The sequence below is a fragment of the Oncorhynchus mykiss genome, chromosome 8, assembly GCF_013265735.2.
Source record: "Oncorhynchus mykiss isolate Arlee chromosome 8, USDA_OmykA_1.1, whole genome shotgun sequence".
Taxonomy (NCBI): Eukaryota; Metazoa; Chordata; class Actinopteri; order Salmoniformes; family Salmonidae; genus Oncorhynchus; species Oncorhynchus mykiss.
Genome location: NC_048572.1, coordinates 78,883,073 through 78,953,746, shown reverse-complemented (window position 1 = coordinate 78,953,746; position 70,674 = coordinate 78,883,073). Strand labels below are relative to the sequence as shown.

General features: G+C 44.7%; 4 protein-coding genes across 9 annotated transcripts; 2 read left to right on the top strand and 2 right to left on the bottom strand.

Moving 5' to 3' along the window:
- Positions 1-1,488: 1,488 nt before the first annotated feature.
- Positions 1,489-14,567, bottom strand: LOC110530709 (basic proline-rich protein-like). The gene is made up of 8 exons (XM_036986371.1): positions 10,778-14,567; positions 10,514-10,701; positions 6,548-6,645; positions 6,255-6,412; positions 5,944-6,136; positions 2,810-2,954; positions 2,635-2,710; positions 1,489-2,402 (listed from the first exon to the last, which is right to left on the bottom strand). The coding sequence occupies exons 1-8, from the start codon at positions 12,633-12,635 to the stop codon at positions 2,317-2,319; spliced, it is 2,802 nt and encodes a 933-aa protein (XP_036842266.1). The 5' UTR covers positions 12,636-14,567; the 3' UTR covers positions 1,489-2,316.
- A 17,495-nt stretch (positions 14,568-32,062) lies between these two features.
- LOC110531003 (protein piccolo) lies at positions 32,063-37,941 on the top strand. 3 transcript variants are annotated; one of them, XM_036986369.1, is made up of 11 exons: positions 32,063-32,695; positions 32,771-32,889; positions 32,968-34,601; positions 34,872-35,230; positions 35,294-36,454; positions 36,533-36,651; positions 36,733-36,836; positions 36,906-37,083; positions 37,168-37,371; positions 37,450-37,541; positions 37,621-37,941. In XM_036986369.1, exons 1-11 carry the CDS (start codon positions 32,138-32,140, stop codon positions 37,671-37,673), a joined length of 4,581 nt encoding a protein of 1,526 aa, XP_036842264.1. In that variant the 5' UTR covers positions 32,063-32,137; the 3' UTR covers positions 37,674-37,941. The 3 variants fall into 3 exon arrangements, with proteins under 3 accessions (XP_036842264.1, XP_036842263.1, XP_036842265.1); XM_036986368.1 differs by having other exon boundaries at positions 32,064-32,695; positions 34,872-36,454; XM_036986370.1 differs by having other exon boundaries at positions 32,065-32,695; positions 32,968-34,408; positions 34,901-36,454.
- A 3,965-nt stretch (positions 37,942-41,906) lies between these two features.
- LOC110531000 (protein piccolo-like) lies at positions 41,907-49,345 on the top strand. The gene is made up of 9 exons (XM_021614281.2): positions 41,907-42,624; positions 42,700-42,818; positions 42,897-48,069; positions 48,148-48,266; positions 48,349-48,449; positions 48,517-48,694; positions 48,779-48,982; positions 49,061-49,152; positions 49,232-49,345. The coding sequence occupies exons 1-9, from the start codon at positions 42,091-42,093 to the stop codon at positions 49,282-49,284; spliced, it is 6,573 nt and encodes a 2,190-aa protein (XP_021469956.2). The 5' UTR covers positions 41,907-42,090; the 3' UTR covers positions 49,285-49,345.
- A 1,424-nt stretch (positions 49,346-50,769) lies between these two features.
- LOC110530707 (midnolin) lies at positions 50,770-59,156 on the bottom strand. 4 transcript variants are annotated; one of them, XM_021613956.2, is made up of 6 exons: positions 58,307-59,156; positions 57,824-57,914; positions 57,402-57,464; positions 56,195-56,578; positions 55,274-55,700; positions 50,770-51,140 (listed from the first exon to the last, which is right to left on the bottom strand). In XM_021613956.2, the coding sequence occupies exons 1-6, from the start codon at positions 58,528-58,530 to the stop codon at positions 50,863-50,865; spliced, it is 1,467 nt and encodes a 488-aa protein (XP_021469631.2). In that variant the 5' UTR covers positions 58,531-59,156; the 3' UTR covers positions 50,770-50,862. The 4 variants fall into 4 exon arrangements, with proteins under 4 accessions (XP_021469631.2, XP_021469634.1, XP_021469630.2 ...); XM_021613959.2 differs by having other exon boundaries at positions 56,420-56,578; positions 58,307-59,143; XM_021613955.2 differs by having other exon boundaries at positions 50,770-51,143; positions 58,307-58,976.
- Positions 59,157-70,674: the final 11,518 nt, after the last annotated feature.

Here is a 70,674-nt window from a genome sequence, read left to right as displayed (position 1 = left end):
CACACACTATCTGCGAGCTGTTGGCTAGAGTGCAGGTGCCAGGCAAGACCAGAGTAGGCATAGGTGCAATTTAAAGCAAGAGTTTGTGACAAAACCATTAGTAGAATAAAAAATGCGATGGAAACATGTTGAACTTTAGATTTGTATTCAGAACGTGAAAATGTATGCACAAAAAAAATGACCACTGACTTTTATCCGCAAAAAGTCAATTTGGTGGTAACGCCACTGGTGGGAAAATGCGCATGTTTTCTTTATGCGGATTCTAGAGTATTCGCATAAACCTATCGCCAATTGGATGGAAACCTAGCTACTGAGACAACAAAAAAAGATTGCATAGTTAAACAAACCATAACCATTTTTTAACAATTTCTACTCAATTTGACAAACATACCGATGATAAGTTTAACAGAATGATGGCACAAACAGCAAAAACGTTCATACTGTTACCAAACTTTTGTGGATAATTGTATGTTATATCTTTGCAATCATTGGCTTATTTGACAGCCTATTAAGGTAAAAAAAACAAGTCTCATCTCTTACCATGGGAATGCCCATATCTACTGAACCAAAATAAAGTGTTTATTACATGAGATGAAATAGGATGCCAAAAATGTTCCAAATGCAACACTTCCCAAAAAATGTGGGCCACACATTTGTTTACTTCACTGTTATTGAGCATTTCTCCTTTGCCAAGATAATCCATCCACTTTACAGGTGTGGCATATCAAGATGCTGATTAAACAGCAGGACCATTACACAGGTGCACCTTGTGCTGGGGCCAATAAAAGGCCACTCTAAAATGTACAATTTTGTCAGAACATAATGCCACAGATGAGGGAGCGCGCAATTGGTATCTGACTGCAGGAATGTCCACCAGAGCTGTTGCCAGAGAATTGCATGTTCATTTCTCTACCAAAAACTGCCTCTAACATTGTTTTAGAAAATTTGGCAGAACGTCCAACCAGCCTCACAATGGCAGACCACACCATCCCAGCCACATCCAACTTTTTCACCTGCGGGATTGTCTGAGGCGGTGCTGAGGAGTATTTTTGTCAAATAAAGCCCTTTTGTGGGAAAAAAACTCATTCTGATTGGCTGGGCCTGGCTCCTCAGTGGGTGGGCCTATGCTCTCCCAGGCCGCCAAATGGTTGTGTCCTTGCCCAGTCATGAGAAATCCATAGATTAGGACATCATTTATTTGAATTGACTGATTTCCTTATATGAACTGTAACACAGTAAAATCTTAAATTGTTTTATATTTTTGTTCAGTATAGAAAAACTACTTAGACTGTTCTGTGTTTTGGCCTTGAACAGGGCTCTCCTGGAGAGCTACCCTGTAGGTTTTCACGACAACCCCAGTTTCAACAAACCAGGCTCAGTTTATCAAGCAGCTAATTGTTATACTCAGGTGCAGTGAAAACCTACAGGAGGGTAGCACTCCAGGAACAGGGTTGGAGTGGCCTAGCATAGAATGATAGTTCTACACAACCTTGACCACTGCTTTCAATGATTCCAGGAATAAGACAATGCCTTTACTTAACAAACCTGACTAGATTTACAGATCCTATATCCACATTTATGTGGTAAGAGTAGGTTTTAATATCCACAAATAAGTCAATATCATTTGGGGGGTACAACTGTTTATTAGAAACGAATACGTTGCGAAATCAGGAACTCATGTTTTATCATAGCCATGTAAACACGAAATTTAGCGGCAGAGCTAAAGCTTGTGTCTGATGTCATACCTAAACTGCTGTTTAGCCGTAATCAGGATATTTTAGACAAACCTTTACTTTGCGGTACATTCTTCATTCTCGATTCAGAAAGTTCCAGAGTCTTATAAACTAATTTGTCCAGTTGCAGATGGAACTCCAAAAAACCAAGAATATTCAGAACAATATTAAATCCACTGTTTGTATCTAATGACAAATTCCTCTTGCATGTGTATAGAACTTTGTTTTGGTCGCACTGTGTGATGCGCTGTCTACTTCTACGCGTTGCTGAACCGTGTCGCATAGAAAAGAGTCCCTGCAATATGTTGGGAAAGGCGAGTGAACTCCTCACTCGGTGCAAAAAGTGGATTTAATATCTTCTGAATAGTCTCATTTTTGGAGTACCACCTGCAACTGGACAATGACGTTTATAAGAGACACGTTTCTTCCGTATTAAGAAATTAGAAACAATCGCCAGGTAAAAGGTTCGTAGAAAAAGTACTGCCAGTGCTTTTCAATACCTACACTGTAATGGGTATGGAAGGACGGAGTACATCATTTCATATCCTGCTACAAACTGTAGCTAGTATCAGTAGTTTGAAGGCTAGGCTGGCTTTTTGTCAACCAGGACCACTTCTCCACTGGAGACCACAGCAGTTTGCCTAGTCTTCCTCCAAGCAACATCTCTTCCTGTAAATCACAACGGAAACGGTTAAGAACAGAACCTGGGTCATATTCACAACCACAAAGCATCTGAGCCTAGGATTGTTGATTTAGGATCAGCTGTCTTTTAAATCATGCTAACGATTAAGGTTATGGACAGGAATAATCTGATCCTAGATCAGCACTCGTACTCCGAGACACTTTAAATATGGGCTATAGTGTCCAAACAAGGCCTTTGTAAAGGGAGAATACTACCCACTTTGTTTGTTGCATTTTGGTTCACAGGAGTCCCATGGAGTAGGGTAGCACAAAGATCCACTACAGTGGATGAAAATCTGGCAAGAGTACAGCATAAAATCAGTTAGTGAAAAGCCAATGGCACATCAAGTTGTGTGTATTATATCAAATAGGTATGAATAAAGGTAGCCAATTACTGTATCTTTGCGGGGAGCCAGAGTGTGATCCACAAAGGTAAACATCTTGAGGATGAAGCGTTTGTAGTGGCTGGGGTACAGAAGGCCAGAGGAGAGTTCCACAGGGACCATGGTGGTCTGGTACTTATCATTCTGGTAGGAACATCTGGAGAAAGAGAGAGGAGTAGTTGAAACTTCATGTTGCCAAGCCTCAATTCCAAATACACTCAACAAAAATATAAATGCATTATACAACAATTTCAAAGATTTAACTGAGTTAGTTCATAAAGGAAAGTCAGTAAATGTAAATAAATTCATTAGGCCCTAATCTATGGATTGCACATAACTGGGAAAACAGATATGCATATGTTTGTCACAAGATACCTTAAAGGTAGGGTGTGGATCTGAAAACCAGTCAGTATCTGGTGTGACCACCATTTGCTTCATGCAGCGCAACACATCTCCTTCGCAGAGAGTTGATCAGGTTGTTGATTGTGGAATGTTGTCCCACTACTTTTCACAGGCTGGGCCAACTTGCTATATACAGTATATTGTATAACACCCTGTCATACACGTCAATCCAGAGCATCCCAAACATGCTCAATGGGTGATATGTCTGAGTATGCAGTCCATGGAAGGACTGGGACATTTTCAGCTTCCAGGAAATGTGTACAGATACTTGCAATCTGGGGCTGTGCATTATCATGCTGAAGCATGAAGTGATTATGATGGATGTGTCATGACGTTGCCCTATTTGGGTATAGCAAGCCCCATCCCCCTCTCCCTGCCTCCCCCTTGCCTCCTTCAACTAGGCTGCTGTGGTCAGAGAGAGGTCGTACATTCCTGAGAAGACCCTGCCACATAGTATAAGAGGCATAGTACATTTTCATAGAGCACAAAGGAATTTCTTCCACCTCACAGAACTTGAGGTACGAACAAATTTCATTTTCCGGAGAAAGTATAAAAGATCGGTGAAGAATCCAGCTACGAACTGGTCCGTTTGTTACAACTTGGGGAAGCTCATGGGAGATGGTGTGGCCACATTACCATAACGCTGTTTATATAATAGCCTCATGAGGTTTACATCTAATTGTTGTATAAGATGAATGAGTGAGTATGATACTGTTTGTGAAATTGTGTAATATGATTTTGGACTGTTGAATTAAGGAAAATACAATTCCCTTTAGACTTGAACTAAATCAGAGGACCGCCCCTGAGCCCAGTTAGGGTCAGGCATCCTGGGACAGCCCCTTTTCTGCAATTCTGAATAAAACCCAACTTTGGGAAATGATCACCAGACCATGTTTTTCTCCATTAGGAGAGGACGAAGGTTGCGGAATCTTTTAACCATACCACGTGGTTAAACTCTGAGACTATCAATACCGACAGAATAAGAACAAGTCTTTGATATTAATTACTAGTCTGCAGCTAGGAATTCGGTATCATTGAACACGAAGAACGACAATCGCCGAAACATCCATTCTATAACAAATGAATGAATGTCACTCTGAACTATCCCTTCTAACCAAGACAGAGAGAGAGGACGAAACTCTCCAACAGAAACAAACTTTTCACCAGCGATCAAGACGACACACTGAGCGTAAATATATATATTGATTGCAATTGTTCCCAAATTAGTGAGTGTTCATGTGCAAAGGATTATCATTTCAATTGTTATAATTATCAACTCTGTAGTGACTTCTTAGTCGACCCCCACTTCCCCTTTTGTCTAATAAGCCTCCATGCCTGTTTAGCCCACTAGGGCACATTCCCCTATCATTTCTTATAACCACATTTACCTTGTTTGTTTGTTTATGCATTCCTGTGAATTACTTAGTTAGTAATAAATAAGTTATTTAAGACAATTGATGTATGGATGACTCAGAGAAGACTGGGTTTGTGCAGATAACCAACAATTTACGACGTTTGGAATGAGACTAATGTGAGGTAAAGTAAATCATTAATTAATTTGAAGACTAATTGATCAGATAAAACATCTGAAAAGTTATTTTAGGAAATGATAACTTTGTAATCTGAATCTTTTTCCTTGGTGCCCCGACTTCCTAGTTAATTACAGTTACATGATTAATCAGTTGATCGCGTAATACTAATTAGAGAATCTTTGATAAAAACTATAAGTCTTCAATTTAATGATAGGAAAGACATGACAGATGAATGGCACAACAATGGGCCTCAGATACTCATCACGGTACTGTATGTCTGTGCATTCAAATGCAATTGTGTTTGTTGTCCATAGCTTATGCCTGCCATAACCCCACTGCCACCATGGGGCACTCAGTTCACAACGTTGAATTCAGCAAACTGCTCACCCACTCGATGCCATGCAATCTGCACGGTACAGTTGAAACCGGGATTCATCTGTGAAGAGCACACTTCTCCAGCGTGCCAGTGGCCATCGAAGGTGAGTACTTGCCCACTGCAATCGGTTACAACGTTGAACTGCAGGCAGGTCAAGACCCTGGTGAGGACGATGAGCATGTAGATGAGCTTCCCTGTGATGGTTTTTGACCGTTTGTACGGAAATCCTTTGGTTGTGCAAACCCACAGTTTCATCAGCTCTCCGGGTGGCTGGTCTCAGACGATCCCGCAGGTGAAGAAGCTGGATGTGGTTCCTGGGCTGGCATGGTTACACATGGTCTTCGATTGTGAGGCCGGTTGGACGAACTGACAAATTCTCTAAAACAACATTGGTGGTGGCTTATGGTAGAGAAATTAACATGAAATGCTCTGGTAACAGCTCTGGTGGACATTCCTGCTGTCAGCATGCCAACTGCACGCTCCCTCAAAACCTAAGACATCTGTGGCATTGTGTTTTGTGACAAAACTGCACTCTAGTGTCCTTTTATTGTCCCCAGCACAAGGTGCACCTGTGTAAATTATCATGCTTTTTTCTTAACAGGGATGTAAACAAAAATTCTGCATATGGAAGATTTGAGATCTTTTATTTCAGCTCATGAAACATGGGACCAACACTTTACATGTTGCGTTCACATTTGTGTTTAGTGTACATAGTGGTAGATGATGCAATCTGAAGTCACCAAATGACGAAATGTCAAACATATTGTTCAAAATACATATTTGAAAAAATGAGCAAGACATGCATAATCAAGTGGATTAGTACTGTAGTTACTTACTTTTCAATGAGGAGGTCCCACTGGGGCATGCTGACAAGGCTGGGGTCAGAGGTGGTCCAGCAGCGCTCCAGCAATAGGACCAGGTTGGGATCCTTCTTCTCCAGGAGGCGCACCTCAACGTATACAGGTTGTCTCAGGACTTTAGTGAGAGGGTAGTCTTCCTCAGTGTAAAACGATGTGAAGGCACTGGACTCTGGAAGTCAGACAGGATTCAAGAAAAAAAAATGCATGTAAAAGTCAATTATAAAAAACAACATGTTTGAAGTTCTACAAATTGACACAGAACAAGTCTGAAATGAAATAAACCTTACCATCTTTACATGTCTTGGTGTCACAAGTTCCTTTGGCCAGTCTGAGTTCCAATCTGAGCGGTCCCATAACAGCAACCGGAGCAGGTGCAGGAACACTGTTCACCTCAATAACCAGAGCCTTCACCGCAGTATTGGAGTACTTACACTGAAACAGCAGCCTAGAGAAGGAGACCATGGCAGTGACTGATACAGTAGGATCTTGAAGCATATCAACACTTTATGGGCTAAATCTGGATGCAGGAAACTAGCTCTTGGGAATCAATCAAATTCAATCTTACAGAGAGAAGACTCACTCAAATTGGCTGTCTCTGGTGATGGCGCCTTGGGGTACGACCCCCACTTCATAGGAAGACACCATCCTGTTCTCATAAACCATATAACCATTTTCCTCCTGCAGGGGAGAGTCCACTGTTAAAGGGCAACTCCACCACCTTTAAATCTCATTTTCAGGATCTTCAGCATGATACCAGTGTCAACATTTGTGAAAATGGCACATTTCTAAGTTTGGTATCATCAAAAACTGAAAAAGTGATTTTCAAACACTATGAGATTCGTGATGATGTGAGGAGCATGAAAATACCTTGGGCTCAGGGCTCTAAATGAACATTTTTCAAGATTCTTTTTCATTTTCCCAACATTAAAAATGTAGGAGCACCGCAGGAAATGTAGGAGCACCACAGGAAATGTAGGAGCACCACAGGAAATGTAGGAGCACCGCAGGAAATGTAGGAGCACCGCAGGAAAATAAGATTTTTTAAATTGAGATACAGCTCATATTCGGCCTATATGAATTCCAGCTACTTTTGAAGCACGTGACCTAGAAACTAATATGTAACACTAAAGATATTAGTTTATTATAAAAATGTAAAATATTCATACGAATATCTGTCATTGAAATTACAAAGTCATTTTATATAAACACCATTGGTCAATCTGTTAATGGTAAACTTAATCTATATGCAGATTATACTATTATGTATGCTTCTGCCTCTACTGTTGATCTGGCTGTGTCAAAACTAAGCTATCCAGGAATCCTTTGCTGATTTAAAAACTTGAGCTTAATACTGACAAAATGAAATGCATGTTATTTTCAAACTCTTGTAAGAATGTTTCAACTACATGTTCACTCATTAGATGGTTCTCCAATCGAACGCCTTCCCGCATATAAATACTTAGGCATTTGGATAAATATATATAAAAAATATATGGATGAGTTAAGATTTAAAGTTATTTTTCTACAAAAAAAAGATTGTGGCTTTCTCTCAGCAAGTAGGAAGCAGATTATTGAGTCAACCTTTTATCTGTTGATTATGGTGATATTATTTATCAAAGTGCAGCTGCTACTACTCTTAAACCTTTGACTGCCATCTACCATAGTGCCCTTCGTTTTGTTACAGGTGACAGTTTTGATACTCATCACTGCATCCCATTTCAAAAGGTTGGCTGGACTTCGCTAAAGACCCATAGATTTCTACATTAGTCACTTTTTGTTTACAAGACCCTACTTCATAAATTGACCTCTTATCCACCTTTTTTTGCTGTTGAAGTATAGACAACTGAGTTGCCTAACCCGTTCACAGGATTGGTTAACTCTTGAGGTTCCTTAGGTAAATCTGCTTTTAGTTTTAATGCACAAAATTCAAAATTGGTTTAATCTTGTTGTGCTGGTGCCGTTCAATTTAAAGTATTGATTGAAGTCTTATTTGTGGATGAATGTAACTGTTTTTCTGGGTGATTTGAGAAGTTTATTTGTGCTTCCCATGACAGTGTTTTTGTATTATAATAACATTTCTATATATATATATATATATATATATACATACATACATACATACATACACACACACACAGTTGATGTCGGAAGTTTACATACACTTAGGTTGGAGTCATTGAAACTCGTTTTTCAACCACTCCACAAATTTCTTGTTAACAAACTATAGTTTTTGCAAGTCGGTAAGGACATCTACTCTGTGCATGACAAGTAATTTTTCCAACAATTATTTACAGACAGATTATTTCACTTATAATTCACTGTATCACAATTCCAGTGGGTCAGAAGTTTACATACACTAAGTTGACTGTGCCTTTAAAAAGCTTGGAAAATTCCCGAAAATGATGTCATGGCGTTAGAAGCTTCTGATAGGCTAATTGACATCATTTGAGTCAATTGGAGGTGTATCTGTGTATATATTTCAAGGCCTACCTTCAAACTCAGTACATCTTTGCTTGACATCATAGAAAATCAAAAGAAATCAAAAAAAAAAAAAAAAAAATCCAGACTACTGTTTGCAACTGCACATGGGGACAAAGATCGTACATTTGAGAAATATCCTCTGGTCTGATGAAACAAATATAGAACTGTTTGGCCATAATGACCATTGTTATGTTTGGAGGAAAAAGGGGGAGGCTTGCAAGCCGAAGAACACCATCCCAACCATGACGCACGGGGGTGGCAGCATCATGTTGTGGTCGTGCTTGGCTGTAGGAGGAACTGGTGCACAAATGATGTGGATATATTGAAGCAACATCTCAAGACATCAGTTTAAGTTTAAGCTTGGTCGCAAATGGGTCTTCCAAATGGACAATGACCCCAGGCATATTTCCAAATTTGTGGCAAAATGGCTTAAGGACAACAAAGTCAAGGTATTGGAGTGGCCATCACAAAGCCCTGACCTCAATCCTATAGAAAATTTGTGGGCAGAACTGAAAAAGTGTGTGCGAGCAAGGAGGCCTGGAAACCTGACTCAGTTACACCAGCTCTGTCAGGAGGAATAGGCAAAAATTCACCCAACTTATTGTGGGAAGCTTGTGGAAGGCTACTCGAAACGTTTGACCCAAGTTAAACAATTTAAAGGCAATGCTACCAAATACTAATTGAGTATGTAAACGTCTGACCCACTGGGAATGTGATGAAAGAAATAAAAGCTGAAATAAATAATTCCTTCTACTATTATTTTTACATTTCATTCAGTGGTATGATTGATCTCCGGAAGAAGCTATCCCTTTTCCTTTCTTTCTGTGTCCCCAAATGTTTGGATATACTGGTAAAGTCACTAGGTTGTTAGCTAGCTAGCCAATGATGGAACAATGTGTAAACAAATGTTTAACAACTCGCAAGTAGTTTTAGAACAGCCCAGGGCACATTTATATACAGTATTGTATATTGTATTGTCTCTTATTGCTCAAATAAACAGCAAACCTGGTAAAGCAACACCTCGCGGCACAACACTTCTCCCCCATTTGACCTAGATAGTTTGTGTATGCATTGATATGTAGGCTACGTGTGCCTTTTTTTAATGTATGTAGTTCTGTCCTTGAGCTGTTCTTGTCTAGTTCTGTATTATGTTTCATGTTTTGTGTGGACCCCAGGAAGAGTAGCTGCTGCTTTTGCAACAGCTGATGGGGATCCTAATTAAAATACCAAATGACATGGTTTATGAATATAAATTCCAGTCCCGGCGATCCGCTCTAGGAAGACAAAGCCCTGATTGGGCTAGATGCAAGCCATTTTCGCTGTAGTAATGATGCAACCATGACTCTATTGAATCTGCACTTGGAAACAAAGGTACAGCAAAGCCTTATCATTACAACAAGTATTATTTGGGAGTTTAGAGCCCTGCTTGGGCTAGAAACTTGTTGTAGGTTTTGAATATCACCATTTTTACTTTTAATTCTACCCTGTGATGTCACAGAAGCACTTTTAAGGCTCACTCTTTTTAACCACAGATCATAGAAACGCGCTGTTTTCACATATATAGACACTGGTTTGGTGCTGGAGATTATGAAGTTGAAAAGTGGCGGAATTGGCCTTTAAACGTCCAACAATACAACCATTTTTATCTCTAACAAATCATTTCTGGGTAACAATGATGGGCTTAAATTAAAATGGTCAAAAAATAAACTAAAATAGCCTCTTAGCAAAGAGCAATTTCTCATGCAAGAATTTTGCTAGGACTGTCTGGGAATGGGAAGGGGAAAACTGAAAACGAGCTGTGATTGGTAGAAAGGTTTGGAACTTTATTTCCTAATGGTCTGTTAACTAATTTACTACCAAAACTCCATCCCACCAAAACACTGACATTTCAGGCAGTCTTTTCAAACAGCTTTGACACTAAAAGGGCATTATCATAACTTTCACAATATTATTCCAACCTCATAGTGTGGAAATGTATAGAAAAAACAGGAATCCTGTTTTCTACTACGCTGGGCCTTTAATACTGAGCCACTGTACACAATGAATATTCTGTCTCTCTACTCACCTTCAGAGTGGTTCCACAGGCTGTGACAGGGAACTGGTATATGGCAAAGGCTGAAGTGATGCCAACAGGACTGCAGGGGCCGTTGTTTCCCCCCAGCAGAATGATGGTATCAATGTCTATTTTGGGCCAAGTGGCATTCCTGGCCACCACCACCACAAACTGAGCATCCATGGTACACTGCACAGTCACTGGGGAAAGATACATTTTTTTATGTTTTGTTCAAATACAGAGCATTACAAGGAAGAAGATCTATCAGACGCTCACCTGCCTTCCCATAGTAGCACTGCTGTCCATTGAAGCAGCAGTCGATAGCCTCACATTGAGCCAAAGTAATTTTAGGGGTTCCACATTGCACTGTATCCTTAGACTCGACTTGGCATCTCGGATTTTGAATTTTAGTTACTGCTGGCCACTGGGGAGTCTGCAGCTGTGGTGCCTGGGGAGTCTGTAGCTGTGGACCTTGGGGAGTTTGCAGCTGCTGCGCCGGGCCCTGGGGAGTCTGCAGCTGTGGCGCCTGGGGAGTCTGTAGCTGTGGCGCCTGGGGAGTCTGTAGCTGTGGCGCCTGGGGAGTCTGTAGCTGTGGCGCCTGGGGAGTCTGTAGCTGTGGCGCCTGGGGAGTCTGTAGCTGTGGCTCCTGGGGAGTCTGTAGCTGTGGCTCCTGGGGAGTCTGTAGCTGTGGCGCCTGGGGAGTCTGTAGCTGTGGCCACTGGGGCTCTGGTCTCTGGGTGGTTTGCTGCTGTGGTCCCTGAGGCTCTGGCCTCTGGGTAGTTTGGTGCTGGGGCTCTGGTCTCTGGGTGGTTTGCTGCTGTGGCCCCTGGGTCTCTGGTCTTTGGGGAGTCTGCTGCTGTGGCCCCTGGGGCGCTGGTCTCTGGGGAGTCTGTAGCTGTGGCCTCTGAGGAGCCTGGGGAGCCTGCAGCTGTGTCCCCTGGGGCTCTGGTCCCTGGGGAGCCTGCAGCTGTGGCCCCTGGGGCGCTGGTCTCTGGGGAGTCTGCAGTTGTGGCCCCTGGGGTGCCGGCCCCTGGGGAGTCTGTAGCTGTGGCCCCTGGGGAGCCTGCAGCTGTGGCCCCTGGGGCTCTGGTCCCTGGTGAGCCTGCAGCTGTGGCCCCTGGGGCGCTGGTCTCTGGGGAGTCTGCAGCTGTGGCCCCTGGGGTGCCGGTGCCTGGGGAGTCTGTAGCTGTGGCCCCTGGGGAGCCTGCAGCTGTGGCCCCTGTGTCTCTGGTCTCTGGGGAGTCAGCAGCTGTGGCCCCTGGGGCTCTGGTCTCTGGGGAGTCAGCAGCTGTGGCCCCTGCAGCTGTGGCCCCTGGAGCTCTGGTCTCTGGGGAGTCTGCAGCTGTGGCCCCTGGGGCTCTGGTCTCTGGGGAGTCTGCGGCTGTGGCCCCTGGGGCTCTGGTCTCTGGGGAGTCTGTAGCTGTGGCCACTGGGGAGTTTGCAGCTGTGGCCACTGGGGAGTCTGCAGCTGTGGCCACTGGGGAGTCTGCAGCTGTGGCCACTGGGGAGTCTGCAGCTGTGGCCACTGGGGCTCTGGTCTCTGGGGAGTCTGCGGCTGTGGCCCCTGGGGCTCTGGTCTCTGGGGAGTCTGCGGCTGTGGCCCCTGGGGCTCTGGTCTCTGGGGAGTCTGTAGCTGTGGCCCCTGGGGCTCTGGTCTCTGGGGATTCTGCAGATGAGGCCACTGAGGAGTCTGCAGCTGTGGCCACTGAGGAGTCTGCAGCTGTGGTCCATGGGGCTGTGGCCACTGGGGCTCGGGTCTCTGGGGAGTTTGCTGCTGTGGCCCCTTGGACTCTGGTCTCTGAGGAGTCTGCTGTTGTGGCCTCTGGGGCTCTGGCCTCTGGGGAGTTTGCTGATGTGGCCCCTGGGGCTCTGGCCTCTGGGGAGTTTGCTGATGTGGCCCCTGGGGAGTCTGCAGCTGTGGCCCCTGGGACTCTGGCCTCTGGGGAGTCCGCTGTTGTGGTTTCTGGGGAGTTTGCTGCTGTGGCCACTGGGGCTCTGGCCATTGGGGCTGCTTAGGCTTAACTTGAGGTTGGGGGTTGTTGGTTGGAGGAAACCACCAGTTGGGCTGTGCATCAGCATAACATGCAAACACTACCAACATAACAAACCTATAGGAACACCACCTCACTGCCATACCTGCTCAATAAGATATAAGCTAAGTATCTTTCTTCAATAAGACATGTATCTGCAATACTGTCCTTTACAGCCTGTTCTGCCTAATGCAGATATATATACCTGATTGAGTATAATAAAATGCTAGAAACTGACACTGTAATCAAAATCAATCCCTTTCTAACCCTGTGCAATTAAATAGTCAGCACCTTATTGGTTAGACTAGAGTCACTGGCCATATCCTGAAATAACCACTAGTAGTCCCAGTGGATATAAGAATACAATTCCAGTTGCAAAAATTGATCGCAACAAGGGAACAAAAATCAGCTTCAAAGCAGAAAAATTGTTCAACCTCCATTAGGAAGAACACAGCTTATATACCCTGAGCTATATGATGTAATACATCGCTATGTGTGTACGTGTTCCTCTGTGTCCTCGGTCCTTGTACTAGGACCTTCAGCGATTAGCTGACGTCAATTACTATTATCAGCGAACAAGAGACATGTAAAACCATTCCAAATATTCAGTCGACACCTTGAGTGTCTGTCTGGAGACTACAGAGTTGATAAGTACTGTATGTGAATCATGTAGGTTACAGAGACTCTGAATATGTTATACATTGTCAGTCACATGCAATTTAAATATGAATTTAAATATGAATATGATCTTACATTTCTCCATTACACTTCTTATGCCCTTCAGGTACATCTGAATGATTGGATAGGTATAAACAATGATTGCAGCCCTGTTAAGCTTTCACCATATTGCTTTAAACCCATCCAATACCTACATATTCCACAAGTGCTAGGGCTATGAAGGTTCATTGATTGATTGATTTTATTTGAAGTTAAAAATGTATATACACACATTTCACATATTTTACACAAAGTAAGTGACTTATTTCCATTGTGGTCCCTTAAACCGAGAACCTGCAGTTAGGCATTTCCAAGGTAACGGATTTATGCTTTTGACTAAGATTTTTCTCTTTAAAATGGACGCCAAACAAAAACCATTAATTTCAAAGTTTAACAAACCATTACAACTCTACGCACAAGGACTACTTTGAATAACTTACACAGATCATTTCACAAAAACACATTTACTGGAAGAACTGTGCAGATGCAAAGTTTGGCAACAGAACTATAGTAAAATCTCCCTCTGTTTTTTATGCGACCCTGTTTTTCAAAATATCTGTTTCACAAGTTTGTGCTGTACTGTAGATGACTGTGCTGTCTAAACTTGTGAAACATCGGCGTCTATGATTGGTTCAGATTTGATCTGGTCCGGCCCAATCAAATTTGGTCTCTTTTGGGGGACAGAGCTCATAAGAATTAATAGCCAGTGTTTAGAATAATACCCACATATGCAAAAGAAGGATAGTGCATATTTCTACCTTTGTGGACCTATTCAGGACACATCACCATGAAGAGAATGATATTCATATCCAAAAGAAGGATAGTGCATATTTCTACCTTTGTGGACCTATTCAGGACACATCACCATGAAGAGAATGATCTTCATATCCAAAAGAAGGATAGTGCATATTTCTACCTTTGTGGACCTATTCAGGACACATCACCATGAAGAGAATGATCTTCATATCCGTAATTATGCATTTCATTAGCTTATTGCAGTGCCAGAATAGGTGCAAAAAAGTTCCTTTCTCGGTCCTACATTTCGGGCAATTTGGTGAAGTGTCCGGGAACATACAGTTTAATTTAACAGGGGTATTTATGAATTTGTAGTTTAGTCTTCTTAATATTTGGACTAGTAAGTAGGTAATGCCAGATCTTCAGCCATACCTCCTTATCAAATTCTGTACCTAAATCGTTTTCCCACAACCTTTGAAAAGGGATGAAGGCGGATCATGCAATTATTATACTGGACAAAAATATAAACGCAACAATTTCAATGATTTTACTGAGTTAAAGTTCATATAAGGAAATCAGTCCATTAGAATAAATAAATTAGGCCCTAATCTATGGATTTAACATGACTGGACAGGGGCGCAGCCATTGGTGGGCCTGGGATGGCATAGGCCCACCCACTTAGGAGCCATGCCCACCTACTTGGGAGCCAGGCCCAGCACAAGGTGCACCTGTGTAATGATCATGCTGCTTAATCAGCTTCTTGATATGCCACACCTGTCAGGTGGATGGACTATCTTGACAGAGGAGAAATGCGCACTAACAGGGATGTAAACATTTGTGAGAAATATGCTTTTTGTGCTTTACATGTTGCGTTTATATTCTTGTTCAGCATAGATGTTAGCAATTATTCATTTGATAAATATGTGGTTAATTAATTCTTCAACTTCTTATAACTGAAATCTCAGCTTTCCTTCTTCAATAAACAAAGATAGATTTGTTTAGGTACCAGGGATGTCGTATTCAGTCCAGATTTCGATAGTTTACTTAATTGCATTCAATCCACTATGGAACAAGTCAACGAACCTCATAAGACCCAGCGAGAGCCACTTATAGAAGTCGACCTTTGAGAACACATTGGCAAGTCAGGGTTAAAAGCGATAGGAGGAAGTAAAGAATGCCTGTTTGAAATACCCAATTGCTTTCTGCAGTCTGCCTATGCCATTCATTTGTTGTACATACTGTATTGAAGGTCTTCCTGTCATCACAAATGTGTTGAAACTGACTCACAAACAAAGGATTCTTCAGAGGTAAAGGATGACTCGAATTGTGCTTCATTCGGAACCTATAGGGATTCCGGTCTGTCCAAAGTCTAGAACAACAAATTGCGAGTTTGGGCAGACCCAGACCACCCATACATTTAGGTTTGACCAGAGTAAAGTTGTCAAGGGTGCTCTCTCTCCGGCCTTTAGGTCACCAGGCTGCTCATGATGGCGCACACCTGTCACCATCGTTACGGGCACCTGCGCGTCATCACTCACCTGGACTCCATCAATTCCCTGATTACCTTCCCTATATATGTCACTCCCTTTGGTTCCTTCCCCAGGCCTTATTGTTTCTGTATCATATCTGTGCGTTGTCGATGTGTCTTAGTTTGTGTAATGTGTTTTTTTTTTTTTTTTTTCCTCCCCCATTTAAATACTCACTCCCTGACTCTCAGTGCACATCGTTACAAGAGTACTTAATTCATTTTTTTTTGTTATGCCATATTAACCTTTGTTGATTCTTATTTTTTTCAACGACTCAACAAAAAATTGAAGGTAAATAACAGGGCAACATAAGAAATAGTTTCTGGGAGTGTGGACCAACAGGTGTTTTTTAATTTTGCTAACGATGGGAGTGTGGACCAACAAATCACGTTTTTTAATTTTGCTAACGATGGGAGTGTGGACCAACAAATCAGGTGTTTTTTAATTTTGCTAACGATGGGAGTGTGGACCAACAAATCACGTTTTTTAATTTTGCTAACGATGGGAGTGTGGACCAACAAATCAGGTGTTTTTTTAATTTTGCTAACGATGGGAGTGTGATTTTCTTTTAACAGATTTTTTATTTATTTAGAGTTGGGATAAGTTTTTCCCACATTTGAATCCATTTGGTTTCCAAGAGAATGGACAGACAGATCAGCTCCTCTGTTAGCGGGCTATCTAGCAAACAAGCATTTGATTTGCTTTGTATACAAAGAATTTACCAAATTGGGATATGTTATCAACATATGTGCAATGGATTTCACTGGGTTTACAACATAATGAAAGATCCTCTGCATATCTTAAGTTCTTGTTCTGCACTAGTGGGACTTCTGATAATCTCGTTAGAACGTATGGATTCTGCCAGCGGTTCTACGACCATCAACAAGAGAAGGGTAGACAGAGGGCAGGCTTGCCGGGTCCCTTTACTCAGGCCGAATTCTTGAGACCTTAAAACAGCGGAGTCAAACTCTGTCTATGGAGGGCCTAGTGTCTGCAGGTTTTTCTTCCTTTCAATTAAGCCCTAGACAACCATGTGAGTGGATTTTTATTTTTTTTACTAATTAGTGACTTTTTAATTCATCCAAGTACAAGGGAGTAGCGGAAAAACCTGCAGACACTCGGCCCTCCATGGAATGCATTTGACGTTTGCTTTGAACCATTACTAGAGAACATAGCCCTGGGACTAGTATAAATCACTTGGACCCATTTTCTGAAATTAGCACCCATTTTGGCAAAACAGGGAATAGGAACTTCAATTTAACTCTGTCGAACACCTTCTCAGCATCTAAGGACAACCGTATATAACCAAAAAATCTGATCATATTACTGCAGTGCTAGACTCTCTACACTGGCTTCCTGTTAAAGCTAGGGCTGATTTAAGGTTTACTGCTAACCTACAAAGCTGTCACGCCCTGACCATAGATTGCCTTTGTTTCTCTATGGTTTAGTAGGTCAGGGTGTGACTGGGGGGTTTTCTAGTTTATTATTTCTATGTGGGGTTCTAGTTTATTTCTATGTTGGTGATGTGTATGATTCCCAATTAGAGGCAGCTGGTAATCTTTGTCTCTAATTGGGGATCATATTTAAGTAGTTATTGTTCCCACCTGTGTTTGTGGGATATTATTGTGTTTTGTGCACCACGTAGTTTATTTGCTTTGTGTTGGCTAAGTTTCACTTCATAATAAATATGCGGAATTCAACATCCGCTGCGCCTTGGTCCGTCTCTCCTCACATACGTGACTAAAGCATTACATGGACTTGACCCTACCTATCTTTCCTATTTGGTCCTGCTGTACAAACCTACACGTACGCAGGCCTCTTTACAAGACGCAGGCCTCTTTATTGTCCCTAGAATTTCTAAGCAAACAGCCGGAGGCAGGGCTTTTTCCTGTAGAGCTAAATCTTTATGGAATGGTCTGCCAATCCATGTGAGAGACGCAGACTCGGTCTTGACCTTTAAGTCTTTACTGAAGATTCACCTCTTCAGGAGGTCCTATGATTGAGTATAGTCTGCGCCAGGGGTGCGAAGCTGTCTCTGCCTGGCCAGCTTCCCTCTCTCCACTGGGATTCTCTGACCCTATTACAGGGGCTGAGTCACTGGCTTACTAGGTGCTCTTCTGTGCTGTCCCTAGGAGGGGTGTGTCACGTCATGCCAAGCTTTTTTGCACTATACTCTACTCGAGTGGGTTGAGTCACTGGTGGGATCTTCCTGTCTGGTACTCAGTCTTGTCTCAGGGTAGTAAGTTAGTGGTCTGTTGGGGCAGTGCTTTGGAAAAGTAGGTGTGGTTATATCCTGTCTGGTTGGCCTTGTCCTCTGACCCCCCCTCCCTTGGAACCCTGACCTGTTCACCGGACATGCTACCTTGTTCCGGACCTGCTGTTTTCAACTCTACTGCACCTGCTGTCTCGACCTCTGAATGCTTGGCTATGTAAAGTCAACTGACATTTCCTCCTGAGGTGCTGACCCTCTACAACCACTGTGATTATTATTTGACTTTGCTGGTCATCTATGAACATTTGAACATCTTGGCCATGTTCTGTTATAATCTCCATCCGGCACGGCCAGAAGAGGACTGGCCACCCCTCCGAGCCTTGTACCTCTGCCTTTCTAGGGAGTTTTTCCTAGCCAACGTGCTTCTATATCTGCATTGCTTGCTGTTTGGGATTTAAGGCTGGGTTTCTGTATAAGCACTTTGACATCTGCTGATGTAAGAAGTGTTTTATAAATACATTTGATTAATTTGATGTAGAAGGAGTCATGCTCATTTAAGTGGTCGATAACAAACAGTAATGTCATTATCCGAGTAGTTTAATAAATTCTGTTTGGTTTAATAAGTGAGGGGAATAGGGTATCTAGTCGTCTGGCTAATCACATTATAAACAACATTTGGTAACGGAAGAGCAAGACAAGGCAATGTTTCTTAAAATGACATACAATATAAACGGAACATGTAAAGTGTTGGTCCCATGTTTCATGAGCTGAAATAAAAGATCCCAGAAATGCTCCAGATGCACAAAAAGCTAATTTCTCAAAAATGTTGTGCACAGATTTGTTTCCATCCCTGTTAGTGAGCATTTCTCCTTTGCCATGATAATCCATCCACCTAACAGGTGTGGCATATCAAGAAGCATGATCATTACACAGGTGCACCTTGTGCTGGGGACAATAAAAGGCCACTCTAAAATTGAGCAGTTCTGTCACAAAACACTGACACGAATGTCTCAAGTTTTGAGGGAGCGTGCCGGAATGTTTACCAGAGCTGTTGCCAAATAATTTAATGTTAATTTCTCTACTATTTGAAAGAATTTGTCAGTTCGTCCAACCGGCCTCACAACCACAGACCACGTTTCTGATATTGTGTGGGCAAGCGGTTTGCTGATGTCAACGTTATGAACAGAGTGCCCCATGGTGGCAGTGGGGTATTAGAATGGGCAGTCATAAGCGACGGACAACGAACACAATTGAATTTTATTGGAGATTTGAATGCTCAAAAATACCGTGATGAGATACCAAGGCCCATTTTTTATTAAAGTATCTGAGACCAACAGATTCCCAGTAATTTGAAATCCATTGATTAGGGCTTAATGAATTTATTTCAATTGAATGATTTCCTCATATGAACTGTAAGTCATTAAAATCAATAATAATTGCATATACACTAAATCATTGCATATACACTAAAACTAACAATGACATTTCAAATCAGACTCATCCTCTCACAGTAGTTGCATCAGTCTTCAAAAGCAGTCAATCAAAACCATCTAACCCATAGCTGAGTGCTTTTGTCACACCCACTCCTTTCCACACGCAAACTACTCTCCTTTTGACACACCCACCTGCCCTCACCCCGGCCGCCATATTGGGATGCAGCTACCCCCTTCTCCCAGTTATCCCTCTAGCTTCACCTCTTCCATATTTTTCCAGAGTTCCCAGTTGTCTTGAAAGCACCATAATGCCTTGTTCACACTGCAGGCCTTAGTGCTCAAATCAGTTTTGTTTTTGAAATCCATTTTGCGATACTGATTGTACAAATAGAAAGTTACAAGTGAACAAATCAGATTTGTGTGTGTTCAGACAGCAGTAATTTGCTGACATGGCTACGCTAGTTGTCATAGTAACGACGGGTGTGGGCGGAGTGGTGCAGGCTGATTGGTGGTGCTCGTGCTTCCTATCACACAGAAGTTATGTAGCAAGCTAAGGTGACAATGCCTGCCATGGACGTTTCTCAGATACTTTCAATGTTCAAAATCATGGTGTAAGAACACTTCAAGCCTTAAAGGAAAAGATGATCCAACTTTCAAAACGAGTCCATTTAAGATGGATTTCATTTAAGAGCAGTTGAAGGCCACGGAAGGAGTGTTGTATGGCATTGAAACTAGTTTGGAGGTTAGTTAACACAGTGTCCAAAGAAGGGCCAGATGTATACAGAATGGGGTCGTCTGCGTAGAGGTGGATCAGGGAATCACCCGCAGCAACAGCGGCATCGTTGATATATACAGAGAAAAGAGTCGGCCCTACTCTGACAGGAATGGGAGTGAAATTCTAGGGTCAAGTTCGGGGCAGGATCAACAAGTATGTAATGTGTGGAGCATATAATTGTGACCTCTATCTCACCAGCCGGTCATAATTCTGACCACTATATTATGTACCCTACTGGTCATAGTTAAGACCTCGTAATGACCACCTGAGTAAAGCTTCCAAAATGTTTCTTCGGCTGTCCCCATTGGAGAAGCCTTTTTGGTTCCATGTAGAACCCTTTTAGGTTTCACATAGAACCCTCTGTGGAAAGGGTCCTACATAGGACCACAAGGGGTTATACCTGAAACCAAAAAGGGTTCTTCAAAGGGTTCTCCTATTGGGACAGCCAAGGAACCCTTTTAGGTTCTTGATAGCGATTTTTTTTTCTAAGAGTGTACTGTAAAAAGTATTACAGAGGATAAAGTTGGATATTAAAAACATTGTTAGTTACATTTCTATGTGTTTCCACAGTGACCAATTAAAGATAATCTGCAACATATTCTTACATTTAAAATAGATCAAGTAATGGCAAAAACAAATCTACATCACAATGTTTCACACATCTACATACAGTAATTGTTTCATAATTCACTCAGACATTAGATGCATAGAAAGACTGGGACAGAGTATATAAAGGCCCATTGTTTTATTTGATTAAGGATTAATCAGAGTGGTGTGATGGGGTAGATCCTCATCAAGGAGCTCTGAACACAGAAGGCGATCTGGAGCCTAGTGGCCCTCTTGAAGAGTCATGTGATGGGTCAGATCTGCAGTGAATAGAATCAGCACATTACAACTTGATCAATTTGAGAATTTTAAGAGAACTAGGACGTTATTTTTGTGGCAGTTGTTGCTTTTAAAAAATAGAAACTTGCTCATGTACATACTTTGCGTCCTTCTCCACCACGGCAGTCAGGGGCATATTTTAGAACTTTCCAGAGGGCCTGAAAGACACACCAACCTCCCGAGTTTTCTGGCTTTCATGACACTTACTGTAAAAAGAGAAGAAAATAAATGAATGATTTGCATAATGTGGGCATGCAGGACACGAGAGAACAGTAACGCACAGTAAAATATCTTTAACAGTCAGAATCTATGAAAAGTGGTAGCAAAGGCATGTTTGCTCCTCTGTCCCTTTTATATTAAAGTGGGACATTAAATGCATTGGTCATCAATCTGAAACATTTTAAGGAAGAGGATATCAAAATTAGATAGAAGTTAGATAATGACCATTTTTAACTCATCTCAGATTGTTGAGGGGGAAAAAATGCATAACCTGGCAGGGGGGTCTAGGTGTTCTCCCCCAGAACTTTTTTGGGCATCTAAAGCGCATTTCCTGAAATTTAACACAATCCAATATGCTGTCTATATTTAGAACAAAAAGTAAGCAAAAATGCCCACATTCATCAAACTAGGTAAGAGATCATTATTAAATATGTTTAAGTGATTAATAATACTGAACTAGGTCAAAGGTAATTTAATAATACATCTTGTGTTGCACCTTTAACCAAAACCTTTAACCTTTATTTAACTAGGCAAGTCAGTTAAGAACACGTTCTTATTTACAATGACGGCCCACTCCGGCCAAAACCGGACGACGCTGGGCCAATTCTGCGCCTCCCTGTGGGACTCCCAATCACAGCCGGATGTGACACAGCCTGGATTCAAACGAGGGACTGTAGTGATGCCTCTTGCAATGAGATGCAGTGCCTTAGACCTCTGCGCCACTCGGGAGCCCAAATGAACAACTGTTGAAAAAATACACACTTTTGATTGTCTTTATTAAGACATCCTCTATATCAAATTTCAGCCAGACCGATCAGCCAGCCCGAGCCGCCTGCACACCCGACCCCCAGAAGTCTAGTCAATAACTCAACTCTCTCCCAACTCAATTTCTTTCCGAGGTGACACCTTGATTTGGAAACAAAATTCGAAACAAAACAACCCACATACACCTGAAATATACATGAACAAACAGAAACATCTCATAGGACTGATAATACCGTAGAGCACTTTTTTTTTACTGGCAATATGGCTGGGTCGCCCCGTCCTGTCCCTAGGGGTCCAACACCCTGCAGCCTCCGAAACCAACACACCCCACAAAGCTTTAGGATCTTAGTGAAACATTCTTTATTTGTTTTGGGTGTGTTAGGTCAAGTCCAGAGTGACAACCCACAGGGTGGCAGACCCCCAGGAGCCAGGACTAAGCAGCCCAGCAGCTTGGTATTGTTTAAAAAGGTATCTCCCTTGACGTGGGCATGTTTTCAATACAGACTCCTTTAGTCGTACTATGTTCCATATAAGGCATCCAGATCTTATGGAAGTTGCCCAGTATACCCTTAATCTTGTAATAAATCAAATCCAGTGATACATAACTTGACACTGTGGAAAGATAACCAACCTTCCAATTAATGGCAATGCATTTCTTAGCCACTCTAAATGCTTGGCTACACAGTTTCTTCAGATAACAGTCTCCAGTATCAACATTTCCAATCAAACAAAAACAGGGAAATAAAATGCTAAAATAAAAAAAACATACTCATAACATCACAAGACCATTACATATGCAAACATGTCCCCTTCTGTGTTTTACACCTCCAGCAGGGGAATGACACTTCTGAGTCCATGTAATTCAGTTTCACTGGCAGATAGTATGTTCTATGGATGGCCTTAAACTGCAGTAATTTATGTCTGAGATGATATGAACATGACTGGGCCTTCAACAATATCTGTAGGTTAGTCTACTATGGTGAGCGAGCGATGCGCCTTTTCATTTTCAATATGTATTGATTACCCATTTATTTGTCTCTGCCTGCAAATCGTCCTCATAAAAGGTAGGCTATATCCTATAGGGCTACGCAAAACGTAGCAAGTGTTGCTGTCATCTTTCTTGCTGCTTCCAGTTCAGTAGCTATACCTGCGAGATCAGGTGCGCATGTTGTCTCAATTAAATAGAGCAGGCTATAGCCTATGCATGGGCAGAGAAGCATGGGGCAGTTTTCTTTCCAAGGAAAAGTTATTCCTATACAGGGCTATGATTAGGCTATAGTTTACTACATTTCCTAGAAATAGGCCTAAATATTTATCACCCATATTTCTGTCTGAAAATCTTCCCACTCCTAAAAGTATGCTATGAAAATAGCTCAAGCGAATGTGCAAGTCTGTCCAACTCTGCTCTCTTCAAACTACACCTATCATATTGGCTGATATGGCCCAGTAATACAAAATAAGGGCCATGTGAGAATCTCTGTTAACTTAAACTATTTCTTAAGTTATTTTTGCCCATTTTATATTACCTATAGTGTTGTGTCAAATACGCCTAAAATAACATTGTGGGACTACGGTTGGGTTTGGGACCAGTTCTTGTGCTAGCAAGTGGGAGGCCAAGTAGAAAGACAGCTGGTGAGGGCAGGAGCTGGATGAAGAAAGCAAACCTCTACTGTTAGAGCTGTTTATTACTGTGTCAGTGTGAAAAGTAGGGAATTCGAAAGGGAAACGACCAATAATGTTACATTGCCATACTGAATAATAAAACTCACATTGCACTCACATTTTGTAAATTCAACACCAGGGACAACTGAAGTCAATATTATATATTAAATGAATCACTCTTTATTATCAGCAAGCTGGAGAGGGTACAACAAATTCAGCACACAGTACAGGTCGATCAGAAAAAGCTCCTCCGGGGCGGTCGCTTCAGTTTTCTTATATACTGCTTATGCAGAAATACAGTATTTGCATGATTCACATGATTCATTATTCATCATTAACTTTAGCTCCTGCATGTGACTGACCAAAAGCCTCACGAGGCTTCCTCTCTCCAAGTTGAGACCTTGAAACTGAGAAACCTCGGTTCCCATAGCAATGTTCTGGGCATACTGCCAAGTTGCTTATCAGTGATAGTGAGGATTCCTCCATACACGATCAGTCAGTCACCTGCATGAACCCATCTAATTGGTTATTAGAAAAGTAGCATTGGTTTTAAACACAAACATCAAATTTTCCCTCACACACTGAAAAAACATCAGAATATCAATCTTCAATCGTTTGTTTAGCCAATAATTTCAATGTTTGATTCAGGTCTAGCGTGATTGAGGCAAACAAATGATAGCTAATGTTAGCCAACTTTTGGCCAGCTCCCTCTCTAATGGTACATCAACTGGTGAAAGCTAGTCAAGTTCATTTACTTCTGAAATGGGACAAAACAAAGGCTACTGTCGTGTTTTTGACATCATTAAAGTGAAGACTGTTATTTTATCAAATCAATTCTTTGTAATTATTATTACGTGAGTAAACTATTCATGTAAATGTAATTAACTAGGAAGTCGGGGCACTTCAGATTAAAGTTATAATTTTCCTAATATAACTCTTCAGATATTTTAATATCTGATCAATTAGTCTTCTAATTGTTGGTTATCTGCACGAACCCAGTCTTCACTATGAATCATCCATACACCAATTGTCTTAATCATTGATTTACTAACAATGTATACTAGGGGAAATTGTGGGAACACATAAAGCATAGTTTCCAGTCAATCGTGAGCCAGGGTATCCAGACCCAGAGCGTCTGTATGGTCCAACATCGAGAACAAGCTGGGGCAATGAGTGTTCTCCTGAGATGCAAACATGTCCACCTGTGCTTTCCCGAAACTGTCCCAAAGATGTTGCACCACCTGAGGGTGTAGACTCTTGTCCCCCTACGGCGGGCCGTCTCTCAGGAGCATTTTCGCTGCATTATTCAGGGCCCCGGGATATGTGCTGCTCGCAGTGATGCCAAGCTTGTCTGGGCCCACGGCAAGAGCTCCGGGGCCATTGGACCAGGAAATGTTGTCCTGCCAGGTAGGGTTGGAACTGTTGGGAAGCTAGGCGAACCACCCTGACCACTCCATTGGGGGCTCCAGCGGCCGCTGGCCACCATGCCTCTAACCACGGCACCCTAACCCCAATGAAGAGGCGTCAGAGTACACCAGTTCTCTATGTTGGACTCTGATCAGGCTCACAGGAAGAAGCGGGATAGCCAATTCGATAGGGTCCGGTGACTCCTCATCTCCCAGAACTCGAATATGGCTCAAGAAACTCCTTGTGTCTGTTGTGGCCTATTCCCTGGATGGGGAAGACTATCTAATCTTCCAGGTAAAGCAGTTACTCCTCCAGTAGAATGTGCCATCACAGCGAAAGGCAAAGGCCAGCGGGCCAGCCAAAATGCTGTAGTAACCGTGTCCACCATGCAATGTGAGAGTCTGGTCGGATAGGCCCAGAACTCTCTCACCATAGTAAACAAAAACTCATAAAGCTTTCTTATTGCCTGTGTCTGTGAAAAGTAAGTGTCTATTGCCCTAGTCGGGCACAACACACTGGGAGAACCCTCTAGTTCACCCACAACAGCGAGAAGGGCATGTGTGGACAACTATAACGGCTGGTTAACATGTCTGGCAGACAGAGCCCTTGGCCAGAATGAGGGGTTAGGATGAAGCTTGGTACTCCTTTCATCTGAACTCATTAGGGCTTCAACACCAGAAGACCCTGAGACATTAGATGCCCTAGAACTATAGCAGTGGCCGGCATCGGAATTGGCTTTCATAGCCTTCCATCACTGTATTCGGTAACCATGGGGACTCCAATTACCTCTCACAGTTTGGCCTTTGGCGGTGGCAAGCACCTCAGGATAACTGCCGAGTGCCACCCTTCATGTGGGTTGCGACACCTTGCATTTCTCAAGGCGAAATGCCATACTGGAAATGGTAGTGTATATCCTGCAGTGTAACAGAAAAATCTGTCATCCCCCGCTACACTCTACGTAAGACCAGCAGTGTAATCTAGCTGTTATGTGAGTTTCTAGGGAAAACTAGGATATTTACTGTCTGTACTGTAAAGTAGTGTAACAGAACTATAGCAAACCCAGGAATACAGTAAAACCCTCAGTGTAATAGAGCTGAGTTGTGAGTTTCCAAGGGAAACTAGCTAGGATAGTTACTGTATGTACTGTAAAGTAGTGTAACAGAAAAAGTGTTGAGCATCAACCCAGCAGCACACTGCTGGTTTTCACACAGTACAATAAAGCTGTAATGTGAGTTTCCAATGGAAACTAGTACAGTTACTGTCTGTACGGTGAAGTAGTGCAATATAAAACTATGGTAAACCCTGCTACACACTGTGCAATACCACAGTGTAATATAGCTGAAAAGTAGGTTCTAAGAAAAACCAGGATAGTTACTTACAACCAGGATACATACTGTCTGTACTGTAAAGTCGTGCAACAGAACTATAGTTAACACGGCTACTCAATCAAACCCTCAGTGTAAAAGAGCTGAGATGTGAGTTTCCAAGGGAAACTAAGAGAGTTACTGTTTTACTGTAAAGTAGTACAAAAGAAAACTATCTTAAACCCCACCGTCACCCCGTGTGAAAACAGAGAGCCCCACCCATTGCAAATCAAAATGTGATTGGTTCATTCCACTGTCACTCCAAAATTCTGCTCTAATACAGTGTCCAATATATCACTAGCCACTTTAAACAATGCTACCTTATATAATGTTACTTACCCTACATTATTCATCTCATATGCATACGTATATACTGTACTCTATGTCATCGACTGTATTCTTATGTCATACATGTATCACTAGCCACTTTAACTATGCCACTTTGTTTACATACTCATCTCATATGTATATACTGTACTCGATACCATCTACTGTATCTTGCCTATGCTGCTCTGTACCATCACTCATTCATATATCCTTATGTACATATTCTTTATCCCCTTACACTGTGTACAAGACAGTCGTTTTGGAATTGTTAGTTAGATTACTTGTTATTACTGCATTGTCGGAACTAGAAGCACAAGCATTTCGCTACACTCGCATTAACATCTGCTAACCATGTGTATGTGACAAATAAAATTTGATTTGATTTGATTTGATTCTGGGTACCTAGCTAATGGCTGACTGAGCTAGCTAGATGTTTCTACCAAGAAACCAACAAAGCAAATCCTGATTGGATACGTTTTTCTCTTCAGTATTAACCCTTCTCTTTCCAACACAAACTGAAGAGATGAACTCAGATCATTAAAATTATTGTAATGATGAACTAGAAATTAAAACAACATTTTATTTAAATAATATATGCATTTTTATGAATCCTTAGGTCTTCTCTGAAACACAGAAAGAAACCATGTTGCCTTACCTTGAAAGTAGTGTAAGCAGATAGTGGCCAGCTATGGACATAAACACTCATGAAAATACGAAAGGTATTGTCTATCACAGAATGTCCCTTCGGCCATAACAATTTGTCATTTTGAAGAGATGTTAACCAATTATAAATAATATATAATAATATATGCCATTTAGCAGAGGCCTTTAGCCAAAGCAACTTACAGTCATGCATGCATCCATTTTTTTTGTAGGGGTGGCCCAGGAAATCAAACCCACAACCCTGGTGTGGGCCATACTCTTACCAACTGAGCCATACAACAACCACCCAACTGATTGGCCTTCTGGTTAAAGTGTCTGCCCTGAGATTGGAAGGTTGGGGTATCGATCCCCAGTCAAATGGAACCAAAGACTAAAAATGATATATAATAAGACCTGATGCCTCTACTTGGCACTCATAATTAAGACAAACTAACATCATGTCCAGGGGATGAACTTGTTCAAGTTGCCTCATGTGAAGACTTGCTTGTCCAAGGTTTACTTACTTAAAGGGGTAGTTCATGATTTTTCTACTTATTGTAACATGGTTCCTCACCCTGTAAGTATTCTATGGGCCAGGATAAATTGTAATCCATGGTTTGGTTTTCAATTGCGGATTCTAGCTTTAAAGGGCAGCTGAACTAGAAAACCAACTTCTCTGGCTGAAAACGGACAGTGTTGCATCAATATTAGTCAGAAACATTGATTCTAGTGTAAAAATGTACGACAAAGTATATGCATATTCATGAGGTCTGTAAACAACAGACAGTGTCATCAACTGATGGATGAAAACTTTCTGAGCTAAGGTTATTACTGGTAGCTGGTGGAAATTATGGCAAACTCCCTCGGGATAGCTGTACGGACCTGAATTTTAAAACATACAATCCATCTGTAGTGAAGCCGCTCAACAATTCCATTACATTCCAATAATTTAGCAGACGTTCCCATCCAGAGCGACACACAGGTGCAATCAGGGTCAAGCTCCTTGCCCAAGGGCACATCGACAGATCCCCCAGCCAGCCGACTCGGGAACCCAAACGAGCGATATTTCGGCCAGCAGCCCAACCGTCAGGCCACCATCTAAGACTCACACGCAGGTTGTTAGTAGGAACTAACTGTATTGAGGAAAGTAATAAACTAGATAGCTAGCTAACACTAATGTTAGTGTTCCTCGACAACTCTCTGACAGTCAGCTACCAAGCTACCAATAGCTTATTCATCTGAATAAAAAAATATTGATAAGTGAAAAATTACAACTTTTATGTAGCTGACATTGCATGACCGCTAAATGAACGACTGACTTACCTTTCCAAGAAGTTGGAGTTGGTTCTCACTTCTTTTCTCAATGAATTTGAAATACCTTCACCTTAGAATTCGGTGGTTGACGACAACACCGCTCATCCAATATTCAACACCCCACATTGAATATTCAAAGCAAGTTCAAATAAGGGTATGTATCCACTAATCCAAAAAGAGGAATTGACAGCTCCCGATTCCGAATTTGTGGGCAACGATCCCCATTGTTAGGGCGGAGACAAGACCATCTCGTCATTATATAGAGTATCTCTGGTAATAGATAGTGAGAAAGTTGTAGCACAAAATGGCACTGAAACACTTTGCCACTAGCCAGTGACTTAGCTAACGTGGCCTGCATGCCCTGGGACTGAACACCTCCCTCTGCAACTGGATACTAGACTTCCGACCCTCAGCCACGGGGCCCCTCAAGGGTGTGTGCCTAGTCCCCTCCTGCACTCCCTGTTCACCCACGACTGCGTGGCCGCTCATGACTCCAACACCATCATTAAATTTGCCGACATCACGATAGTGGTAGGCCTGATCACTAACGACGATGAGACAGTCTATAGGGAGGAGGTCAGAGACCTTGCAGTGGGGTGCCAGGACAACAACTCTCCCTTAAAGTCAGTAAAATAATGGAATGGATTGTGGACTACAATAAACAGAAGGCCGAGCATGCCCCCATTCACATCGACGGGCTGTAGTGGAGTGGGTCTAGAGCTTCAAGTTCCTCTGTGTCTACATCACTAAGGATCTATCATGGTCAAAACACACCAACGCAGTTGTGAAGAGGGCAAGACATTGCCTCTTCCCACTCAGGAGGCTGAAAAGATTTGGCATGGGCCCTCAAATCCTCAAAAAGTTCAACAGCTGCACCATCGAGAGCATCTGGACTGGCTGCATCACTACTTGGTATGGCAACTGCTTGGCATCAGACTGCAAGGCGCGACAAAGGGTAGTGCAAATGGCCGAGTACATCACTGGGGCCGAGCTCCCTGCCATCCAGAACCTCTATACTAGGCAGTGTCAAAGGCCAAAAAATTGTCAAAGACTCCAGCCACAGACTGTTTTCTCTGCTACCACATGGCAAGTGGTAACAATACACCAAGTCTGGAATCAACAGGACCCTGAACAGCTTCTACCTCCAAGCCATAAACAAGACTGCTAAATAGCTAATGAAATGGCTACACAGACTACCTGCATTGACCCTTTATTGCACTAACCCACTTGCACTGACTCTGTGCACACATACTGGACTCTACCCACACACTCACACATACTTTCACTAACACCCCAACACACCCACACACACAAACATGCCCACACACACATAACATGCACACACATGCATACTGACGCCACACACACACACACACTGCTGCTACTGTCTATTATTTATACTGTTGCCTAGTTACTTTAGCTCTATGTACAGCACATAGCTACCTCAATTACCTTGTACCCCTGCACATCGACTCGGTACTGGTACTCCCTGCAGGTAGCCATGTTATTTTTATTCATTATTTTTATTTGTTGTTCACTGTGTATGTATTCCTTGTGTCACTATTTACATTTTTCATGTTAACTTTAGCTCTGCATTGCTGGAAATTGACCCGTAAGTAAGACTTGTGTCACACATACAATTATTATGATTATTTTTTACATTTGATCAATGTGCCTGCTCTCTGTTAGCAAGCTTCATTGACAAACACAGGGATGGAACTTAGCTAGATAGTGGTTTTGGGCAGTGGTAAACTGTGTGTAGTTTGTTCTTTATTTCTGATAGTTTGACAGCTTGCTGATGAAGTTGTAGACATGTTCTCAGAAATCAGTCCTGCACTGCAGCAGCTGACTAGAATCTGTCTGTAGTGCACTACTGGTTTTCAGGCAACTTTTTGTACTTGAGAAATACTGCACCAAACACCTTAGCTAGATGTAAAATTGTGTGACTAAGACTTCCTTGGCAAAACCATCCAAATGACAGATTTCTTGATTCATCAGATTAATTCAGACAATTGATGGTGACAAGCAGATACTTATTTTTTTATTACGTTACCAACTAACCCTATACTCATTAAAACCCATCACCTTAATCCACTACTTGAACCCTATCTGATCCTACCCCACGCCAACGACCTGAGAGGACGGGACACTACTGTTACATCACCTCTTCCTTCCTAATCTGACCATTGAATATTGGTCTACCAACCTTTCTTTGGAGAGCATATAAATGCCGGCCCTTGGCATCAGATTCCCATGCCACACATCTATCAAAATGTCTCTGATCTTACGTTGGCCTCATCTCACCCCGTGGAACATTAATTTAAATGTTATCTTGTTTTAAATCTCTTCGAGCTAACTGGTCCACAATTTCATTCCCTTCCACAAGCGAATAGGCTGGGATCCAGTAGAACCTCACTACTTGCCCTTTATCTTTTATAAAGCCTGGAACAAAAGAAAAAGACTACCTGCAATTAAAGTGTAAAAAAGATTTAGCTTCTGAGTGGTAAATGGCATGTCTGTATATAGATTGTGTATAGGCTTGTCTCCCATATGAATGTTCTCTTTGTGCCAGACTGAGTTCAAATGACTTCTGTTTCTTCTATATTTATTTATCTATATATGTTATGTATGTATGTGTATATATACAGTGTGTATGTATGCATTTTGTTTTACTGCTCTAGCAATGCAATTATTGTTTGGATAACCGTATTTACTATTATGTATTCATTTTGACCTGACTTTTTTTTTTCAATCTTTTTGTGATGCACAATGCAAAGAACACCGGAAGAAGAATGATAATTTAATTACCATAGTGAATTATTGTAATGTTTGTATCAATATATCCCATATGCGAGGTGTTGCCAATTGGCGGTTTGACATGAATTACAATTTAATTTATTCATTCATTCATTCATCACTCACTGTCTCTCAATTCTCCATAAAAACATGAATACCTCCAATAGTAGGTCACTCCTATTAGATTAGCCAGATGATAAACAATTCAATACAGACAGGGAATCTGAGCGTACTATACTTCTGACAGGTTGTATGTCCTCCACCCACTGGAGGGAAACTACTATCGCCAACAGTTCAAATGATTATACTGACAGTTCATCTGTTAGTCTTCTACATATCGGCACATCAAGTTCAGGAACATAAACACCTGCTAGCTGTGCGCCCACTTTCTGGGTCCTTGGATCCATCTGTGAAAAGCGGTAAAAATGCATAAAAACTTCAACCATAACAATTGTGTATCAGTTTCCCAATATCACTGACGTCTGACCAATCCTTAATTTTCTCTACCAAGGTTAGCTCAACAGGCTCTGGGAGTAACATCCACTATAGAAAAGCATGTCTGTCTTACATATTACATTTCTATGAACACTCTCTAAAGTTGAGCCATCCTCAATAAAGCTCCAGGTGTATGTGATTTTGTCTGCACAAAGGCAACCAAATGACAATCAACTTCACATTCTTCAGCACCTGTTTAATTAATCAGGTCTGGACAATAATCAAGCTGATTTCTAAATGGGGTAGGGCCTTTGTCAGACAATGTGGCTATAAAATGGTCTGACAGACTTTGTGGAAGAATTGACGAGAATAACTTATGTCTATTTGGAGTGATGGGGTTCAGGCAAGTGTCTGCAGTGTCTGCAGTGCTGCTGTTGATCGTGGCGTTTGTTTGTGTTAATGATGCTTGGATCTCCAGATGGTTTAATCCGAGATTGGGGTTTCTGCATGACGATGGCGTTTCAACCCAGTTTGACACTCAGAAACCAGTGCAAGAAGACCCTGCGGGAAAGGACCCTGTGGGACAAGAACCTAGTGAGCCCATTGTCGAGCCTGTGGGGCAGGAAACTAGCCAGGCTGAAGACCCTGAGAGCTTCCAGTCCAAGCAGACATTTGAGAACCCTCTGACTTGGCTCTATCCTACGATTGAGAAGCATGAGCGCAAATCTACAGTGTTTGAGCGGCTAAAGCAGGTGGCAGCCAACGGTGTTGTGGCTTGGTGTGGGCAAAGTGTGGTCCGTGTGGAGGTGAAACAGGAACTTCTGGGGATTGGCCGGCTCATCCAGCCAGCGCTTATCACTCTAGGAGGCTGTGCTGCCATTGAGGAGGATGCTGAAGCTCTTGGGCTCACCTTTGAATCAGCGCTGCATGGCTGTGGCAGTGAGCTGACGGTATGTCACATTTGTTGTTTAACTTCCTGAAGGATGATATCATTATCTGATACATGATTTGTGATCTGTTCCTAGATGACTGAGGATGTGCTGATCTACACCTTCACTCTTGTCTATGAGCCAAAACCTCTTGCTAACACTTCTATATTGAACACAAGTAAAGCTATGGTTGATATTGAGTGCCACTACTTGAGGTAACTATTGTTGCATTCTTCACTTTGACAACATCTATAATTCTGAAGTTTGAGTAATGGTATTTTCTGTGTTTCTAGGAATAATGAAGTGAGCAGCAATTCCCTGAAGTATGCTGTAGAACCTAGCAAGCCTGTGGGCCAAGAACCTAGCCAGGTTGTTATAAAGCCTGTGGTAGAGCCTGTGGGCCATGAACCTGGAGAGCAGCCTGTGGGCCATCCTTTGGGCCAAGATCCTAGTGAGCATGTTGGAGAGCCTGTCGGACAAGATTCTAGTGAGCCTGTGGGCCAGCATCCTGTTGGAGAGCAGCCTGTGGGCCAAGAACCTAATGAGCCTGTGGGCCAAGAACCTAGTGAGCCTGTGGGCCAGCAACCTGTTGGAGAGCAGCCTGTGGGCCAGGAACTGAGCCAGCAGCCTGTTGGTAAGCGTTTGGGCCAAGAACCTAGTGAGCATGTTGGAGAGCCTGTGGGCCATGACCCTGTGGGCCAAGAACGTAGTGAGCCTGTGGGCCAAGAACGTAGTGAGCCTGTGGGCCAGCAACCTGTTGGAGAGCAGCCTGTGGTTCAGGAACTTAGCCAGCAGCCTGTTGGCGAGCCTTTGGGTCAAGAACCTAGTGAGCAGCCTGTTGGTGAGCCTGTGGGCCAAGAACCTAGTGAGCAGCCTGTTGGCGAGCCTGTGGGTCAGGATCCTGGCAAGCCTATGGGTCAGGAACTTAGCCAGCAGCCTGTTGGCGAGCCTTTGGGTCAAGAACCTAGTGAGCAGCCTGTTGGTGAGCCTGTGGGCCAAGAACCTAGTGAGCAGCCTGTTGGCGAGCCTGTGGGTCAGGATCCTGGCAAGCCTATGGGTCAGGAACCTGGTGAGCAGCCTGTTGGTGAGCCTGTGGGCCAAGAACCTAGTGAGCCGCCTGTTGGCGAGCCTGTGGGCCAGGAACCTAGCGAGTCTTTGGGCCAAGAACCTAGTGAGATTTTGGGTAATGAACTTAGTGAGCCTGTGGGCCAGGAACCTATCAAGCAGCCTGTGGGCCAGCAACCTGTTGGCGAGCAGCCTGTGGGCCAGGAACTTAGGCTACAGCCAGGAACTGTTGGCGAGCCTTTGGGCCAAGAACCTAGTGAGCATGTTGGAGAGCCTGTGGTCCAAGATCCTAATGAGCTTGTGGGCCAGCATCCTGTTGGAGAGCACCCTGTGGGCCATGGTCCTGTGGGTCAGGAACTTAGTGAGCCTGTGGGAGAGCAGCCTGTGGGCCAGGAACATAGGCAGCAGCCTGTTGGCGGGCCTTTGGGCCAAGAACCTAGTGAGCATGTTGGAGAGCAGCCTGTGGGCCAGGAACCAAGTAAGATTTTGGGTAATGAACTTAGCGAGCCTGTGGGCCAGGATCCTAGCGAGCAGCCTGTGGGTCAGGAACCTAGCCAGTCTGTGGCCCAAGAGCCTGTGGGCCATGAACCTGGAGAGCAGCCTTTGAGCCAGGAACTTGTTGGAGAGCAGCCTATGGGCCAGCCTTTGGGCCAAGAACCAAGTGAGCATGTTGGAGAGCTTGTGGGCCAGGAACCACGTGAGCCTGTGATCCAGCAACCTATTGGAGCGCAGCCTGTGGGCCAGCAACCTGTTGGAGAGCAGCCTGTGGGCCAGGAACCTAGCGATCCTTTAGGCCAAGAGTCTAGTGAGCACGGTGGAGAGCCTGTGGGCCAGCATCCTGTTGGAGAGCAGCCTGTGGGCCATGACCATGTGGGTCAAGAACGTAGTGGTGATGTGGGTCAAGAACCTAGTGAACCTGTGGGCCAAGTACCTAGTGAGCAGCCTGTGGGCCAAGAACCTAGTGAGCAGCCTGTTGTCGAGCCTTTGGGCCAAGAACATAGTAAGCGTGTTGGAGAGCAGCCTGTGGCCCAGGAACCAAGTAAGATTTTGGTTAATGAACTTAGAGAGCCTGTGGGCCAGGAACCTAGCGAGCAGCCTGTGGGTCAGGAACCTAGCCAGTCTGTGGCCCAAGAGCCTTTGGGCCAAGAACCAAGTGAGCATGTTGGAGAGCTTGTGGGCCATGAACCACGTGAGCCTGTGGTCCAGCAACCTGTTGGAGAGCAGCCTGTGGGCCAGGATCCTAGCGATCCTTTAGGCCAAGAGTCTAGTGAGCATGGTGGAGAGCCTGTGGGCCAAGATCCTAGTGAGCCTGTGGGCCAGCATCCTGTTGGAGAGCAGCCTGTGGGCCATGACCATGTGGGTCAAGAACGTAGTGATGATGTGGGTCAAGAACCTAGTGAGCCTGTTGGCCAAGTACCTAGTGAGCATGTTGGAGAGCAGCCTGTGGGCCAAGAACCTAGTGAGCAGCCTGTTGTCGAGCCTTTGGGCCAAGAACCTAGTAAGTATGTTGAAGAGCCTGTGGGTCAGGAACTTAACCAGCAGCCTGTGGGCCAGGAACCTAGCGAGCCTGTGGGCCAAGAGCCTAGTGAGCAGCCTGTTGGCGAGCCTTTGGTTCAGGAACCTAGCGAGCCTTTGGGCCAAGAACCTAGTGAGCGTGTTGGAGCACAGCCTGTGGGCCAGGAACCTAGCGATCCTTTAGGCCAAGAGTCTAGTGAGCATGGTGGAGAGCCTGTGGGCCAGCATCCTGTTGGAGAGCAGCCTGTGGGCCATGACCATGTGGGTCAAGAACGTAGTGATGTTGTGGGCCAAGAACCTAGTGAGCCTGTGGGCCAAGTACCTAGTGAGCCTGTGGGCCAGCAACCTGTTGGAGAGCAGCCTTTGGGCCAAGAACCTAGTGAGCAGCCTGTTGGCAAGCCTTTGGGTCAGGAATCTAACGAGCCTTTGGGCCAAGAACCTAGTAAGTATGTTGAAGAGCCTGTGGGCCAGGAACCAAGTGAGATTTTGGGTAATGAACTTAGCGAGCCTGTGGGCCAGGAACTTAACCAGCAGCCCGTGGGCCAGGAACCTAGCGAGCCTGTGGGCCAAGAGCCTAGTGAGCAGCCTGTTGGCGAGCCTTTGGTTCAGGAACCTAGCGAGCCTTTGGGCCAAGAACCTAGTGAGCGTGTTGGAGCACAGCCTGTGGGCCAGCAACCTGTTGGAGCACAGCCTGTGGGCCAGCAACCTGTTGGAGCACAGCCTGTGGGCCAGCAACCTGTGTGCCATGAACCTGGCGAGCAGCCTGTGGGCCAGCAACCTTTTGGAGAACAGCCTGTGGGCCAGGAATCTGTGGTCCAGCAACCTAGAGGAGAGTCTGTGGGCCAGGAGCCTGTTGGTGTGCCTTTGGGCCAGGAACCTATCCAGGATGAAGACCCTGAGAGCTCCCAGTCCAAGCAGACGTCTGAGAACCCTTTGACTTGGCGCTATCCTGAAGTTGCAAAGCCTGAGCACAGGCATACTGTGTCTGAGCGGCTGAAGCAGGTGGCGGCCAACAGTGTGTCGGCTCAGTGTGGGGAGAGTGTGGTCCGGGTGCAGGTGAACCAGGACCTGCTGGGGATTGGCCGGCTCATACAGCCAGAGCGTATCACTCTAGGAGGTTGTGCTGCCACTGAGGAGGACGCTGAAGCTCATGTGATCACCTTTGAATCAGAGCTGCATGGCTGTGGCAGTGAGCTGACGGTATGTCACATTTGCTGTTTAACGTCCTGACTGTGAATCCTTATTCTTGTGCTACATCACTTGTGATCCTGTTCCTAGATGACTGAGGATGTGCTGATCTACACCTTCACGCTTGTCTATGAGCCAAAACCTTTTGCTAACACTTCTATAGTGAAGACCAGTGCAGCTATGGTTGATATTAAGTGCCACTACTTGAGGTAACTATTGTTGCATTCTTTACTTTGACAACCCATATATTCTGAGGTTTAAGTAATGCCATAGTCCGTGTTTGTTTCTAGGAATCACGATGTGAGCAGCAATGCCCTGAAGCCAACCTGGATCCCCAACATTTCCAACATGGTGGCAGAGGAACTCCTCTACTTCTCCCTGAGGTTAATGACTGGTAGGTAAACCTGACTGGAAGCCTCTTCCTTTGTGTAGACCCACACTGACATGCCACTTGTCTTTCCAGCTGACTGGCAGTTTGAGAGGCCCTCCAACCATTACTATCTTGGTGACATCATCAACATGGAAGCCTCGGTCATGCCGTACCACCACGTTCCCCTCCGCGTCTTTGTGGACCGCTGTGTCGCCACCTTGGCGCCTGATGTCCACACTGTCCCTAGATATTCTTTCATTGAGGACCATGGGTGAGTTTAGTTGTCAGTTTGACTCCTCTTATATTACCTTCAATGTAACCCCTGAAGCCTAACGTTGACCCTTGGTCTCCTCAGGTGTCTGGTTGATGCCAAGTTGACCGGCTCCAGCTCCCAGTTCCTGTCCAGATCCCAGGATGACAAGATCCAGTTTCAGCTGGAGTCCTTCAGATTCCAACCACAGAATGATTCCCAACAGCTCTACATAACATGTCATCTGAAAGCAGCTGCAGCCTCTTCCCCCATTGATGCTGAGAACAAGGCCTGCTCTTTCACTGATGGGTATGTATAAGCTGGGTTGTGGGTGTAGTACCTTTATGACATGCTGCTATATAAACTAACCTTCATGTTTATCTGTAGCTGGAAGGCTGCAGGTGGGGATGACCTGGTTTGTGGCTGCTGTGACTCCAGCTGTGCTGTGAGCAAGGCTAGAGATCTGGACAGTGATTTAGGTAAGTGTCAATCAAAGCCAGAGCTTTATTACCAGTTTAAAATGTAACGTATTCCATCACTGTTCTCTACTCTCCTCAGATATGCAGAAGGAAGGTGAAGCTACCTTGGGCCCTATCATGGTCCAAGTGTAATATTACAAGAACCTTGCCTATTTAACTTTTTGAGGAGAATAAACCTGTTACAATGTTCACATCTGACTGGATTTATTTGGAATGTAAAATTCAGGGCTTTTATTATTCAAATAAGAATGTGTGTAGCTGATCATTCTTTATTCACAGAACTTTGTCATGAGCTACATGTCTCAGGTTTGTAACGTTGCTACTGTACTGAATTGTTTCCAGGAGTGATTTGTCAATTGACTATATTTATTTTGAAAATAAACATTTTAAAGTGTTTGGATTCATGTGCGCTCGACTTGGATGACATTTATGTGAGGGCAAGGCCAGTATGTCATTTTAGGCAGGAGACATTAATGTCTAAACTGACCTCAGAACCATTGCAGCTGTAACAGGAGATTATGGCGTGGACAAGAGGCATGATCTGTAGTGCTGAGAAACTGCCTGTGTTGAACTTTCTGAGCTAAGGTTGTTACTGGTATCCAGCTTCAAATGTGGCATACCTCTACGGACCTGAATTTTAAAGTGCAGTGAAGCTGCTCAACGTTTACATGACTTTCTAGTCATTCAACAGACGCTCCCATCCAGAGCGACCCACAGGCGCAATCAGGATCAAGGGCACATTTCCCCACCCAGCTGACTTCGGGATCCAAACCATGACATATCGGCCAGGCCACCCCTAACCATCCAAGACTCCCGACCCCATACTGTTTGTAGAAAATTATTGTGCATTGGGGAAAATAAGCTAGATAACGGAATCAGTTATCAAGAACCAAATGGCATCATCTGAAGAAAAATGTGTAATTTACACACCTGACTTTGTAGGTGAATGACCGACTTACTTGCATGAAGTTGGTATTCACTTCCCAATTCGAATTACCTTCGCCCTAGAATTCAGGAGGTTGACCACACCCCTCTTTGAATATCCGAAGCATTTTCAAATAAGGTTGTATCCAAAGAGCAATAGGTGAATCTTGACTTCTCCCAGTTCTGAACTTGTAAGCAACGATCCTAACTCTGTTCGGGTAGACAAGACCATCTCATTACATATCTCTGGCAGTGGTGTGAAGTACTTAAGTAGTTTTTTTGGAGTAGCTTTACTTTTTTACAACTTACATTTTTGACTACATTACATTCCTAAAGAAAATGGAAGTACTTTTTACTCCATATTTTTTCCCTGACACCCAAAAGTTCTAGTTAGAATTTGAATGGTTAGCAGTAATGGAAAAGGTACAATTCACACACCTTATCAAGAGAAGGTCCCTTGTCTCCACTACTGCCTCTGATCTGGTGGACCCATTCAACAAATGGCTCCTTTATAAATTGTGTTGGAGTGTCTCATGGCTGTCTAAAGGAATACATGAAATTGTGCCATCTGTTTTGCTAAAGATGAGGAATAGAATGTGTAGCTTTTACTTTGTCATACTTGAGTGAAAGTACAATGTAGTACTTTTTACACCTCTGATCTCTAATCAAAAGTTGCAAGCACAAAATGGCACTGAAACACTTTGCCACGAGCCAGTAACTTGATGTGTTTATTTAGCTAACGTGGCCTGCCTGCCCTGGGACTGAACACCTCCCCCTGCAACTGGATCCTGGACTTCTTGACAGGCTGCCCCCAGGTGGTGAGGGTAGGCAATAACACATCCGGCACGCTGACCATCAACACGGGGGCACCTCAAGGGTGCGTGCTTAGTCCACTCCTGCACGACTCCAACACCATTAAGTTTGCCGACGGTGGTAGGTCTGATCACCAACGATGACAGCCTAGCAGTGTGGTGCCAGGACAACCTCTCCCTCAACGTCAGTAAAACAATGGATCTGATTGTGGACTACAGGAAACGGAAGGCCGAGATACACCCCCATTCATATTGACAGGGCTGTAGTGGACAGGGTTCAAACACAACACAGTTGTGAAGAGCGCACGGCAATGCTTCTTACCCAAAGATTTGGCATAGGCCCTCAGATTTTCAAAAAGTTCTTCAGCAGCACCATCGAGAGCATCTGGACTGGCTGCACCACCGCTTGGTATGGCAACCGCTTGGCATCCGACCGCAAGGCGCTACAGAGGGTCATGCGTATGGCCTAGTACATCACTCCCTGCCATCCAGGACCTCTATAGTAGGCAGTGTTCGGACGGGTTGTTAATTAAGGCCAAAAAATTGTCAGACTCCAGCCACCCAAGCCACAGACTGCGTTCTGTTTCTGCATGACAAGCGGTACCAGTGCACCAAGTCTGGCACCAACAGGACCCCGAACAGCTTCTACCTCCAAGCCATAAGACTTCTAAACAAGACTGCTATATAGCTAATCAAATGGCTACACATACTGCTGTACCTGCATTGACCCTTTTTTGTACTAACTTATTTGCACTGACTCCATGCCAGGGATCATCAACGAGATTCAGCCGAGGGCCAATTGTTTTGTTGAGTGCATGGTCGGGGGGCCAGAACATAATTACAAAATCATTTGTAGACTGCAAATTGACCTCAAGAAGCCCAAAGAGATATGTTTGACTAAAACATAATCATTTCAAACCTTGCATTTCAAACCGGTCACGTGTCTCTCTATTATGCGTGGGAATACCTTGGAACAGAGTACTTAAATTAAAATCAATTGGAGCGGATTTCCTGGTGTTTCTAGTCTTTCATGTTTTGCTCGGAAAACTTAGGAGGGCAGATATGACCATCCGCGGGCCAAATTCGGCCCACGGGCCGCCAGTTGGGGAACACTGCTCTATGCGCTCACACATACTTTCACTAACACACAAACACGCCCACACACACATAACATGCACACACATGCCTACTGACGCCACACACACACACACACACACTGCTGCTACTGTCTATTATTTATACTGTTGCCTAGTTACTTTAGCTCTATGTACAGCACATAGCTACCTCAATTACCTTGTACCCCTGCACATCGACTCGGTACTGGTACTCCCTGCAGGTAGCCATGTTATTTTTATTCATTATTTTTATTTGTTTTTCACTGTATTTATTCCTTGTCACTATTTCAATTTTTCATGTTAACTTTAGCTCTGCATTGCTGGAAATTGACCCGTAAGTAAGACTTGTGTCACACATACAATTATTATGATTATTTTTTACATTTGATCAATGTGCCTGCTCTCTGTTAGCAAGCTTCATTGACAAACACAGGGATGGAACTTAGCTAGATAGTGGTTTTGGGCAGTGGTAAACTGTGTGTAGTTTGTTCTTTATTTCTGATAGTTTGACAGCTCGCTGATGAAGTTGTAGACATGTTCTCAGAAATCAGTCCTGCACTGCAGCAGCTGACTAGAATCTGTCTGTAGTGCACTACTGGTTTTCAGGCAACTTTTTGTACTTGAGAAATACTGCACCAAACACCTTAGCTAGATGTAAAATTGTGTGACTAAGACTTCCTTGGCAAAACCATCCAAATGACAGATTTCTTGATTCATCAGATTAATTCAGACAATTGATGGTGACAAGCAGATACTTATTTTTTTATTACGTTACCAACTAACCCTATACTCATTAAAACCCATCACCTTAATCCACTACTTGAACCCTATCTGATCCTACCCCACGCCAACGACCTGAGAGGACGGGACACTACTGTTACATCACCTCTTCCTTCCTAATCTGACCATTGAATATTGGTCTACCAACCTTTCTTTGGAGAGCATATAGTTTGATATGAATTATAATTTAATTCATACATTCATTCATTCATCACTCCCTGTCTCTCAATTCTCCATAATAACATGAATACCTCCAATAGTAGGTCACTCCTATTAGATTAGCCAGATGATAAACAATTCAATACAGACAGGGAATCTGAGCGTACTATACTTCTGACAGGTTGTATGTCCTCCACCCACTGGAGGGAAACTACTATCGCCAACAGTTCAAATGATTATACTGACAGTTCATCTGTTAGTCTTCAACATATCGGCACATCAAGTTCAGGAACATAAACACCTGCTAGCTGTGCGCCCACTTTCTGGGTCCTTGGATCCATCTGTGAAAAGCGGTAAAAATGCATAAAAACCACAACCATAACAATTGTGTATCAGTTTCCCAATATCACTGACGTCTGACCAATCCTTAATTTTCTCTACCAAGGTTAGCTCAACAGGCTCTGGGAGTAACATCCACTATAGAAAAGCATGTCTGTCCTACATATTACTTTTCTATGAACACTCTAAAGTTGAGCCATCCTCAATAAAGCTCCAGGTGTATGTGATTTTGTCTGCACAAAGGCAACCAAATGACAATCAACTTCACATTCTTCAGCACCTGTTTAATTAATCAGGTCTGGACAATAATCAAGCTGATTTCTGAATGGGTTGGGGCCTTTGTTAGACATCGTGGCTATAAAATGGTTTGACAGACTCTGTGGAAGAATTTACAAGAATAACTTATGTCTATTTGGAGTGATGGGGTTCAGGCAAGTGTCTGCAGTGCTGCTGTTGGTCGTGGTGTTTGGCTGTGTTAGTGATGCTTGGATCTCCAGATGGTTTTATCCGAGATTGGGGTTTCTGCATGACGATGGCGTTTCAGCCCAGTTTGACACTCCGAAGCCAATGCAAGAAGACCCTGTGGGACAAGAACCTAGCAAGCCCGTTGTCGAGCCTGTGGGGCAGGAAACTAGCCAGGATGAAGACCCTGAGAGCTTCCAGTCCAAGCAGACATTTGAGAACCCTCTGACTTGGCTCTATCCTACGATTGAGAAGCATGAGCGCAAATCTACAGTGTTTGAGCGGCTAAAGCAGGTGGCAGCCAACGGTGTTGTGGCTTGGTGTGGGCAAAGTGTGGTCCGTGTGGAGGTGAAACAGGAACTTCTGGGGATTGGCCGGCTCATCCAGCCAGAGCTTATCACTCTAGGAGGCTGTGCTGCCATTGAGGAGGATGCTGAAGCTCTTGTGCTCACTTTTGAATCAGAGCTGCATGGCTGTGGCAGTGAGCTGATGGTATGTCACATTTGCTGTTTAACTTCCTGAAGGATGTCATCATTATCTGATGCATGATTTGTGTTCTGTTCCTAGATGACTGAGGATGTGCTGATCTACACCTTCACTCTTGTCTATGAGCCAAAACCTCTTGCTAACATTTCTATATTGAACACCAGTAAAGCTATGGTTGATATTGAGTGTCACTACTTGAGGTAACTATTGTTGCATTCTTCACTTTGACAACATCTATAATTCTGAAGTTTAAGTAATGGTATTTTCCGTGTTTCTAGGAATCATGAAGTGAGCAGCAATTCCCTGAAGTATGCTGTAGAATCTAGCAATCCTGTGGGCCGAGAACCTAGCCAGGTTGTTATAAAGCCTGTGGTAGAGCCTGTGGGCCGGGAACCTAGCTTAGAGCCTGTGGGCAGGGAACCTAGCCAGGTTGTTATAAAGCCTGTGGTAGAGCCTGTGGGCCAGGATCCGGTTGGAAAGACTGTTGGACAGGAACCTAGCAAGCTTTATGGTGGGCTTTTGGGCTTAGAAACTAGCGAGCCTGTGGGCCAGGCAGCTGGAGGGCAGCCTGTGGGCCAGGCAGCTGGAGGGCAGCCTGTGGGCCAGGCAGCTGGAGGGCAGCCTGTCGTTCAAGGACCTCGCAGAGAGCCTGTGGTCTGGGAAGCTAGCGGCGAACCTGTGGTCTGGGAAGCTAGCGGCGAACCTGTGGGCCGGGAACCTAGCAAAGAGCTTGTCAGTCAATATCCTAACGAGCAGCCTGTGGGCCAGGCACCTAGCAATCCTTTGAGCCAAGAACCTAGCGAGGAGCCTGTGGGTCAGGAACCTGGCGAGGAGCCTGTGGGTCAGGAACCCGGCGAGGAGCCTGTGGGTCAGGAACCCGGCGAGGAGCCTGTGGGCCAAGACACTAGTGAGCATGTTGGAGTGCCTGTGGGCCAGGAACCTAGCGAGCCTGTGGGTCAGGAACCTGGTGAGGAGCCTGTGGGTCAGGAACCTGGTGAGGAGCCTGTGGGCCAAGACACTAGTGAGCATGTTGGAGTGCCTGTGGGCCAGGAACCTGGCGAGGAGCCTGTGGGTCAGGAACCTGGCGAGGAGCCTGTGGGTCAGGAACCTGGTGAGGAGCCTGTGGGCCAAGACACTAGTGAGCATGTTGGTGTGCCTGTGGGCCAGGAACCTAGCGAGCCTGTGGGTCAGGAACCTGGCGAGGCGCCTGTGGGTCAGGAACCTGGCGAGGAGCCTGTGGGTCAGGAACCTGGCGAGGAGCCTGTGGGCCAAGACACTAGTGAGCATGTTGGAGTGCCTGTGGGTCAGGAACCTGGCGAGGAGCCTGTGGGTCAGGAACCTGGCGAGGAGCCTGTGGGTCAGGAACCTGGTGAGGAGCCTGTGGGCCAAGACACTAGTGAGCATGTTGGTGTGCCTGTGGGCCAGGAACCTAGCGAGCCTGTGGGTCAGGAACCTGGCGAGGAGCCTGTGGGTCAGGAACCTGGCGAGGAGCCTGTGGGTCAGGAACCTGGCGAGGAGCCTGTGGGCCAAGACACTAGTGAGCATGTTGGAGTGCCTGTGGGCCAGGAACCTAGCGAGCCTGTGGGACAGCAACCTGTTGGAGAGCAGCCTGTGGGCCAGGCAGCTGGAGGGCAGCCTTTCGTTCAAGGACCTCGCGGAGAGCCTGTGGTCTGGGAAGGTAGCAGCGAACCTGTGGGCCTTGATCCTAGCCAGCCTGTGGGTCAGGAATCTGGTGAGCCTGTGGGTCAGGAACCTGGCCAGCCTGTGGGCCAAGACACTAGTGAGCATGTTGGAGTGCCTGTGGTCCAAGAGCCTGTGGGCCATGAACCTGGAGAGCAGCCTGTGGGCCATGAACCTGGAGAGCAGCCTGTGGGCCATGAACCTGGAGAGCAGCCTGTGGGCCATGAACCTGGAGAGCAGCCTGTGGGCCAAGAACTAAGCAAGCAACCTGTTGGCGAGCCTTTGGGCCAGGACGCTAGCAATCCTTTCGCACAAGAATCTAGTGAGCATGTTGGTGAGCCTGTGGGCAAATATCCTAGTGAGCCTGTGGGCCAGCATCCTGTTGGCGAGCAGCCTGTGGGCCAGGAACTTAACCAGCAGCCTGTTGGCGAGCCTTTGGGCCAAGACCCTAGTGAGCATGTTGGAGAGCCTGTGGGCCAGCAGCCTGTTGGAGAGCAGCCTGTGGGCCAGCAGCCTGTTGGCGAGCCTTTGGGCCAAGACCCTAGTGAGCATGTTGGAGAGCCTGTGGGCCAGCAGCCTGTTGGAGAGCAGCCCGTGGGCCAGGAACTTAGCCAGCAGCCTGTGGGCCAAGAACCTAGCGAGCCTGTGGGCCAAGAACCTCGTGAGCAGCCTGTTGGCGAGCCATTGGGGAATGAACCTAGCGAGCCTGTGGGCCAGGAACCAAGTGAGATTTTGGGTAATGAACCTAGCGAGCAGCCTGTGGGCAAGGAACCTAGCGAGCAGCCTGTGGGTCAGGAACCTAGCCAGCCTGTGGGCCATGAACCTGGAGAGCAGCCTGTGGGCCATGAACCTGGAGAGCAGCCTGTGGGCCAAGAACCTAGTGAGTCTGTGGGAGAGCAGCCTGTGGGCCAGGAACTAAGCAAGCAACCTGTTGGCGAGCCTTTGGGCCAGGACGCTAGCAATCCTTTCGCACAAGAATCTAGTGAGCATGTTGGTGAGCCTGTGGGCAAATATCCTAGTGAGCCTGTGGGCCAGCATCCTGTTGGCGAGCAGCCTGTGGGCCAGGAACTTAACCAGCAGCCTGTTGGCGAGCCTTTGGGCCAAGACCCTAGTGAGCATGTTGGAGAGCCTGTGGGCCAGCAGCCTGTTGGAGAGCAGCCTGTGGGCCAGCAGCCTGTTGGCGAGCCTTTGGGCCAAGACCCTAGTGAGCATGTTGGAGAGCCTGTGGGCCAGCAGCCTGTTGGAGAGCAGCCCGTGGGCCAGGAACTTAGCCAGCAGCCTGTGGGCCAAGAACCTAGTGAGCCTGTGTGCCAAGAACCTCGTGAGCAGCCTGTTGGCGAGCCATTGGGGAATGAACCTAGCGAGCCTGTGGGCCAGGAACCAAGTGAGATTTTGGGTAATGAACCTAGCGAGCAGCCTGTGGGCAAGGAACCTAGCGAGCAGCCTGTGGGTCAGGAACCTAGCCAGCCTGTGGCCCAAGAGCCTGTGGGCTATGAACCTAGCGAGCAGCCTGTGGGTCAGGCACCTAGCCAGCCTGTGGCCCAAGAGCCTGTGGGCTATGAACCTGGAGAGCAGCCTGTGAGCCAGGACCCTGTTGGAGAGCAACCTGTGGGCCAGGCTTTGGGCCAGGACCCTAGCGATCCTTTAGGCCAAGAGTCTAGTGAGCATGTTGGAGAGCCTGTTGGCCAAGATTCTAGTGAGCCTGTGGGCCAGCGTCCTGTTGGAGAGCAGCCTGTGTTCCATGAGCCTGTGGGCCAAGATCCTAGTGAGCAGCCTGTGGGCCAAGAACCTAGCGAGCCTGTGGGCCAAGATCCTAGTGAGCAGCCTGTGGGCCAAGAACCTAGCGAGCCTGTGGGCCAAGAACCTAGCGAGCGTGTTGGAGAGCAGCCTGTGGGCCATGAACCTGGAGAGCAGCCTGTGGGCCAGGAACCTAGCCAGCCTGTGGGCCATGAACCTGGAGAGCAGCCTGTGGGCCATGAACCTGGAGAGCAGCCTGTGGGCCAAGAACCTAGTGAGTCTGTGGGAGAGCAGCCTGTGGGCCAGGAACTAAGCAAGCAACCTGTTGGCGAGCCTTTGGGCCAGGACGCTAGCAATCCTTTCGCACAAGAATCTAGTGAGCATGTTGGTGAGCCTGTGGGCAAATATCCTAGTGAGCCTGTGGGCCAGCATCCTGTTGGCGAGCAGCCTGTGGGCCAGGAACTTAACCAGCAGCCTGTTGGCGAGCCTTTGGGCCAAGACCCTAGTGAGCATGTTGGAGAGCCTGTGGGCCAGCAGCCTGTTGGAGAGCAGCCTGTGGGCCAGCAGCCTGTTGGCGAGCCTTTGGGCCAAGACCCTAGTGAGCATGTTGGAGAGCCTGTGGGCCAGCAGCCTGTTGGAGAGCAGCCCGTGGGCCAGGAACTTAGCCAGCAGCCTGTGGGCCAAGAACCTAGTGAGCCTGTGTGCCAAGAACCTCGTGAGCAGCCTGTTGGCGAGCCATTGGGGAATGAACCTAGCGAGCCTGTGGGCCAGGAACCAAGTGAGATTTTGGGTAATGAACCTAGCGAGCAGCCTGTGGGCAAGGAACCTAGCGAGCAGCCTGTGGGTCAGGAACCTAGCCAGCCTGTGGCCCAAGAGCCTGTGGGCTATGAACCTAGCGAGCAGCCTGTGGGTCAGGCACCTAGCCAGCCTGTGGCCCAAGAGCCTGTGGGCTATGAACCTGGAGAGCAGCCTGTGAGCCAGGACCCTGTTGGAGAGCAACCTGTGGGCCAGGCTTTGGGCCAGGACCCTAGCGATCCTTTAGGCCAAGAGTCTAGTGAGCATGTTGGAGAGCCTGTTGGCCAAGATTCTAGTGAGCCTGTGGGCCAGCGTCCTGTTGGAGAGCAGCCTGTGTTCCATGAGCCTGTGGGCCAAGATCCTAGTGAGCAGCCTGTGGGCCAAGAACCTAGCGAGCCTGTGGGCCAAGATCCTAGTGAGCAGCCTGTGGGCCAAGAACCTAGCGAGCCTGTGGGCCAAGAACCTAGCGAGCGTGTTGGAGAGCAGCCTGTGGGCCATGAACCTGGAGAGCAGCCTGTGGGCCAGGAACTTAGCCAGCAGCCTGTTGGCGAGCCTTTGGGCCAAGAACCTAGTAAGCATGTTGGAGAACCTGTGGGCCAGGAACCTGGCGAGCAGCCCTTTGGCGAGCCTGTGGGCCAAGAACCTAGTGAGCAGCCTGTTGGCGAGCCTTTGGTTCAGGAACCTAGTGAGCATGTTGGAGAGCAGCCTGTGGGCCAAGAACCAAGCCAGCAGCCTGTGGGCCAAGAACCAAGCCAGCAGCCTGTGGGCCAAGAACCAAGCCAGCAGCCTGTGGGCCAAGAACCAAGCCAGCAGCCTGTGGGCCAGGTACCTAGCGAGCAGCCTGTGGGCCAGCAACCTGTTGGGGAGCAGCCTGTGGGCCAGCAACCTGTTGGGGATCAGCCTGTGGGCCAGCAACCTAGCCAGGATGAAGACCCTGAGAGCTCCCAGTCCAAGCAGACGTCTGAGAACCCTTTGACTTGGCGCTATCCTGAAGTTGCAAAGCCTGAGCACAGGCATACTGTGTCTGAGCGGCTGAAGCAGGTGGCGGCCAACAGTGTGTCGGCTCAGTGTGGGGAGAGTGTGGTCCGGGTGCAGGTGAACCAGGACCTGCTGGGGATTGGCCGGCTCATACAGCCAGAGCGTATCACTCTAGGAGGTTGTGCTGCCACTGAGGAGGACGCTGACGTTCATGTGATCACCTTTGAATCAGAGCTGCATGGCTGTGGCAGTGAGCTGACGGTATGTCACATTTGCTGTTTAACGTCCTGACTGTGAATCCTTATTCTTGTGCTACATCACTTGTGATCCTGTTCCTAGATGACTGAGGATGTGCTGATCTACACCTTCACGCTTGTCTATGAGCCAAAACCTCTTGCTAACACTTCTATAGTGAAGACCAGTGCAGCTATGGTTGATATTGAGTGCCACTACTTGAGGTAACTATTGTTGCATTCTTCACTTTGACAAACCACATCATTCTGAGGTTTAAGTAATACCATAGTCCGTGTTTGTTTCTAGGAATCACGATGTGAGCAGCAATGCCCTGAAGCCAACCTGGATCCCCTACACTTCCAACATGGTGGCAGAGGAACTCTACTTCTCCCTGAGGTTAATGACTGGTAGGTAAACCTGACGAAGCCTCTTCCTGTGTGTAAACCCACACTGACATGCCACTCGTCTTTCCAGCCGACTGGCAGTTTGAGAGGCCCTCCAACCTTTACTATCTTGGTGACATCATCAACATGGAAGCCTCGGTCATGCCGTACCACCACGTTCCCCTCCGTGTCTTTGTGGACCGCTGTGTCGCCACCTTGGCGCCTGATGTCCACACTGTCCCTAGATATTCTTTCATTGAGGACCATGGGTGAGTTTAGTTGTCAGTTTGACTCCTCTTATATTACCTTAAATGTAACCCCTGAAGCCTAACGTTGACCCTTGGTCTCCTCAGGTGTCTGGTTGATGCCAAGTTGACCGGCTCCAGCTCCCAGTTCCTGTCCAGATCCCAGGATCACAAGATCCAGTTTCAGCTGGAGTCCTTCAGGTTCCAACCACAGAATGATTCCCAACAGCTCTACATAACATGTCATCTGAAAGCAGCTGCAGCCTCTTCCCCCATTGATGCTGAGAACAAGGCCTGCTCTTTCACTGATGGGTATGTATAAGCTGGGTTGTGGGTATAGTACCTTTATGACATGCTGCTATATAAACTAACCTTCATATTTATCTGTAGCTGGAAGGCTGCAGGTGGGGATGACCTGGTTTGTGGCTGCTGTGACTCCAGCTGTGCTGTGAGCAAGGCTAGAGATCTGGACAGTGATTTAGGTAAGTGTCAATCAAAGCCAGAGCTTTATTACCAGTTTAAAATGTAACGTATTCCATCACTGTTCTCTACTCTCCTCAGATATGCAGAAGGAAGGTGAAGCTACCTTGGGCCCTATCATGGTCCAAGTGTAATATTACAAGAATCTTGCCTATTTAACTTTTTGAGGAGAATAAACCTGTTACAATGTTCACATCTGACTGGATTTATTTGGAATGTAAAATTCAGGAATGCTATGTTATCAAATAGGAAAATGTGTGCAGCTGATCACTCTTTATTCACAGAACTTTGTCATGAGCTACATTTCTCAGGTTCGTAACATTGCTCCTGTTCTGAATTGTTCCCCTGGGCCCCATCAATATCCAGGAGTTATTTGTCAATTGACTACTTGATTTTTGAAAATAAACATTTTAGTGTTTGGATTCATGTGCGCTCAACTTGCGTGACGTGTATGTGAGGGCAAGTCCAAAATGTCAGTTTAGGCAGGAGGCATTGTCTAAACAGTCCTCGCAGCTATAACCAATGTTTGGCGTAAACAAGAGACATGATGGCTGGAAGAGGGCAGCTGAGTGTGGAACCCTCATGTCTCCTATCACCAGCACTGACCGTAGGAACACGAACTGCCTGAGGCCATACTTTTCTGAAACTTGTCTGACTCTGTATTTGTAGGATGGGTGACTCAAGTGTTCTGTTATTGATTTAATTTAAATTGTCAGGTTAAATTTACACTGCAAGTAACGCAGTAAACGTCAGTCGCGCTGGTAGTGACTGAGCAATGCCTTACACACCTGGGGTTATTAATATAGCATAATGTTTCTTAAATGGGAAGGATTTGTCTGAATTTGTCCAATAAACACTAGTTGCATTCAATTAGTGTTCTGAATAACTAAACTGGGAGAGGTTACGGAACACTCCATTGCACTTTCAGGTCATCTGTCTGTTCAAGTTTTAGTGTCCTGCAGTAATAACCGTCACGCAACGTAGCAAATGTTTAATTGAACTGAACGCACCCCAGCACTCAATACAGGCATTGAGTTGAGGTCTAGGGTTGGAGTATTTTGTTAAATGGATGTTAGGAGTATAAGAGGCAAATTGCTGATTTCAGAATTTGTATTTCCTAGGAAAGTCTGCAGAACAGAATCAATTATTGCTTCAAACTTAAACAGTCTACATGGGTCAAATCAGAACATTAATTTTATATTTTACCTGCATGCTGCTTAATGCATCAGAACATACTGTATACAAAGACCAAATGATCACTTCACTCACTCGAGCAACCGCAAAACCTTGCAATGAAGCTGTCAGAACAAATGTGCAGAAACGTATCTATTTGGCAACCTCATAATGCTACATAGTTCTGACAATGAACGACAGCAACTGAAGATGTGCGTCAGTTTAAAATGGTAGGTACAGTGACTGGTAGACCCTCAAACGTTAAAGAACAGTTCCAACAGACTCTGGCAAGATAGACTGCCAGTAAAGAAGTGTCATATGATCCGCGGAAAGCTCAGTCAAGGGAGTGTAAACTATTTACATACAATATACTACTGAAGTTCTGTTTGAATGTCCAGTTTCAAGAAAGGACAGCTGTCTTTATGAAGAGTCCTTCTGCAGTGTGATCAAGTGAGTCCCAAAATGGGCAGTTTATTTCTCCTACTCAGCCATTCAAAGGACAGCCAATGACATAGGTCCAAACTTATTTTAATCTCTCTCTATGCCATCACAAGGTCGGAGGGTAGCTCCGGTTTCCATTGCAACTCCAGGTCGTCCAGGGAAGAGCCCTCGCTGCTGGACAGGCTGCCGTTGCTATGGCGGCTGGCTTTGTCTCGTCCGGGCGACCAGGGTTGACGGTGAGGAGGGTAGGGGTGTGAGGTGCGTGTGTCCCTGCGAGCCCGCCTGCGCAGGCGTCTCTGGTGCATCAACATCTGAAGGCGCTCCAGTTTACAACGCAATGACTGGTTCTCTTCCTCAGATTGACTGGAACACAGGCCTGCTGAGAGAGGAAGAGGATGGAGGGAGGATGAGATGGAAGAGAAAACAGGTGGGAGGAAGAAGACGGGAAGAGTCATGAGCAGTGGAGGAAAAAGTACCCAAATGTCATACTGTAGTAAAAGAAAAGATACCTTAATAGAAAATGACTCAAGTAAAATTAAGTCACCCAGTAAAATGCTACTTGGGTAAATGTATTTGGTTTAAAATATACTTAAGTATCAAAAGCAAATGTAATTGCTAAAATATACTTAAATATCAAAAGTATAAATAATTTAAAATTCCTTCTAAGTAAACCAGATGGCACAATTAAATTTTTTTCTTAGAGCCAGCGGCACACATTTACAAACGAAGCATTTGTGTTTAGTGAGTCTGCCAGATTAGAGGCAGTAGGGATGACCAGGGATGTTCTCTTGATAAGTGTGTGAATTTGACACTTTTACATTTAAAATGTAATGAGTACTTTTGGGGTGTCAGTGAAAATTTGTGTAAAAAGTGCATTATTTTCTTTAGGAGTGAAGTGAAAGTAAAAGATGTCAAATATAAATGGTAAAGTATAGATACCCCCAAAAAATACTGAAGTAGAACTTTAAAGTATTTTTACTTAAGTACTTTACAGCACTGGTCAAGAGGAATAATGTTATAGCAGGAATTCAAGTAGTATATAAACTCAGCAAAAAAGAAACGTCCTCTCACTGTCAACTGAGTTTATTTTCAGCAAACTTAACATGTGTAAATATTTGCATGAACATAAGATTCAACAACTGAGACATAAACTGAACAAGTTCCACAGACGTGTGACTAACAGAAATTGAATAATGTGTCCCTGAACAAAGGGGGGGTCAAAATCAAAAGTAACAGTCAGCATCTGGTGTGGCCACCAGCTGCATTAAGTACAGTGCATCTCCTCATGGACTGCACCAGATTTGCCAGTTCTTGCTGTGAGACGCTACCCCACTCTTGCACCAAGGCACCTGCAAGTTTCCAGACATTTCTGGGGGGAATGGCCCTAGCCCTCACTCTCTGATCCAACAGGTCTCAGATGTGCACAATGGGATTGAGATACGGGCTCTTTGCTGGCCATGGCGGAACACTGACATTCCTGTCTTGCAGGAAACCACGCACAGAACGAGCAGTATGGCTGGTGGCATTGTCATGCCAGGGTCATATCTGGATGAGCCTGCAGGAAGGGTACCACATGAGGGAGGAGGATGTCTTCCCTGTAACGCACAGCGTTGAGATTGCCTGCAATGACAACAAGCTCAGTCCGATGATGCTGTGACACACCGCCCCAGACCATGACAGACACTCCACCTCCAATTCGATCCCGCTCCAGAGTACAGGCCTCTGTGTAATGCTCATTCATTCGATGATAAACACAAATCTGACCATCACCCCTGGTGAGACAAAATCGCAACTCGACAGTGAAGAGCACTTTTTGCCAGTCCTGTCTGGTCCACCAACGGTGGGTTTGTGCCCATATGTGACATTTTTGCCAGTGATGTCTGGTGAGGACCTGCCTTACAACAGGCCTACAAGCCCTCAGTCCAGCCTCTATGAGCCTATTGCTGACAGTCTGAGCACTGATGGAGGGATTGTGCGTTCCTGGTATAACTCAGGCAGTTGTTGTTGCCATCCTGTACCTGTCCCGCAGGTGTGCTGTTCAGATGTACTGAGGTGTTGTTACACGTGATCTGCAACTGCGAGGACGATCAGCTGTCCATCCTGTCTCCCTGTAGTGCTGTCTTAGGCGTCTCACAGTGTGGACATTGCAATTTATTGCCCTGGCCACATCTGCAGTCCTCATGCCTCCTTGCAGCATGCCTAAGGCACATTCACACAGATGAGCAGGGACCCTGGGCATCTTTCTTTGGTGTTTTTCAGAGTCAGTAGGAAGGCCTCTTTAGTGTACTTAGTGTAAGTTTTCCTAACTGTGACCTTAATTGCCTACCGTCTGTAAGCTGTTAGGTGCATGTTCATTAATTGTTTATGGTTCATTGAACAAGCATGGAAACAGTGTTTAGACCCTTTACAATGAAGATCTGTGAAGATATTTCGATTTTTACGAATTATCTTTGAAAGACAGGGTCCTGAAAAGGGACGTGTCTTTTTTTTTGCTGAGTTTACATATACACCACATGACAAAATGTATGTGGACACCTGCTGGTCAAACATTTCAGTCCAAAATCATGGGGATTAATATAGAGTTGGTCCCCCTTTGGCTAATATAATAGCCCCCACTCCTCTGGGAAGCCTTTCCACTAGATGTTTGAAAATTGCTGCGGGGACTTGCTTCCATTCAGCCACAAGAGCATTAGTGAGGTCAGGGACAGATGTTGGGCGATTAGGTCTGGCTCGCAGTTGGCGTTCCAATTCATCCCAAAGGTATTCGATGGGGTTAAGGTCAGAGCTCTGTGCAGGTCCGTCAAGTTCTTCCACACCGGTCTCGACAAATCATTTCTATATGGACCTCACTTTGTGCACAGGGGAATTGTCATGCTGAAACAGGAAAGGGCCTTCCCCAAACTGTTGCAACAAAGGAAGCACAGAATCGTCTAGAATGTCGTATGCTGTATGTTTCCCTTTACTGGAACTAAGGGGCCTATGAACCATGAAAAACAGCCCCAGACCATTATTACTCCTCCACCAAATGTTACAGTTGACACTATGCATTCGGGCAGGTAGCATTTCTACTGGCATCCGCTAAATCCAGATTTGTCTGTCGGACTGCCAGATGGTGAAGCGTGGTTCATCACTCCAGAGAGCTGTATACCACTCTATCCGACGCTTGGCATTGCGCATGGTGATCTTAAGCTGTGTGTGGCTGCTTGGCCATGGAAACCCATTTCATGAAGCTCCCGAATAACAGTTCTTGTGCTGACGTTGCTTCCAGAGCCAGTTTGGAAATTGTTAGTGAGTTTTGCAACCGAGGACAGATAATTTTTACGCACCATGCGCCTTAGGACTCGGCGGTCCTGTTCTGTAAACTGTGTGGCCTACCATTTCGCATCTGAGCCATTGTTACTTCACAACAACATCACTTACAGTTGACCGGGGCAGCTCTAGCGGGGCACAAATGTGACAAATTGACTTGTTGGAAAGCTGGCATCCTATGACGGTGCCACGTTGAAAGTCACTGAGCTCTTCAGTAAGGTCATTCTACTGCCAATGTTTGTCTATGGAGATTGCATGGCTGTGTGCTCGCTTTTACCCTCCTGTCAGCAACGGTCTAGCTGAAATAGCCAAATCCACTAATTTGAAGGGGTGTCCACATACTTTTGTGTATATATAGCGTACAGTACATTGCACCATTGTTTTTGGGGCCATGAACAAAATGGAATCAATTCTAATTCCAAGAATGGAGCAGTGCCGTTTCCCTGACAACGTGACCCAGAACCGCCACTGTCGCCAATGATTATGTGTTCATTAGTATGTTTCCGGCGCTAGGGTGAAAAGGTGAGATACAATAGTTCGCACCCTCAGGTTAAAAGGTTAAGGTCCTGTTACTATGTGTGTGTGACGGTGAGTGCATTCCTGTTACTAACTGACCCCTGTGGGCCATGTAGCTACATGCTCGCTCTGCCCTAAAACACTTATAACCACACATACTTTTCTTATTCATTGCAGACTGGGGAACAAATGAATGCGTAGGCCGTCAGGGAACGGATATAAACAACCCTAGTTCATTAATAGGGGGCGCAGAAACCACTTCCTCCTTTCCAACAATACCCTCACAACCAGTGTTCTCTGCTGTACAGCTGCTACTTTCTAAACTTGGACACTAAGCAGAACCAGAACTCAACTATTGTGGGACTAGCTTGAGAAGGCTGGACTGGTTTCCAAACATGACGCTAGGGTTTGGGAATGCAGGAGCGAGAACTAGGTGACAGACCACTGACGAGGAATACTTGAATGCTAAACATTCATTTAATGCACATATGTTTTCAATGAAGACAATAAAGAGAATCACTATCTCATTCATTTGGTTCTTTAGTTGTGTTATGAAGAAAAGGAGTCGAATATAACAAAACCTAAACATCCTTTGTTTCAGCATAATGTTGTACTTTGTTTTGCCTATAATCAGCTACACACAGCATTGACACGTTTTGGTTATTCTGTGGGACCTCAACTCACCAGTAGGTTTACATGAGTGACTTTGTTCCTGGCTGATGTGGTCTGTAAGTGGTCCTGAGGTAGCAGTGCTGACAAGGTCAGGGGTGAGAGGTGAGGGCGGCGGGAAGGGCGAGGTTGGGGTACTCGGAGTGCTGCTGGTTGGGGTGCTGGGAGGGCGGCAGAGGAGCTGGGAGAGGGACAGTGGAGCCCCTTGGTAGTGGCGAGTGGCACTGAGAAGGTCGTTGAGGATCTGGAAGATGGTGTTGATGCCTCGTCTGGATGACTTGACACCGGTACTGGTGCTGTCCTGCCCAGCTGGGGGCAGAGTGCCTGAGAAGGTCCCGGAGAAGACTCCTGGGGCATGGCTCACAAAGCTCTCTATGACAGCACCTGGTTCCCCGGCAGCTGTTTTATTAGAGGTGGGAGTACCAGCCACACTGCAGTCACCCTGTGATAAAGGGAGGCGAAAGGGTTGTATTTCTTATTTAACCTTTATTTAACTAGGCGAGTCAGTTCAAAACAAATTCTTATTTACAATGACGGCCTAGGAACAGTGGGTTAAACTGCCTTGTTCAGGGGCAGAAAGACAGATTTGTACCTTGTCAGCTCGGGGATTCGATCTAGCAACCTTTCGGTTACTAGCCCAAGCTCTAACCACTAGGCTACCTGCCACCCCAAAATTATATAATATATATATATATTGTATATAAGATACTCCCTGTCTAGTCAAAATAGAGCCTGTATAATGATAATAACAGTAGCCTAATTGTCATATATTTCAATAAATAAATATTACAAAATATCTGCAACTACATTAAATTGAAAAGTTATTCCTTGCTTTGCTAACATTATCAGGCTTTGAAGTATTTAACTAACATTAGCATGTGATAATACACACATAATAGTCACATTATAATAATATGAATAATCTGTTAGTCCCACCTCTGGGTAGGTGGTGGCAGGGGTTGGGCTCTGGGGTGCAGGGCTGGAGCAGGTGGGGTTGGTGGAGCGGTGGGGGGCACTAGGTGAGGGAGAGAGGTAGGTGACGTGAGAGGTTGAGGAGGGGGTATGAGGGGAGACAGGGGCAGGGGAGGCTGGGGTGTTGGAGGAGAGCTGGGCTGGGCAGGGGTAAGGGAACCTAGTGGACCCACACTTCGCAGCATGCACCTGTTCAACCCCAGCTCTGCCTGCTCGCTGGGTGATGAGGTGACTCTGCTGCTGCCCAGCGGCACTCTGGGGGGCCAGTTGGAGCTGGACGAACATCATGTGATCACCGACCCTGAGGGCAAGGGTCAGGGGTGAACGGCCAGACAGGAAGTCACTGACCTGCAGATACAGAAAAGGATGAATAACTTGATTAATATATTTACAGCACTTATTTGTTTGCTGCCTGACTCCATTACAAGGGTCCTTAATGATCCAAGATGTAATAAGCTTCAACAGACAAGTCATATTGGTACCCTCTCACTAGTGTTCTGGCCCCAGACATTCAGAGCTATTTACTGAGAGCTAACTGCTTTCTATGGATACAGAGGCATTACAATTTAGATGTGTTTTGTTATTATCAGTCTGGTGTCTCTATTTAGCCCAGCCCAGTCACGAAGCAGAACACTTCAGTAACAAAGAGGCTATCAGGCCTAAAGACGGCAGTCACGACAACAGTCTCGTTGAACTGCTCACCCCTCCATTGTAATATCTGATGTGAGGGTTTGCATTCTGGTACAAAATGGCTTCTGATATTTAGTGTAAATATAACCAATATACTCTATATAGTGGTGATATTTTAATCTTGTGGTGGAGGCTAGGTCACTGCGCGTGCGCGTGCATGTGTGCATGTGAGGTGCAGTCTGGGGCGGGGGCAGTCAGACCATAATGAGAACTACCTAGCCATTTCTTAGAAAACTGTTCTTTGTCAAGTTGAGTCACTCCTTCCCATCTCAACCACACACACATACATATGCAGAAACAACCACAAATGCACAACCTTGCTGTTTCATGAAACAACCCAGCCGTACTGAGCTGGTATGAACGAGGACAGAAAGAAAATGCTGCTTATTTATTTACATAGGCCTTTAATCCTACCACATTGAGACAACAGTGTTACAGCCATCTTATGACACAGAAGTCCAGTGAAAGATCAGAGACCAACCTGAGTTTCAGTTAAACTCTCCAAAGCCTGCATGATGGTCTGCTCTCTTCTGGATGGTTGGGACTAAGGAAGCAAAGAAAACAAAAATAGGCATATTATATATATATGATATGATATGATAGATGATGATAGATCTATATGATAGATCAATGCCGATAGAAGGACCTATGAATCGGGCCACACAGAAGCTGGCAAGTACATCCCCAGTAAATCTGGTGGGTTTTTTTTACACTTGGTTCTGTTGTAAAAGTGGTTCAGGGAGAACTGCCAGAGCACCTAGTAATATCACCTCTGCTATAAAGGTCCAGACCTGTTGGCTGAAGCTTTATAGACTATACTTAACATTACAGACATGTTTCCTTTACTCAATACCTGGTGTTAACTTTGTTAACCATTTATGGACTGTACAATATATGACTTACTGATAACAAGCCTGCCTCAATAGTTGGGACCAGTGTCAGCTTACTCCCATCAACTATGCCCAGGTCATGTAGTTTCCCTGTACTCAACCGCCTGTGGGTACATTAGAAGACATGATCATTACTATGTGTATATAGAAACATTTAACAATTTGTATTAATTCATTCTTGGCCTTTTATTCACACGAGATTAAAACGATATTTTACAAAGAACACCTGCACATAAATGCATTTCATTTATGAGTTAGGCCTGTTTGACAATGAAGTTATAGGCTCATGCAGAACCAGACATAAAATCCATTACATGATATTGCATCAAATATGTAATACAAAAGCCTACATCAGAATTGTTATTTGGTCCCCTTGAAATCATACCCAATGTACTGAATCAACGTCGTTTCCACGTCCTTTCAATGAAATTACGTCGAACCAACGTGAAATAGGCTTTGAATTGACGTATGCGCCCAGTGGGGTTAGGCTACTCACGTTTCCTTATGCAGCAAGACGAATCTTTCTTTCGGTACTCTGAGCTTTTGGGAAAGTCGTCTCCTCAGCACCTCCACCGTCTCTCCCCGATGGACAGAGAGCTCGAAGCGACTGCCTGTGGTCGAGCTGATGGACAAGCGCATGAATGATTCAGTAGGTACCGACGCGCAGACTAGAGCCGCACGGGGAATAAAGCTACGTGTGCCGGGTTGATGATGGTCCATTCGCTGGGCCGCGCTTTATTTGGCACGTTATTTGGGTCGGAGTATCAAAGAGTAGCTGGTATCCGCTTGTCTAAATGTAGGTTATTTGGAACTGACCCACACAACTCCGATACTCTTCTGCCGTTTTCCAGAAGACGAAATATAAATAATTAGATGTTCTTTGTCTTTATTGATCAATGGAGCCAAGTACAGTAGCCTATGAGTTGAACTGTGTGTTCCAAATATGTAACTGAGTGATAACTGAAGATAGATAATCACAATAGACTGCCCTATAGTGCCTCTTCTTGGCTACCCTGTCTTCCTCAGACTCAAACCTACACATTGAACTGTTCAATGCGTAAAAGCGTCTCTATTTGATGACTGTTAAATCCTCCCACTGTCCTCACTAGCCAATCAATTGTGAGTGCCTAGTGTTGGACCGCATGGTCCTATCAGCTCTACTTGCTACCCACGTGTAGACAGGACCCGCCCTCGTTCTTGTAGCCTACCGCCAAGCACTGTGCCATTCATAAAGGTGGTGATGTAATCAGAAAAAAAACAATGTTGCCTTTTTTTTTAAATAATGTTTTGACAGATACAAACTATAATTTATATTGACAAAAGAAGTTATGAGCTCAGTGCTGGCACACTGATTTGATTTGAGAATGGACCCCTTTAGAATGCTGTGAGTGTAGGATATTTCCTTTCTGCTTTGTCTATTCACATTATGACTTTAATAGAATGTGCATTTCCAAGCATTTCACATATTAGGAATTTAATAAGCAAATGAATCGAATAATCACTATTCTATTCTATTATTTTCTGTTGTATTTTATTTGACAGTATATTCAAATCGTTATTGTAAGTTATTGTATCCTGTACAGTCCACGGCATCAGGTCTTTCTCTGCTCCTCTGCTTAGTATTCTAGTCCAGTCTCCTCATTGATAAAGAACAGCGTGCCGTCACCTGTCACATAACGCCCAGAGGGCCAGCGTAGACTCTGTGACGTAGACAGGCAGAGAAAAGCAGCCAGAACCTCTCCCATCGGGTGCTAAATATAGCACCGCCCCCCTCCGCCCCCGCTTCATCCAGACTGCGTCAGACCTTTCCCGGCCCACCTGCCTGCCTCCATCCACCTACTCATGCACTCGCTCACTCCATCCTCTGTTCTCTGCAAGTGCAACTATCCTTCCTCCGCCCACTCATTCTATCCCTTCCTTTTCAGCATCTGTCATCCTATTTCTTCTGCCCTCTTCCTAATAACAAGAGCGATATTTGGGGATAGGGACAACGCTCTCTGTCTGAGTCTCTCTTTTTGTCTTCGTCTGTTTTTGTTTCCTTCCTTCCCTCTCTCTCGCTCTCTTTCTCTCTCTCTCTCTCTCTCTCTCTCTCTCTCTCGCTCTCTTTCTCTCTCTCTCTCTCTCTCTCTTTCTCTCTCTCTCTTTCTCTCTCTCTCTCTCTCTCTCGCTCTCTGTCTTTTGTTCTCTCTCTCTCTCTCTCTGTCTCTCTCTCTATTGTATTCTCTCTCCCTTTCTCCCCCACCTCTCTCTATCTCTGAAATGCTCAAATGGAAATCCCAGTGTTTGAGAGAGACAGCAGAGCAGAAGCGAGAGGGTGTTATTGTTGAATGTTGTTGCAGAGAGAATAACCCCCACTCACCACAGTCTCCATCTCAGCATGAATCTCAACCTCCCTCCCTGTGTGTAACTTGGATCTTATTCAGGATTGTATTGTCCTTTGACGGCCATTGCTACGCCTCTTTCTGTATAGAACCTGACCAATCGTTCTCTTGAGCTTTGGACCTCATCCTGCAGAGAGGTGTAAGAGAGACATCAACAAGGGAAAAGCATGACGCATTTGCAGTTCAAGTTCAAGTTTTTATGAACATTTGTAATACATTGGAAAACTTACCTAAAGCTTCACAACGCAATACACAATACAAAAAATACAATTCATAGATGCATAACTGACATACATTTCAGTGGATTGGGGTATTCTTCATTGAAGGTTGAATAAAAAGCCCTGTTGAGATAAAACCTGAGCCAGATAAGTAGCTGATAATAGGTTCCATTTTTGAAGGTTCTATGTGCAGCCTCATGTACAGGAATCCATGTCCTCCATGGCATCCAGCAAGACACCAACAAGAACAATCCCAATACTCCAAAGTAGCTTCCTCTCCTTCTCTCATTCCCTGCATCTGTACTAATCTAACAACCCAGTATAGATGAAAGTAGACCCCAACAACACATTTTCCCTCTTGTATTGTATTGCTTTCATCCACCCAATGTTTCCAGATCAGTGCAGATGAAGTAAAGAAGACGAGGAGACGAGGAGAGGAAGCCAGTTTAGACTGTTTGGATGAACCCTGACCCGCAGGATGTCCTGTTCCCTGGAGCATGTCAGCAGGGATGCTGCATTGACGTCAGAAGACATGGAACACACTACAAATTCCTCCTCTCCAAATTTACCCTACGTCCTCACATTCCTCCTCCCTCCTCCGTGGCCTTTCCTGGCTTACCCCCTTCGTGGCCTCTCCCAGCACAGTTTTCCCAACGTCTCACCAGTCTGGAATGTTACACCTCTCTCCTCGGAATTCCAGAATGCTGAGGTGACTTTTAAAGGAATTTTGTTTGTATAAGGCGGGTGGTCAGACAGACAGTATTTCTAACATAAACATTTATGTAGGCTAAATTATTGTTTTCTTTAGTATATTCTGCAATTCCTAGAAAGAGAAGTAGTAACCTGCCATTCGATAGTATTGTTTGTCTATAGTATTCAGACCCCTTGACTGTTTTCTACATTTTGTTACGTTACAGCCTTATTCTAAAATTGATGACATTGTCCCCCCCCCCCCCCCATCAATCTACACATGATACCCCATAATGATGAAGCAAAAACAGGTTTTTAGAAATTTTGCAAATTAATGAACATTTTAAATATGAAATATCACATTTACATAAGTATTCAGACCCTTTACTCAGTACTTTGTTGAAGCATCTTTGGCAGCGACTACAGCCTCGAGACTTCTTGGGTATGACGCTGCAAGCTTGGCACACCTGTATTTGGGGAGTTTCTCCCATTCTTCTCTGCATATCTTCTCAAGGTCTGTCAGGTTGGATGGGGAGGGTCGCTGCAAAGCTATTTTCAGGTCTCTCCAGAGATGTTCGATCGGGTTCAAGTCTGGGCTCTGGCTGGGCCACTCAAGGACATTCAGAGACTTGTCCCGAAGCCACTGCTGCGTTGTCTTGGCTGTGTGCTTAGGGTCATTGTCTTGTTGGAAGGTGAACCTTCGCCCCAGTCTGAGGTCCTGAGCGCTCTGGATGCAGGTTTTCATCAAGGATCTCTCTGTACTTTGCTCCGTTCAGCTTTCTCTCGATCCTGACCAATATCTAAGTCCCTGCTGCTGATAAACATCCCTACAGCATGATGCTGCCACCCCCATGCTTCACCATAGTGATAGTGCCAGGTTTCTTCCAGGTGTGATGCTTGGCATGTAGGCCAAAGAGTTCGATCTTGGTTTCGTAAGGCCAGATAATCTTGTTTCTCATGGTCTGCGTCCTTCCGGTGCCTTTTGGAAAACTATAACCGGGCTGTCATGTGCCTTTTATTGAGGAGTGGCTTCTGTCCGGCCACTCTACTATAATGACCTGATTGGTGGAGTGCTGCAGAGATGGTTGTCCTTTTGGAAGATTCTCCACAGAGGAACTCTGAAGCTCTGTCAGAGCGACCATCGGTTTCTTGATCACCTCCTTGACCAAGGCCCTTCTCCCCCAATGGAAGAAGGGAAACAAGATGGAATAAAATATACAACTAAGCTCAATTTTCAAGTCTCATAGCAAAGGGTCTGAATACTTATGTATAAGGTAATTCTGTTTTTTCAATTTTAATACATTTGATAAAATGTCTAAAAACCTGTTTTCACTTTGGGGTATTGCGTGTAGATCGATGAGGATAATTTTTTAAAATCCATTTTAGAAAAGGCTGTAACATAACAAAGTGTGGAAACAGTCAAGGGGTGTGAATACTTTCCGAATGCAATGTAAACTCCTGAAATTCCAATTCTTAAGCCATGTTGAGAAAAGTATATGAGTGAAGGAAGGCATTCTTCCTATGCTAGATCTGAAAGAGACATTTCTAATGTTTCAAAAGCTTGGCAGCACCTTTGTTGAGTTATAACATCGTTGTTCCAGTTATTTTGGAATGAAAGTCCTTTTTTTCTTCTTTGTTTTTTTTGGGGCGGCTGGGTATATTTTTATACATCGCTTTTGGGTCAACCATCTGTTCTGAGTCACATGATCTACTGGTGAAACAGACGGCAAGCCCAAAAATACGACCCAGACAGGCGATCTCTCTCACATACACACACACACACACACATGCACGCATACACATATACACACACACAAAACGTGATTATTGCACAGTATCTGAATGTGTAACTTCTGACTGATGATGACTTGACAGGCAAACATCAACAGGAAACTCAGCTGACTGGCAGAAGTCAATTCCCCAGAATGCATTACTGATTGATCAACAACAGGAAGTGAGATGTGACTGCGTGTGCCCAAAGGCACCATTCTGAGAGAGGGAGGAAGCTCTTTCCCAATACTCTTACTAAACAGTCCTCTGCCCTTTCTTTATCTCTCCTACTTCATATTTCCACATAATGCCCTGGTTTTAGTCACTCGTGAAACAGTTCATGTGTAATATGTGTCATTTAGATGTCCTTTTAGACTGTCATGCATGACATCAAAAACTAGTTACAAACAATCGCGCAGACATTTTTATGCCTCAGAAGTGGTCTAAAAACTCTCTCATGATCATTGATTTGGGGGATGAACTATCCCTTTAAACCCAGTGTGTAGGCAAAACCGTTCTACTGTGGATGTTTTCATCCAACCTGTGTGAAGCGTAGGAAGCTTTGATTGAATACAAAGTATGAGCTATTTATAGTGAGACAGAGCAGCATGTGAATATTTCACGGTTATTATTGGAAGACATCTGCTATTTGCAGAATCGAGATTCACAGTTGTTGCTATATTTAAACGCATTTCCATACAAAGTCTAAATTGAACATTTTTATTCTTCCAGTGTTTTATGCTGAACAAAAATATAAATGCAACATCCAACAATGTCAACAAATTTACTGAGTTACAGTTCATATAAGGAAATCAGTCAATTACAATTCATTAATTAGGCCCTAATCTATGGAGTTCACATGACTGGATGGGGGCGCAGACATGGGTGGGCCTGGGAGGGCATAGGCCCACCCACGTGGGAGCCAGGTCCACCCACTGGGGAGCCAGGCACAGCCAATCAGAATGCGTTTTCCCCCACAAAAGGGCTTTATTACATACAGAAATACTCCTCAGTTTCATCAGCTGTCCGGCTGGCTGGTCTCAGATGATCCCGCAGGTGAAGAAGCCGGATGTGGAGGTCCTGGGCTGGCATGGTTACACGGGAGGCGGCTTTTGGTAGAGAAATGAACATTAAATTATCTGCAATAGCTCTGGTGGACATTCCTGCAGTCAGCATGCCAATTGCACGCTCCCTCAAAACTTGGAGTCATCTGTGGCATTGTGTTGTGTGACAAAACTGCACATTTTAGAGTAGTTTTTATTGTCCCCAGCACAAGGTGCACCTGTACAATGATCATGCTCTCTAATCAGCTTCTTGATATGCCAGACCTGTTAAGTGCATGGATTATCTTTGCGAAGTAGAAATGCTCACTAACAGGGATGTAAACAAATGTGTGCACAACATTTAAAGAAATGTAGCTTATGGAAAATTTCTGGGATCTTTTATTTCAGTCCATGAAACATGGGACCAACACTTTACATGCTGCGTTGATATTTTTGTTCAGTATATGTTACAGTTGTTCAGGGAAAGGTTTTGGAGAGACACATCCTTTGGCTTCGTCTGGGTTAGCGGAGGTTTTGGCAGGCAGGGATGTCCTTGTCCCATCGCGCACTAGCAACTCCCGTGGCGGGCCGGGCGCAGTCCACGCTAACACGGTTGCCAGGTGTACGGTGTTTCCCCCGACACATTGGTGTGGCTGGCTTCTGGGTTAAGTGGGCATTGTGTCAAGAAGTGGCTTGGTTGGGTTGTGTTTCGGAGGACACACGGCTCTCGACCTTCACCTCTCCCGAGTCCATACGGGAGACAAGACTAACTACCAATTGGATACCATGAAAAAGGGGTGAAAAAAAAGTGAAATGAAATACAAAAATAAAATAGATAATACAAGAAAAATGCATTAAAGAAAGTGCTGTCAGCACTGTGCAATCTGAATAAACCTTGGCCTAGTCTCTTGGAAACCTCATTTCCATTCAGCCTATATAAAATTGTCAATCCATGACAAAGCATTAATCTGAAGTGCAAGGCATGATGCTCCCCACTGTAAATTCTACCCTTAACCATTACAGTGAGCATTTTACATTTACATTTCAACGGGGTGTGGACGTCCCAAGGGTGCCGTATAGCACCGACCCTATCAGGAACCAGTCTGGCCCTTGACTAGTCAACACAGATGTTGAAGTGTCTCAAATTCATCTGAAAATTTTCATTTTTTGTTAATTACAGTTCACATTCATACTGAAATTGTTGTGAGGTAAAGACATAGTTATGTTCTGTGTAAGCAAATAACCCATCTTATTTTTTTTTAGCAAGTAAACTGGACCTCAATTCGAGTGTTGTTGGCCGGTCCACAATTGCGCTATGGTGTAACACTACCACCATGTGGGTATAAGACGAAACTGCAAGAGGTGAATATTGGCATCTCAATTGGTTCAGGAACTTTCTATAATGGATATGATATTATCATGGGCATTAATTACCTCCGTTATAGGTGTGTCATGAATCATCAAGACAGGTAATGAAAGTAACTATCAAAAATATTTCACCTGCAAAGCTCACCGACTGTGCTTGCTGATCTGTGTTTTTCGTTTAGCAATAGGAGAGCAATGATATCAGTAAATCAATAAAACAATAATATCAAAATCTTTGTTTCACATCTCAGTGCTAGGGCTATTATGAATTATGCAAAATATAAATGGAAGAAATTATTCCCACGCGCTTCGCGTAAACTTGCACGGACCACCAGTGTCTGTTCCATCTCACGTCTTCGCCGTCTTCGTCACGTGGTGTTTTCAGGATCGGGCTGTGGGTGTGTCTTATTCAGTCCGGTTTCATTCATAACTAAGATCGGCATTTAACGCCCAAATTAAACTATGCCGAGAAGACTGACGCTATTTGCGTGTGATGGACAGCGTCAAATGGACCACATGAAGTAACCCAGAATAAGGTAAGTGTGTCTCCATAGTGGGCTTTCGGTTTTATACATACAGCCAATCCATCTGTTGCCTTTGATTTATGATTTAATTATATATTCTAGTAGAATGGAGGGATAGTGCACACTACAGATTGTAGCCTACTCTGATACAGTTGACATGTAGTCATTCCAGCACTGCCCTATATATCTAGTAGGCTAGTTGGGGTAGTAGGGGATGTGATGTGGATAGGATTAGCGATCCATACTGTAGAATACAATTTACAAAACATATTGCTGATAAATCTCGCCACACCATTGCGATGAAAATGATACAGCGATGTGAGGAGAGCACACGTCTGATTGTGAAGTTTGCCATAGCCTATGCAGTACAATAAGCAATTTTGTTACATAAAAGGCAACAATAATTGCCGATGATGGTCAAATATATTCGATATTATATTTTGGTAATAATTCACACCGCTTGGCTGTTTACTGTAAGATGTGTGTCAAAAATAAGATGGTGCATGCATGTGCAACGACTTCCTTGATCAGCGGTTTCTCGGAAGAAAGGATGCTGAGATGAGCGCTGTCTCAGCACCAACCCGAGGAGAGAGAGCGCGCTTCGGTTATCATCAGAGGGGAAAGAAACTGGGGGGTTACTTCAATGCATGACGAGACATGATGTGACGTTATTTCAAATGTTTCATATGTAGAAAAGAATGTGCTAGAATATCCACTGACTTTATTTTTGTTGCCGTGCCCATATTTCTGATGCCCAGAAAGCATGATATTATATGGATATTATAGTGAGGAACATTACATTATTTCGGTCATAATTAAAAAGTTAGACAAAGCCTTTAATTAGGCTTAGTCCAAGGATCTGGATCACATCATTTCACTTTCACCTGCTGTGACACATCAGTCCTCATCTCGGATGTGGCAGGCTTCACTCACAGCAAGTGTACTAGACTTCTGCTGTTTCCTCAAGTACAGACACATCTCTGATTATTTCAGGGACAATCTACAGTCCTACAATTGCATGATTCCCCCGAGTGGAATAAGGGAGGAGAAAGCTGCACTCACTAGATCACTTTGCCCTGAGGAAGTGTTCATCTTGGCACCATTTTTTAGATTTAGTCTAGTCTTAGTCATTTTTATTAAAATATAATTATGTCTTAGTCACATCTTTGTCATTTGAAGAATAATTTGTTTAGTTATTGTCAAAAGGACGAAAATAGTGGGCCATTTTAGTCAACTAAATGCCCTTTCATTTGAGTCACATATTTGTATTCCCTCATTAACCTATACTAAACATAAATCACTGACTTCCATGTGCACAAACATAACATCCTATCGCATGATTCTCTTCCCAACAGCCAAATGGGCAGAAGAGCACATTACTCAGCAGCAGATTAAATCCCACCCCTTGACAGGTCTCCAGACTAACTTTTTCAGTTGGTGGCATCAGCCCATGATTTGGTCGCACAATTTGTTTTCCCCTCAGCATCACAGTGCTGTGTAATCACCTTATAAAATACTTCACAGTGCTGTGTAATCACCTTATAAAATACTTCACAGTGCTGTGTAATCACCTTATAAAATACTTCACAGTGCTGTGTAATCACCTTATAAAATACTTCACAGTGCTGTGTAATCACCTTATAAAATACATCACAGTGCTGTGTAATCACCTTATAAAATACTTCACAGTGCTGTGTAATCACCTTATAAAATACTTCACAGTGCTGTGTAATCACCTTATAAAATACTTCACAGTGCTGTGTAATCACCTTATAAAATACTTCACAGTGCTGTGTAATCACCTTATAAAATACTTCACAGTGCTGTAGACTGTGTAACAGGCTACTGAGAAGGTAGGCTATTCAAGAATTAATGTTCAGTGTTTCATTGACTATAAGATATTGTTTTTATATTTTTATATTGTCTGAATTTTGTTGTTCAGTAGGGATGGATTACCTGCATCTTTATGTGCTTTACTGTCATAAGCTAATTTATTTTGGGTCTAATTCACAGCATGAAGAAGTGAAAACTCAAAACACATTAGCTAGAACGGTAAGACTAAACATAATACTCACTGCTAGTAGTCACGTAAACAGTAAATTGAATGTCCTAAAAAGTGTTGCAGTTGTAGCCTGCTACCCTATGCGCTCTGACTGCATCGCTTCTTGTTTTTAGTACAAACATTCATGCGTTGGAAATTCCAAATTGTTTGCACAGTCAACTTACACACAGAACTGACACACACACTTACCACACCAGACATGCCACCTTTTCACAGTCCCCATTCCAGAACAAGTTCAAGGAAACTTACAGTATTGTACAGAGCCATGATTGCATGGAACTCCCTTCAATCTTATATAGTGCAAACCTGGTTTCAAAAAATGAAAAAAACAACAACACCTCACTGCACAATGCCTCTCCCCCATGTGACCTACTTGATGTGTGTATATACTGACATGTGACCTACTTGATGTGTGTATATACTGACATGTGACCTACTTGATGTGTGTATATACTGACATGTGACCTACTTGTGTGTGTATATACTGACATGTGACCTACATGCTGTGTGTATATACTGACATGTGACCTACTTGCTGTGTGTATATACTGACATGTGACCTACTTGCTGTGTGTATATACTGACATGTGACCTACTTGATGTGTGTATATACTGACATGTGGCCTACTTGCTGTGTGTATATACTGACATGTGACCTACTTGCTGTGTGTATATACTGACATGTGACCTACTTGCTGTGTGTATATACTGACATGTGACCTACTTGCTGTGTGTATATACTGACATGTGACCTACTTGCTGTGTGTATATACTGACATGTGACCTACTTGTGTGTGTATATACTGACATGTGACCTACATGCTGTGTGTATATACTGACATGTGACCTACTTGCTGTGTGTATATACTGACATGTGACCTACTTGCTGTGTGTATATACTGACATGTGACCTACTTGCTGTGTGTATATACTGACATGTGACCTACTTGCTGTGTGTATATACTGACATGTGACCTACTTGCTGTGTGTATATACTGACATGTGACCTACTTGATGTGTGTATATACTGACATGTGACCTACTTGCTGTGTGTATATACTGACATGTGACCTACTTGCTGTGTGTATATACTGACATGTGACCTACTTGCTGTGTGTATATACTGACATGTGACCTACTTGTGTGTGTATATACTGACATGTGACCTACTTGCTGTGTGTATATACTGACATGTGACCTACTTGATGTGTGTATATACTGACATGTGGCCTACTTGCTGTGTGTATATACTGACATGTGACCTACTTGCTGTGTGTATATACTGACATGTGACCTACTTGATGTGTGTATATACTGACATGTGACCTACTTGCTGTGTGTATATACTGACATGTGACCTACTTGCTGTGTGTATATACTGACATGTGACCTACTTGCTGTGTGTATATACTGACATGTGACCTACTTGCTGTGTGTATATACTGACATGTGACCTACTTGTGTGTGTATATACTGACATGTGACCTACATGCTGTGTGTATATACTGACATGTGACCTACTTGCTGTGTGTATATACTGACATGTGACCTACTTGCTGTGTGTATATACTGACATGTGACCTACTTGCTGTGTGTATATACTGACATGTGACCTACTTGATGTGTGTATATACTGACATGTGACCTACTTGCTGTGTGTATATACTGACATGTGACCTACTTGCTGTGTGTATATACTGACATGTGACCTACTTGCTGTGTGTATATACTGACATGTGACCTACTTGCTGTGTGTATATACTGACATGTGACCTACTTGCTGTGTGTATATACTGACATGTGACCTACTTGCTGTGTGTATATACTGACATGTGACCTACTTGCTGTGTGTATATACTGACATGTGACCTACTTGTGTGTGTATATACTGACATGTGACCTACTTGCTGTGTGTATATACTGACATGTGACCTACTTGCTGTGTGTATATACTGACATGTGACCTACTTGCTGTGTGTATATATTGACATGTGACCTACTTGTGTGTGTATATACTGACATGTGACCTACATGCTGTGTGTATATACTGACATGTGACCTACTTGCTGTGTGTATATACTGACATGTGACCTACTTGCTGTGTGTATATACTGACATGTGACCTACTTGCTGTGTGTATATACTGACATGTGACCTACTTGATGTGTGTATATACTGACATGTGACCTACTTGATGTGTGTATATACTGACATGTGACCTACTTGCTGTGTGTATATACTGACATGTGACCTACTTGATGTGTGTATATACTGACATGTGACCTACTTGTGTGTGTATATACTGACATGTGACCTACTTGCTGTGTGTATATACTGACATGTGACCTACTTGCTGTGTGTATATACTGACATGTGACCTACTTGATGTGTGTATATACTGACATGTGACCTACTTGTGTGTGTATATACTGACATGTGACCTACTTGCTGTGTGTATATACTGACATGTGACCTACTTGCTGTGTGTATATACTGACATGTGACCTACTTTTTGCGCGATTTGATTATGAAATGTTATAAAATCAGAAGCCCTTTGTCTCTCTCCCGGAGCGCACATTGAGGGAGAGGGAGAGATGTGGCTTGCTCATCACAGTAGCAGGCCCCATCGAAAGATAAGTAAATTGGCTCCAAACGTTGCCCCTTTTTCTACCGGGAGCTTCTACCACCGGAAGATTAAGGTGTGTGCCTAATTTGCATCGAGGTTGTGTTGCTGCCAGATTGGAAACCCTCCAAAAACTCTTGTCCAGTCCATTTACTAGTCAGATTTAGGGACAGATCAAAATGTACTGG

Coding starts and splice junctions, on each gene's coding strand:
- LOC110530709 (XM_036986371.1), bottom strand. CDS start 12,635: ATGGCAGTGAGGTGGTGTTCCTATAGGTTTGTTATGTTGGTAGTGTTT. Junction 6,646..10,513: donor CCTGTGGAACCACTCTGAAG/GTGAGTAGAGAG, acceptor TCTCCCCTGCAG/GAGGAAAATGGTTATATGGT. Junction 6,137..6,254: donor CACCAAGACATGTAAAGATG/GTAAGGTTTATT, acceptor TCTGACTTCCAG/AGTCCAGTGCCTTCACATCG.
- LOC110531003 (XM_036986368.1), top strand. CDS start 32,138: ATGGGGTTCAGGCAAGTGTCTGCAGTGTCTGCAGTGCTGCTGTTGATC. Junction 32,890..32,967: donor ATTGAGTGCCACTACTTGAG/GTAACTATTGTT, acceptor CTGTGTTTCTAG/GAATAATGAAGTGAGCAGCA. Junction 37,542..37,620: donor AGATCTGGACAGTGATTTAG/GTAAGTGTCAAT, acceptor TACTCTCCTCAG/ATATGCAGAAGGAAGGTGAA.
- LOC110531000 (XM_021614281.2), top strand. CDS start 42,091: ATGGGGTTCAGGCAAGTGTCTGCAGTGCTGCTGTTGGTCGTGGTGTTT. Junction 42,819..42,896: donor ATTGAGTGTCACTACTTGAG/GTAACTATTGTT, acceptor CCGTGTTTCTAG/GAATCATGAAGTGAGCAGCA. Junction 48,450..48,516: donor CTCCCTGAGGTTAATGACTG/GTAGGTAAACCT, acceptor TCGTCTTTCCAG/CCGACTGGCAGTTTGAGAGG.
- LOC110530707 (XM_021613955.2), bottom strand. CDS start 58,530: ATGGACCATCATCAACCCGGCACACGTAGCTTTATTCCCCGTGCGGCT. Junction 57,465..57,823: donor TTGAGGCAGGCTTGTTATCA/GTAAGTCATATA, acceptor TTGCTTCCTTAG/TCCCAACCATCCAGAAGAGA. Junction 55,701..56,194: donor CTGCCACCACCTACCCAGAG/GTGGGACTAACA, acceptor CCTTTATCACAG/GGTGACTGCAGTGTGGCTGG.